Source organism: Danio aesculapii, chromosome 15 (genome assembly GCF_903798145.1).
Source record: "Danio aesculapii chromosome 15, fDanAes4.1, whole genome shotgun sequence".
Taxonomy (NCBI): Eukaryota; Metazoa; Chordata; class Actinopteri; order Cypriniformes; family Danionidae; genus Danio; species Danio aesculapii.
The window spans coordinates 28,519,751-28,582,352 of record NC_079449.1 but is presented as its reverse complement, the minus strand read 5'-3'; the positions used below and the strand labels follow the sequence as shown (position 1 = coordinate 28,582,352).

Here is a 62,602-nt window from a genome sequence, read left to right as displayed (position 1 = left end):
CTGATATTTTGATGAAAACTAAACCATCTGTTGCCAGTTTTACTTAATAATCCATCTCCAAATCATGCCGTGAGTGAGACGGAGAAAGTTCAAAACAGTGCCCGCTTATACGCTTCAGCGCCAAAGCACAAACTGGTCTGTTAAATAAAATATTAATATAAATAAAATTACAGTGAAATACTCACAGTTTCAGAGTAGCCTATATTAGGCTAAATCATTTTCTGTTTATGGCAATCCATATTGCGCCTGTCAGTTTCACTTTTATTAATTTAATCAACTACTTTGACCACAATGGGCCAGGCTTTAAAACTATTCGCAGCACTTAAAAGTATTCCCCTTAGAAGAATAAACTCATTGTAAGAATAATTTTACGGAGCGGCGCACGTCCAAAATAGCAGCTCATAAGGAAGAAATAAGTGCGTTGAGGATCTGCCCAATGTATTATTGAAGCTTTTCTGATTAAACATTTCAGGTAGGCCTACTTTGTGTGTGAAGAGCAGGTAATAACCCTCTCTAATTCATTATTGCAAATGCGATCTGATCTAACAGACACAGCACAACATGATGTGGAAACAGCAATGAACTCCTGCTAAATCTGTTGTGTCAGATTTAGAGGTGAAGCGTCTAGATGCTGCAGAAGAAGTAGCAGCCAAACAAGCTGCATATAATTCTTTAATGGCAGAAACAAAGCAAAAATAGAAAATAAAACCACTAGAAGAACAGCATAAAAAAGCCCTTGAAATTGAGTTTAAAGAATTAGAGCAAATTCAAGCACAGAAGGATTTGAAAGTAGCTCAAGCTAAACTGTTAATAGTTAATAGTGAAGAAGTTGAGAAAAGGACCAGCTCCTCAAAAGAATGTAGTAGTGCAAGTGGATCAGAGTTGTCTCAAGGAAATGAAAGAAAAAAAGAAGTTAATTAAAATGAACAATACGGGACCACAAAAACATCAATTGAAGCATCAACTTCTGAACTATCTGTTCTTAATCAAGCACTTTAAGATGGCATAACTGAGAGCAAACGTCCAGTTTCAGAGCTTCCTATTTTTACAGGTGATCCCATGCACTTCATTGAGTTTAAACAATCCTTTATGGTGCTTATTGATAAGAAAAGGACTTCCTCTGCTGATAAGATGTTTTATCTCAAGAAGTCTGAGATGTTTTATCTCAAGAGTGGGCCTGCTAGGAAAGCCTTGGATGGCACTTTCATCAGAACTGATGATGAAGTCTACAAAGAGGCTTGGGATAAGTTGAATGATCGGTACGGCCATCCATTTGTTATTCAAAAGGCATTTAGAGAACGTTTAGCAAATTGGCCTAAAATACACCCAAAAGACGCCATGGGACTTCAAGCTTTCTCAGATTTTCTGATTGTATGTTGTGGTGTATTACCTCATGTTAAGGGTCTTCAGATCTTAAACGATTATCAAGAGAATCAAAAACTTGTGCAAAAATTACCTGATTTGGCAATTAGTAGATGGAATCGTCAAGTCACACAACCTATCGCTAATAATCATGAATACCCCACTTTTGAAGAATTTGCCGTTTTTGTGTCAACTGAAGCAGATGTAGCATGTAATCCAGTTACTTCCTTCCATGCTCTTCATAATTCAGGATATACGGATGAGAAGGTAAATCTGAAAGAAGTCAAGAAAAATAGAGTATGGAGTTTTGCTACTCAATCAAACATGGAAGAGAATCAACATGTGATTAAGCCTTTCGAACAAAATTCGATGTATGATCTGTCAGAAAATTAATCATCAACTTGACAATTGTCCTAAGTTTCTCAGTAAACCACTGGAAGAACGACGGCAATACATCCAAGAGAAGAAGCTTTGTTATGGATGCCTGAAGTTTGGCCACAGCGCAAAGGAATGTCGCTATAGTCTAACATGTGATACCTGTAACAAGAAGCATTCAACTAGTTTGCACGATAACAACTTTGTGAAAATGGTAAGGACTTCATCTTCTGCAGTTCAAACGCAAAAAGGTCCTGAAGGTATGGCGAATGCAGTGACATTAAATGTAGCTGGAGAAGAACCTGGTGTGTATACTTCAATGAGCGCCTCTGTTTGAGTATCTGCAAAACAAAATCTAAGATGTGAACGATTGGTATATGCGCTGCTGGATTTTCAGTGACACCACTTTCATTGATAAAAGTGTGAATGATTCATTGCAAGCTACAACATTTCCAGTGAAACTAAAGCTGGCAACCATGCTTGGAAAGGACACAGTGCTTCAAAGTAAGAGAGTGACCGGACTTAAGGTGAGAGCTTATAAGTCTAGTGACTATATCGATTTACCATAAACTTATACTAAAGATTGTATACCAGCAAATCGCAGCCATATTCCCACACGTGAGGTTGTTGAACATTGGAAGCATCTTTCAGTCATCGCAGACAAAATACCTCCACTACTGGATTGTGATGTTGACCTATTAATCGACTACAACTGTTCAAGATCAATGATTCCCCAAGAAGTGATAGCAGGAGGAGACAACAAGCCCTATGCCATTCAAACGGATCTTGGATGGAGTATAGTAGGTTGATCACCACGCTCTGACTTATTTGCTGTTAGTAGATTGTGTCATCGTATAACGGTAGAGGAGCTTCCTTCTATCACACCTGCCAACATAATACGGACCCTTGAGAGTGATTTTAAAGATGTAGAAGAAGAAACTGTCAGAGTATTTCAAGATGATATTCTCTTTTTTGAGAGATTGAAGTCCGGCATAAGTAAAAATATTGACGGTCACTACCAAATGCCCCTTCCCTTCAAAGCAAGGCCGAAACTGCCAAATAACAAACAATGTGCTATGGTTAGACTTGATCACCTCAAGGGAAGATGACAAGAGAGGAACCGTGTATGAAAAGTTACAATCAGTTCAGAAGTGAAATCTTTCAGAGAGGAGATGCTGAAGAAGTGTACAATAGTGGTAAGGAAGGAGAAGCATGGTACCTACCTCATCATGGTGTTTTTCATCCAAAAAAGGCAGACAAACTGCGTGTGGTCTTCGACTGTTCTTCAAGACACGAAGGTTCATCCCTAAACGATCATTTACTTCAAGGTCCTGATCTGGTAAACAGTTTGCACGGTATTCTATGGAGTGTAACGTGTGGATATGTATGAACTATATCATGTGTGTGTATGTTTTTTTTTTTTTTGACTTGTTGGATGGAAACGCTGCTTTATTCGCACGTCTTTTATGCGACATTCCAGTTTTGGACATATATTTAATTAGCATTTTTAGATGATAACAGCTATTCACACTGCACAGCTGTCCCCTTTCATCCCTATGTACCTGTAGGTGAACAGCTCCCCCAGGTGTGGCCATGGGCATACATCCTCTGCCATTTCTTCCTCATTTCTGTATTCTTCAGATTCATTATTGCTATCTTGAATCTCCATATGTCAATCAATAACTTTGTGACTGTATGATGACGGTCAACTCATGTAAATCTGCTCTAGCCTGAGCTTGTTTTTCGGTTCCAATGTGTCCCAGGCTTTTCATTGGTCCGTTAAGATGAGATTTTTTTATTGGCTACCAAAATGCTGGTCAGTGGTTGAAATATTAATTAAATTACAGTACTCTGTAACGAATTGTGATTTTAAAAGTAACGAAGTAGATTACTCAGCTTAATCTGTACTCAAGTACAAGTAAAATTACAGACTTAAAATTATACTCATGGAAGTACAAATACCTCAAAAAATTTATTTAATTACAGTAACGTGAGTAGTTGTAATTCGCTATTTCCACCACTGGTGTGTATATGTATGGAGTGTATCATGTTCTTTCGTTGTATGGGTTCATCAACTCCCTGTAGCTCAGTGGGTACGTGGCTTACCTCTAAAACCAGAAACCCAGGTTCTATCCTAGGGCCTGACAAGTGTGTATCATGTGTGCATATGTATAAAGTGTGTCATGTTTGTATATGTAGGGAGTGTAACGCGTGAATATGTATGGACTATATCATGTGTGCATATGTAGGGAGTGTATCATGTGTGCATGTGTATATGTAAGGGGTGTAACCTGTGTATATGTATGGACTGTATATGTGTGCATATGTATAGAGTGTATCATATGTATGCAGTGTATCATGTGTGCATATATATGGAGTATATCATGTGTGTATATGTAGGGAGCGTAACCTATGTATATGTATGGACTATATCATGTGTGCATATATATGGAGTGAATCATGTGTGCATATGTACGATGTGTATATGTAGGGAGTGTAACATGTGTATATGTATGGACTATATTATGTGTGTATATGTAGGGAGTGTATCATGTGTGCATATGTATAGAGTGTTTCATATGTGTGTTATGTAGGGGGTGTATCATGTGTGCATATGTATGGTGTGTATATCTGGGGGGTGTGTCATGTGTGCATATGTATATATGAAGTGTGTATATGTATGGAGTGTAACGTGTGTATGTATGGACTATATCATGTGTGTGTTTATGTAAAGAATGTATCATGTGTGCATATGTATATTTGGAGTGTGTATATGTATGGAGTGTATCATGTATGCATATATATGGAGTGTGTATATGTATGGAGGGTATCATGTGTGCAAATGTATAGAGTGTATCATATGTGTGCATATGTATGGAGTGTATCATGTTCTATCGTTGTATGGGTTCAACAACTCCCTGTAGCTCAGTGAGTACCTGTCTCACCTCTCACGCCAGAAACCCAGGTTCTATCCTAGTGCCTGACATGTGTGTATATGTATGGAGAGTATCATGGGTGTATATGTATGAACTATATCATGTGTGTGCGTATGTAAATAATGTATAATGTGTGCATATATATAGAGTGTGTATATGTACACATGTATAATGTGTGCATATGTATATATGGAGTGTGTATATGTATGGAGTGTATCTTGTGTGTGTGTGTGTGTGTACGTATGGAGTGTAACGTGACCATAGACCCAGGCTCTATACCAGACCCTGACATCTGTGTATATGTATGGAATGTATCATATTTTCATATGTATAGAATGTATCATGTGTGTATATGGATGGAGTGTATCATGTGTGCATATGTATAGAATGTATTATGTGTTTATATGTACGGAGTGTATCATGTGTGCATATGTATGGAGTGTATCATGTTCTTTCTCTGAATGGGTTCATCAAATCCCTGTAGCTCAGTGGGTAAGTGTCTCACCTCTCACACCAGAGACCCAGGTTCTATCATATTGCCTGACATGTGTGTACATGTATAAAATGTATCATGTGTTTATATGTATGTAGTGTATCATGTCTGCATATGTATAGAATGTATCATGTGTTTATATGTAGGGAGTGTATCATGTGTACATATGTATTGTGTGTATATGTAGGGAGTGTATCATGTGTGCATATATATGGAGTGTGTCATGTGTGCATATGTATGGTGTGTATATGTAGGGAGTGTATCATGTGTGCATATTTATGGAGTGTATCGTGTGTGCATATGTATGATGTGTGTGTATATATATATGGAGTGTATCATGTGTGTATTTGTAGGCTGTGCATGTGTAAAGAGTGTATCATATGTGCATATATTTATATATGGAGTGTGTATTTGTGTGGATTGTATCATGTTCTTTCGTGTGGATTTATCAACTCCCTGTAGCTCAGTGGGTATGTGTCTCACCTCTCACACCAGAGACCACATCCTGACATATGTGACAGAGACCAGAGACACATCCTGACATGTGTGTATATGTATAGTCTATATCATGTGTGCATATATATGGAGTGTGTGTATATGTAGGGAGTGTGTCATGTGCATATGTATGTGTATGGACTATATAAAGTGTGTCTATGGAAAGAGTGTATTATGTGTGTATATGTAGGATGTCCATGTGTATCATTTGTGCATATATTTATATGGAGTGCGTATTTGTATGGAGTGTATCATGTTCTTTCGTTGTATGGGTTCATCAACTTCCTGTAGCTCAGTGGGTACATGTCTCACCTCTCACAACAGAGACCTGGGTTCTACCTGTATAGAATGTGTATATGTATGGTCTATATCATGTGTTTATATGTATGGAGTGTATCATGTGTGCATATGTACTGTGTATATGTAGGGAGTGTATATGTATGGACTATATAAAGTGTGTGTATATGGAAAGAATGTACTATGTGTGCATATTATTATATGGAGTGTAACGTGTGTATGTATGGTCTATATCATGTGTGCATATGTATGGTATGTGTATGTAAGGAGTGTATCATGTGTGCATATGTATAGTGTGTATATGTATGGACTATATAAAGTGTGTGTATATGGAAAAAATGTACCATGTGTGCATATTATTATATGGAGTGTGTTTATGTATGGAGTGTAACGTGTGTATGTATGGTCTATATCATGTGTGCATTTGTACGGTGTGTATATAGACCCGAGTTCTATCCCTGATCATGACACATGTATATGTAAGGAGTGCATCATGTGTGCATATGTATAGAATGTACCATATGTAAAGAGTGTTTCATGTGTGCATATGTATGTACTGTATCATATGTGTAGATGTATAAAATGTATCATGTGTGCATATGGATAGAATGTATCATTTGTATGGAGTATAGCATGTGTGCAGATGTATCATATGTAAAGAGTGTGGCATGTGTGCATATATTTAGATTGTATCATGTGCATAGAATGTTTCATCTGTAGGGAGTGTGTCATTAATATGGAGTGTATCTTGGTCTTTCGTTGTAGGCATCCATCAGCTCCCTGTAGCTCAGTGGGTATGTGTCTCACCTTTCACACCTGAGACCCGGGTTCTATCCCTGATCATGATGTGTGTATATGTATGTAGTGTAGCGTGTGTGCATATGAATAGAATGAATCATATGTAAAGAGTGTGTCATGTGTGCATATGTATTCAGTGTATTATGTATGGAATGTATCATATGTAGAGAGTGTGTCATATGTGTATAGAATGTATCATATATAAAGACTGTGCCATGTGTGCATATGTATAGATTGTATCATGTGTGCAGATGTATAGAATGTATTGTGTGTGTATATGTATGGAGTGTATCTTGTGTGCATATGTATGGACTGTATCATGTGTGCATATGTATAGAATGTATCATATGTAGGGAGTGTGTCATGTGTATGGAGTGAGCATATGTAAAGAGTGTGTCATGTGTGCATGTATATGGAGTGTAGGCTTTCGCTGCAGGCATCCCTGCTCCCTTTAGCTCAATGGGTATGTGTCTCACCTTTCACACCAGAGACCCGGGTTCTATCCCTGATCATGACATGTGTGTATATGTATGTAGTGTACTGTGTGTGCATATGTATGGAGTGTATCATCTGCATATGTATAGAATGTATAATATATAAAGAGTGTGTATATGTATGGAATGTATTGTATGTATGGAGTGTGTCATGTGTGCATATGTATGGAGTATATCTTGTGTGCATATGTATGGACTGTATCATGTGTGTATAGATTGTGAAAAGTGTGTTGTGTGCAGATGTATAGAATGTATCATATGTAAAGAGTGTGGCATGTGTGCATGTGTATATGTATAGAATGTATCATTTGTATGGAGTGTATCATATGTGCATATGTTTAGATTGTATCATGTGTGCATGTGCATAGAAAGTTTCATATGTAGGGAGTGTATCATGGTCTTTTGTTATGTGCATTCATCAACTCCCTGTAGCTCAGTGGGTATGTGTCTCACCTTTCACACCAGAGACCCGGATTTAATCCCTGATCATGACATGTGTGTATATGTATGTAGTGTAGCGTGTGTGCATATGTATAGAATGTATCATATGTAAAGAGTGTGTATGTATGGAATGTATCATATGTATGGAGTGTATCTTGTGTGCATATCTATGGACTGTATCATGTATCATATGTAAAGAGTGTATATGTATGGACTGTATCATGTGTGCAGATGTATAGAATGTATCATATGTAAAAAGTGTGGCATGTGTGTATATGTATGGAGTGCATATGTATAGAATGTATCATGTGTGCATATGTTTAGATTGTATTATGTGTGCATATGTTTAGATTGTATGTATTGATGTGCATGTGCATAGAATGTTTCATTAATATGGAGTGTATCATCAACAATTATGTATAAATTCATCAGCTCCCTGTAGCTCAGTGGGTATGTGTCTCACCTTTCACACCAGAGACCTGGGTTCTATCCCTGATCATGACATGTGTGTATATGTATGTAGTGTATCGTGTGTGCATATTTATAGAATGTATCATATGTATAGAGTGTGTCATGTGTGCATATGTATTCAGTGTATATGTAGGGAGTGTATCATGTGTTTATATGTAGGGAGTGTGTCATGTGTGCATGTGTATAGAATGTATCATATATAAAGAGTGTGTCATGTGTGTATATGTATGGAGTGTATCATGTGTGCAGATGTATAGAATGTATCATCTCCACAAGAACAAGTCCGTTTCCCATCATGGTTTTGGTGGGCGCAGTCTTTTGAGAGCACTGCTGCTGACAGCTCAACCCGAGGTACCCGCCTAGCCGTCGCGAGAGTTTTTGGCGCACGTCAGCGTGACACCAGAGCGAGGCGAACGCAACTCGGACACATTTCTAACCGGCATATCTTGCGGTGATCACCGGTGATCGATTCTCGTCATAAGTGCTGAAGAGTTTAAGGTTGACAAACACACTCACAGGCCTAATATATTCTCTCAAGACATTTGAAAGAAGTCTATTTGCTCAACAGCCCAACTGAAAACAACAACAGTAAAAAAAACAACAATAAAAACCACCGAACACATAACCAAAATTACAAATTGCGAGCATTTACATAGTTATAAATACCCATTTTTTGCAATATTTTGAAATAGATGGTGCATATTACGGAGGAGTGAAGGAGCAACACTTAAATAAAATGAAACAAAAAATCTAATTACTAAAAGTAATTACTAAAAAGACTAAAAACACAAACAAAACAAAGTACATGAAATTCACAAGTCAATAAATACACATAATAACTTATTTTATTCAGTTTAAGTTTTTCTTTGTAAGCAGAAAAGCATTATGTAAATATTTAAAATTACATCTAAATATTGATTATAATCAAATGAACAATATAACAAAAATACATTTTGCATGAAAATGGTTTATGAACTTCCACTTATACTATAACATCTGTCTTCTTGTTCTGGCTCATATGCATTATATGTATATAGATAATAGTTCTATGCTATATCAAAAGTATATTTGCTTTCTGTCTGATATTTCCAAACAATCATCCTGACTTTTATTTTGCCCCTGACCAGGAAACACACGTAATGACCTTCCTCATCCTCTCAAACAAATACATTACCCGCGTTTCCCTCTGTCTGCTCATCCGTTCCGCGGACATAGAGTTTTATATATTTTAATACCCCTAAAGTCAAGCAGTTTTACCGAACAGAGTCTAACGTTAATTCCTCAACACGTTTTAATACCATGTAAATCTTACTCTTTGTTGCTGTCTTAAATGTTTTGCGCTTTCTGAGCCTCGACCAGTTGATGAAACCGAACTAGCAACTGATCTACAAAGCAGACATACCAGAGTAAGTGCATTTAATCTTTCATAATCCATTTGACAGTATACGAATGTTGTAATGCGATATTTTAGCTTTTGTTTTGTGCGGGGAAGGATAAGTAGTTAACCTTGTTTACATTCTGAATCAATACGTCATATGTTTGTTTACACTTTTTGACGTCAGCACTCATAGTCTAACAGCTGTTTTAAAAAGGATGCCCCCCCCCCCCCCTCCAAAATAAATAAATAAAATTAAAATAAATAAAAAATAATAATTTACTCACCCTGCAATTATTACAAACCTTTTTGAGTTTCCGTTTCCTTCTGAGGATTTCAGTTTTCTTTCTGAGGATTTCTGAATTATGGAAACTGACTGACTTTTGACATCCATTGACATCCATAGTAGGATAAATAAATACTATTTTTAATACTATTTTACTATTAATGTCTGTGGTTGGCAGCATTATTCAAAATATTTTCTTTTGTGTTGTCAAGTTGAGTAAATAGTGACAGAAATGGCTATATGCATAGCTAGTGTTTTTCAGCCAATGATAAACTTAATGATAAAGCTTAATGTGAAAAATATTTTCAATTTTAAAAGGTTTCTTTTACAGCATCGATGTTTTAATGTTATTGCAACACATTCAGTTAAACAGACTCAGTTAAATAGACGTTCAGTTAGTTGTTCAAGTGTAAAATGCTATGAAAGTCAGAAACTCCATTGAAAATACTGGGGTAAGATAAACGGTCATATTTTGAAGACATTATTTATTGCAGTGCTTATTGTCCAGTCTGAGACCAACTTCATATCGTATAACTATCAGGCAGTGAAGATCACAGATTTTTAAAGAAATCAGAACTGAAACATGGCAATTTTATAATGGAAAGACAGCTCACCGGAAGCGCTGAGGCTCTCTGGAATTAAAAGTCTGTGCATATTAACCCCATTGTGTTTGTTATTTTTTTTGGTAAACCATCCTTTTGAAACCACGTGTTATACTATATTTTTGTAATATAAAAAATGTTTAATTTATGTAGTTGTATGCTTTCTCTAAGGTTAAGATGGCTAAAAGAAGAAATGCTTCAAACATTGTAGTGGCCTGCGAATGGGCATCTTGCACTTTCAAGAGTCAAAGTATGGAGGAGTTGAGTGATCACATGTCTCTACATCTGAAAGAGCATCTTGGGGAAGGAGACGCCATGGAGGAACTGGGTAGGAGATTGCAATTCATAAACGTATTAATTAAAGGCATCTGTTCTGCTCACTGTCTTTTAAAAGGATAGTTCACTCAAAAAATGAAAATGCACCCACTGTTTACGCTCCCTTACGTAAGCACAAAAGAACTTATTTTGAAGAAAGCTAAAAAAACGAACCATTACCTTCCATAGTAAGAAAACGAATACTATTAAAGTCAGTCACTAGTTACACAAAGTAACAAAATTTCTCAAACAGGTTTGGAAGAAGTGGAAGCTGAGTAAATAATGACAGAAGTTTTGGGTGAACTATCCCTTTAAAGGAGGGCCATGAACCCACCCCCGTCTCAGCAGGGGTTATCACACATCTGGTTTGAAAAAAGTCAGTAAAGTGGGTTAGTTCAGCTTTGTTAAGGTGGGAGTGTCGAGTGGTGAAAGAGGGAAGGGTTTGCATAAAATGGGGAGTTTCAGTACATGCACCACAGCTGATTATCCATAGAGACAGGACTATCAACACCAACTGGAACCGTGTCTTTTTTTTAAAAAGAGATGAGCGGCAAATCCGGATTTCACGATTTCCAGATGTGTAAAGCTCTTGGGTAAAAAATGTTCCATACAAACATATTTATGTCGCGTGTTAGCAGACCACTGTAATCCACACATGAGTCCAGCTGTGCTCTCATAGCAAGGAAATGAAGACAAAACCTTTGTTGTAGCACATTGATAAACGCAACCCTGACGACCCATGTCTCCAAACAATTCTTCTTCTTCCAGTTGTTTTAATTACAGTTGGCAACACATCGATGCGCGACTCTGCCGTCTAAACACTGTAACAGGGCAAAACAGTCTTCAAAGCTATCATGCATATTAATGAAGTTGCACCTCATACACAATAGAGCATGCTGATTGGTTCAAACCAAGTCTATCTCTTGAATTAATGATGAAAGCTCAAAGACGCCACGTTGTACCCGCCGGTACAGACATCCAGCCTACATGCTGGACTTTACACAAGGATCTAATCGCCGTGACGTAGCTTCAAAATTTCTTTTCAAACTGGAAAAACGAATTTGCTCGAAATAACGCAAAAAAAAAAAAATAATTAAAATAAAAAAAAAAAAAATATATATATATATATATATATATATATATATCAACACGAACTGGAACCGCATCTTTTTTATTAAAAGAAGACGATTGGCAAACTGGATTTTACAATTTCCAGATGCGAAAAGCTCTCAGGGAATAATGTTCCATACAAACATTTTTGTAGTGTGTTAGCAGACCACAGTAATCTCACTGCTGGGTGCACACGCGAGCTGTGCTTTCATAATGGGGAAATGGAAACAAAACCTTCATTGCAGGCACATTTATAATCGCAACACTGACGACGCATGTCTTCAAACGATTCTTCTACTACTTGTTTTAATCATGGTTGCCAACACAACATGGAGTCTCTCTGAACACTGTAACAGGTAAAAAGAGTCTTCGAACCTATATCATGCATATTAATGAAATTGCATCTCGTTTACAATAGAGCGCGCTGATTGGTTCGAGCCAAATATTTTTCATGAATTAATGAACCCATGGGCAGCACGGTGGCACAGTGGGTAGCATGAACGCCTCACAGCAAGAAGGTCACTTGTTCGAGTCTCGGCTGGGTCAGTTAGCATTTCTGTGTGCAGTTTGCATATTCTCCCTGTGTTCGTGTGGGTTTCCTCCGGGTGCTCCGGTTTCCCCCACAGTCCAAAGACATGCGCTATAGGTGAATTGGGTAAGTCAAATTGTCTGTAGTGTATGTGTGAATGAGTGTGTATGGATGTTTCCCAATGATGGGTTGCAGCTGGAAGGGCATCCTCTGTGTAAAACATATGTTGGAAAGGTTGGCAGTTCATTCCACTGTGGGGATCCCAGATTAATAAAGGGACTAAGCTAAAAACAAAATGAATGAATAATGAACCGATGTGCTGACAACTTAATGACATCACGTTGTACTGGCCAGTGCAGACAGCCAATCTCCACGCTGGAATTTACACAATGATCTCATTGCCATGACACAGCTTCAAAATTTCTTTTCAAACCTGAAGAAGGAATCTGTTCTAAATAACGCAAAAACAACCAATTTTCACTTGTTATATAAATATATGTCTCTAAAATATATCTCGAAAACGTGTTTTGGTGTTTCGTGACCTTTTAACATTACTGAGTTTGACATCTCTATTACAGAGGATTATCCGTGTCTCTGGAGGGCATGCGAGTTCCTAGCGATGGGAAGCCAAAGTGAACTCATGGCTCACGCACATTTCCACATCTTCCACAGCAAGCTGAAATACATCGGGACTCAACTTCTTGAGTCGCACCCCGACCTGCCCAGCTGCACTCAGGATCTCCACAGCAGCAGCATCGTGCCGGACGTCTCGGAGGGATTCGTTTGTCAGTGGCAGCACTGTGACGTCAGTATTGAGAATCACATACAAAATACATCTGTTTGAGATCAACATAGACATTACATAATGAGCTTGTCTGCTATTCTGCACCATCAGAGTTCATTTAATAACCCAGAGTGGTTCTACCGGCATGTAGACATGCACGCGCACTGCACCGAGCTTCAGCCTCTTCCTGACCGACAGCAGGCTCTCTTCTGCAGCTGGTCAGGTAAATGCTTTCTGCAAACCAGGATGGGCCCTTTTCACATTTGCAGGGTTTCTCAGCAGCAGTAGTCATGATAGGTTAAACTTAAAGCGCAGTGAATGGGAGAGTACAACAAGTAATTTCTGTTTGCTCAATTAATAAAAGAAAAACTCAGCAATTGTGTTATCAAGATTTTCAGAAAAAGGAACAAAATTTTGTGCGGGTGATAACGAAAGCCAGAAGAGAGACAACATTAAATTTACTGTGCCCCTCTTAGACACTGCTTTAGAAACAGCCTCGAAACAGCAGTCATTCATTTTTTTATAATTTGATGATATAATACAAAGTATAGCTTTATAAATGTACATATGCTTTTTAAAAGCTTTAATATTAAAAGTTAAGGATTTAAGATGCTGATGACCAGAACTGTCATGTGAAAGGGGTTGTGCGTTTTGCAGGCTGTGACGCTTTCTTCAAGATCAAGTACCGGCTGCGGGAGCATCTGCGCAGTCACACACAGGAGCGGCTGGTCGCCTGTCCCACCTGCGGCTGCATGTTCTCCAGCAATACAAAGTTTTTTGACCATATCCAGAGACAAGCTGAACCTGAAGGTTTGTTTGTTTTTTTACTCACTAACAGTGTAAGAACTTCAGATCAAATGAAATGTGCTTTGGAGCAATCCATTTCAGTCAAATTAATCAAATGGCTGAAATACCCAAGCTCAGTTTTGGCAGATTTTGATCTATTAAATAAAATGATTTGGCTTTTTTGTGCCCTTGATCAAAATGAGTCAAATTGTCGGGGGGAAATGACTTTAGAAAGATGACAGAAGCATTGTTTTTTTTACACACAGGTTTGTAGTCTGTTAGTTTATTAGGTGATTTCACAATGTTTGTTGAACAATATGCCTGATATATGAAAGTATGCTTGCAGTTCCAAAAGTAGTAAACATCTCTTAGTTCACCCAGAAATTAAAAATATGTTATTATTTCTCACTCTTTTGTCAAACTTCTTTCAGCTTCAGAACACAATTGAAGATATTTTAGGTGAAATCTGTTATCTTTCTAATTCTTTATTTACAGCAAGTTTCCAGATTCCCAGAAAAGAACCAAATATATCCTCAAAACTAGGGTTGGGCGACGTGACCAATTTGGCATTGTACGATGGCTAATGTGAAACATCGCCATAGACGATGTCATCGTAGGCGACTGCGAATTAATTATTTATGAATAATTAATACATTCAAAACAAATTAGTGTGTATCAAGTCGGTTGCTGCTGTGACAGGGGTGGGGCAGAGGATCTCGGTGCCAGCTCAGCACGATGACATCGTCTATTGACTCTATCCTACTCAAAACAGACCATATAGACCAATTACCAACCTACGTCACACGGGACCCGGTTGCAAAAAAAACACAGGCTGCAATAGTAAAGATGTCCTGTTGTGCGGTAGGATACCAAATTTTTTAAACTTAACTTTTACCATACACCACACTGCTTTAATGCTAACTGCAGACATCTTTGGCTAAAAGGGAGCTGAATGAAGTGACAACCTAATTAGAAATGCTCGACTATGCAGTTCTCATGTTATATCAGGTAAGCTCACGCTATGCTGAATCATACACATTACTCTTTTGATTGCATAAATGATTTCAGCAAAAACAGTTACATATGGTGAATTAAACTGCAGACACTGAATGCTCAGAATGAAACATGAAAGTGTTAAGTTGGTTTTATATTCACACATTCATTCAGTGACAGCTTGTGACACACTCCCTATGTTGTTTACCACGGCACTTTGAACATTCGGTCTGAAATAACCTGCAAGTGTGACTTGAAAACAACATTAACACTGTTTATTTGACTGTAAACAATGTTGTACTTTGATAGTCATTGGCTGCTAATATGATTTTGCTATTTAGAGTTTGCAAATAATACTTTTATGAAATTATATTATTAAGAAAAAAGTCTGAATGTGCGAATATAAAACCAACTTTACCTCTATGTGTAAGTTCACATACCCTGCCGTACAGGTGCAGTTGTCTGGCAGAATGCAGTCGTTTTGCGTGTTGATGATTAATTACCAAGGCGCTGTATAATGTTAACTCTGTCTTCTTTCCTTGTCTTTGGCTAAGCAGAACCTCGGTTTTTAGCTCCACATAGTGTTGAATCTGGTCATCCTGGAGCATTATTTCTTGCACACGACCACTCAGAACAACATTGTTGCCAAAGACTTTTAGGCCTTTAACTTCTCTCATGTAAAGCACTTGGAGCTTCAATGAGATTGTATATTTGATGCTGGATGCTTGGTCATTTCGTTTTATCCAATATTTATTGGGAGCATGCTATCGCAAATGGACCTATCAGATGAACGCCGCTCACTTTAACGTTAATTTTGCCGAATCACTGTGCTTATCACTGGGTGACAAGCTGCTATAGTATGCTGAAAACATTATGTAAATAATATATATAATGTGTTATCAATATATCTTATTTCTAAGACAACAACTAACCGCATCGGATGTCATTCCCTCGCTGTAAATGCTAACACTCCCGGTTTCTTTCTGCCACCTCCCTGCGTGCACATCCTGAATGTTTACAAACATGGTAATTGGTCTATATCTTCAGTGGTGTGCAGCGCAGCACTCTCCTGAACATGCATAAATACTGACACTAAGAAGAAGAAACTGTTGAATAAAGACACACAAAAGTATTCTCATAGCTTGATAATATTCTGATGATATGGTTTTTTTGAGGTTGTTTTTGGTACCTTTCTTGACTCTGAATGAACCGGGAACCTTGCTGTCTATAGATGATGAGGGAGCTCTTAGATTTCTCCTAAAATATCTTAATTTGTGTTATGAAGATAAAGGAAGGTCTCTGGAGTGAGTAATTAATAACATAATTTTCATTTTTGGGTGAACTAACCCTTTAATACATTTTTGGATTATACTTTTTTAAGTTGCTGTGTGGTTTATTACTTGCATTAGATTTCAGTATGTTTGAGTTGTCATGGAATGCAATATAATTTGATGCTCCATAAATAATTTATTTTGCAGATTCTCTGACATGTGGACATTGTGACAAAGCATTTGCCAATGAGAGGCTGTTGAGGGACCATGTTCGTCAACATGGTGAGTTTCAAATGTCATTTCAACTTTTGACGTAAGCCTGGCTCATGTGGTGCTATTTTTTAAATAATATTTTATTAGAGTATGCTCTGTATGAACATGATCTCTATGGACCTCATCATGTCATACTGTAAACCTTAACAACAACCAAGATGTGCTAAACACAGACAGACCTATCCTGAGTTTCATATCATCAATATATGACCTGTTCAGCAACCCGAAAACATAAACAGTCTCTAGTGGTAATTTTGAAATTTGGTTTGAAGTTTTCATCATTAGCTTCTGAAAGTGACAGAAGTTTATTACAGAGAAGATTTGATTGCAACAGTCATTAATCAGCTGTTAGTGAACATGCCAAATCCATGATTAAAAAGATTTTAAAATAGGATTATAGGAATCTTAGGAATTCCAAAATGTGTCTTAGATAACCAAATCATGGCCAAAATCACACACTGTGAGTCAGGCTTTTTTATGGATATCCAATTTATTAGTAACATATTTTCTGCTGATATCAGAGATTTGCGTTTATGAAACATTGAATTGTTCATGCTCTCGCACCCTTTCTTACATTTAAATAACATTTACTGTTGCGTAACATCAGATAAAAGAAGCAGAAATTTCTTAAAGAATTTTATACAATCTTCAGCCATTACCCAACCTCAAAATTAATATTAATTATTAGGCTTGAATCGAGCTTTTACAGTTATTGGTTTTAATTTTAACTTGTATTTGAATATATCTCACAGCTTGAAAATAATTACTAGAATAACTGGAATAATACAGAAAAATGGTCTTTATAGATGCCTTAAATGGCATATTAAGTTGCTTCAAAACAGCATTTCAGTAATAACAAGATAATAGTATTATTTAGTAATCAGTTGTGATAAAAAGAACAATTTACAAACCTACAAAGAAAAATAAAACATAAGTATAATAAAATAATTAATATATAATTTAATATGTAAATATATAATACAACTAAATGGGAAAAAATATATGTATGTGTATATATATATATATATATATATATATATATATATATATATATATATATATATATATATATATATATGAATATGTATTGAAATCAGTTATTAGCCCCCTGTTGAAATTTTTTTTCTTTTTAAAAATATTTCCTAAATGATGTCTAACAGAGCAAGGAAACTTTCACAGTATGTCGTCTGATCATATTTTTACTTCTGGAGAAAGTCTTATCATTTAAATTTTTAAAAAAACATTTTAAGGTAGAAATTATTAGCCCCTTTAAGCTATATTTTTTCGATAATCTACAGAACAAACCATCAATAACTTGCCTAATTATCCTAACCTGCCTAGTTCACCTAATTAACCCATTTAAGCCTTTAAATGTCACTTTAAGCTGTATAGAAGTGTCTGGAAAAACATCTAGTAAAATATTATTTACTGTCATCATGACAAAGATAAAAGAAATGTGTTGAGAAAATCTCTCCGTTAAACAGAAATTGGGGGACAAAAAACAAATATTGTGCTAATAATTCAGGGGGGCTAATAATTTTTCAAAAGATATATTGGCTAAAAAAATACTGTACAGATGCCTTTTATGTTTAGTAAGTGAGAGAAGATTGAAAGCCATTGATCTCATCCTATTGTTTTCTTTTCTTTTTCCTAGTGAATCACATAAAATGTCCACTTTGTGACATGACCTGCACATCACTTTCCACCTTGAAGATCCATATCAAATTTCGGCACTGTGACGAGCGGCCCTTTCCATGTGACTTCTGTGAGAGCAGGTGATGAAGAGAGATTACACACACAGCCCACATACACTGGAGAAGATATGACTGATATTTATTGCTTTGTGTATTTACTGTTAGCTTCAAGAATCAGCATGATCTGCGGAGACACATGGAAACACACAATGAAGGAGCAGCGTATCACTGCACAGTGGAGGGTTGCGGATACTCCTCACGAATGGCCCACACAATGAACCAGCACTACAAACGAGCACACGAGGTCAGACAGCAGAGGGCGTTGTAACACCAACCTCAAAATATGACTAGAGATTACTTGACAATTCTGTTTCTCTGGATTTTATTAGGTGTGGGTTTGAGGAAAATGTTAAAATAGTTTGATCCTATAAAAGTCGAATTAGTCAATTAATCAATTAATCAATCTATTTAATCAAATATTGATTTCTTAATCACAAGATTTCTCTTGTGAAATTAAAAAAATTATATTGTTTTGTCTATAAATGTATATAAACGTGTCTGAAAGTATGCATTTTTATTTTCAGCTTGGAAGAAATGTCATCAGTAGTTTATAAGATAAAACAACTCAAACACATGGCTATTGAACACAAATTTAGAGAATTTTCAAGTGGTCCCCTGACTTATTTCCATAGCTGTATGTGAAGGAATACTCTATTGACAGTATTTGTGTCCAAATAAATTAGCCATGGGTAGGGCCAGACGGAATCTGCGGACATTTTTGCTGTTTCTGTGGAGAATTTTGGTAAAAATCTGCAGATTTCTGCGGAATTATTTTGGGAGTATCATATCTAAAACCTTAATATGTGAAATTAAAAATATATTATATTTTAAACTTTTATTTAATGTTTAAAATGCAAATCCAATTAGATTCCCTTTATTTAGTAAACTAAGCAAGTCTCTCGTATTGTATCTACTAAAATGACAGAAAATATTACTGTACAGACTGCATTGTACATAAATCACATGAACATTCATATTAGTCAATATTATAACTTAAATTAATTTAAAAAACTGAATAAATATGGATTTACACATATTTACTCAAGTAAATAAGCAGAATTAATGATGGGCTAAAAATCTGCGCAATTCTGCGCGCACAGATTCCGTGTGGGCCTAGCCATGGGTCAGTTTCTGACAGTATGATAACCTTGGATAAAAAAATCAGGATTTCACAGTATCACGGTATTGTGACTACTGCTCTGAAACAAGTTTTTTTTTAATGTCTTAGTAAAAACAAAAACTTTTTTTCCCCATTTGAACACAATATATTTAATGTTAAGAAACATTAATAATATTTTGGAACAGTAAACATGTCAGTCTAAGTAATTAAAATAAATCATTGACTTCTGCTATCTTACAACACATAAAAAACCTTTATATATACCTTAGGAATTGTATAACAGAAAATGTGTGTGGTTTAAAAGCTTGACTTTTCCAAACCACAGTAAACCTTGAAACAGGTTTCATTTTGAATTTAGGATCAACGCATCATAGTTGTTTATTAAGAACACAATGTTTCATAGCAAATATCCCCTTCCATTTTTGGAGCCCTGTTAATGTGTTCCTCTTTCCATGATGTTCCTCATTATACAGCTAATTCCAATTTCCATCTGAATTACATGTATCAATATAAAGAACATTTCTTCTCTTATATCCGGGGCCCTTAGTTTGTTTGTTTATATATTCATTTATTTTTAATTGATTCAATTACTTGAATTTTTTTTAATTATTAATTAATTTATTTGTTCTTCTGTTTGTTTTTTTATTGCTGAATTCTGCGTATCCCAAAGTAATTATTTGTTAAAAAAGAAGCACTTATTCAGTGTGTGATGTTTGGATGCAGCCAGTGTTTTTATTTTATAGCTTATATAGAATGGAGTTTATTTTTAACTCGTTTGTCTTTGCAAATCCCCATTAACAATAGCACAAATATTGTGCAGACATCAAGTTATATAGTAGAACTAGTACCTTCTTTTATTGTAACTATAATAATCAGAGGTTACATAGTAATGACAGAAAACTAACATGTTTATTAACTGACCACAACAGGACAACATGGTTCCACGGTACAAATGTCACCTCTGCGACAAAACCTTCTCCTGGTGTTACACTCTGACCCTCCACCTGCGGAAGAAGCACCAGCTCAAATGGCCATCTGGACACTCTCGATTTAGGTAAGGTTACATCAATAAATAATGGTTGAACTCCAGTCAGGAAGAATAGATTGTTTACCCAAGGATGACAGTTTACCTGAACACAAACATATATTGGAAAAAAGGCTATCTCCTTGAATGTGACTGAATGTTTAATTTCTCCTGATGACTTAAACCCACCATCAATTTGTACATAAACGAAACATGGCAAAGAGAATGGGACAACTGCATCAACAACAAATTATATGAAATTAACCCGAAAATAAATGAAAGACATTTAGCAAATTATAATTTGGAAACCAGGCATGATCAGACGGTCTATACCAGATGTCGAATTGGGAATTCTAGGTTGACACATTCATATTCATTAAATAACGAAGAATCACCTAAATGTAATAACTGCCAGACTGCTCTCACCATCAAACATATTTTGTTGGAATGTCGAAGTTTAAATTCCATTAGACAAAATTTTTATAAGGAGAGTATTTTGATGGACATTTTTAAAAAGGTACCACCAGGAAGAGTTTTAAATTTTTTTTTTATCAAAAATAGAACTGAAAAACCATATTTAACTTTGAAAATTTTTTTTTTTGTAAATTTTATACATTTATATTTTATATATTTGTCTAAGTAAATTTTTTATATAATATGAATTTGTTTTTATCATGTAATATTTTAATGTATATCCATTTGGCCACGAAATAGCCATAAGTTGCTGATGTGGTAATAAATAAATAAACAAGCATATATGGGTTTTATTTTTCTTTTGCAGCAAAAGATGTTTTTTAAAAATTAGAAACTGGTACCGTCTGACACTCATAATAGGAATAAATACTATGGAACATTATTCTTTAATGATTCTGTTCATACGCTAACTCAAAGTCTCCTGCAATATCTAACTTTAAAATGAATCTCAATGACTTATCAGTTTGGGTCACATGACCATAAAAATTAACAGTCTTCCTTAAAGGTGCCAAAGTGCAAACATGGAAGTGTTTATGTATGAAATGTAATTATAATTCTGCTCCATTTTAACATGTATGATATAATGATAAAACAGGCAGAAATTAATATTATTAAACAGATGCTTAAACAGATGTGTTTTGAAGTTAAATAGCATCGTTTCACTCTTAAAAAATGACTGTAAGAGTTAAGCGATATGACGCAATGCATAAACGCATTAAAGACTTAGCAGCGTACATGTGTTTGTTGCATCATTACAAACATAAGTGGCAAATTTCACAATATACATGTTAAACTAACAAAATATAAAGTTAAACAGACCTTGTGCTTCTTGAGAGGCACTGAATAAGTTTATAATCCATCTTTCCCAAAGTTTGCATTTTGATGATGAATTGTGATGAGATGTTTGCATTACTGGAGAGCTCTATAATGTCCCTTTTTCAAAATAAGAGTCCCATATACACTAACTTTTGGCTTAGTCCTTGATTTACCACAGCGGAATAAACCACCAATTACTCGGGCATATGTTTTCTGATGGCAAATACCCTTCCAGAAGCAACCTAGCACTGAGAGTGCACTAACTCGTAAACCCCCGGTGCTGGCATAACTCCCATATACATAGTAAGTATATGGGTAATCTAAGAATATAAACAATCTCTTTGGGCACATTAATAATATCATGTGCAATGTAACGGTCTGTGTTTTGTTCTGGCTGGCCTGTTTTCATTGGCATTTTTTTTTTCAATTGTGAGGTTACCCTCATTGCCTTATGAAGCTCATGGTATGCCATTTCCATGTACTGAACTCTGAACTCTGTTCATTATATGGCATCTTTTTCACTTTTATTTGTTCACACCCATACAACTAGCATCCCCTTCCCAAAATGCATGTCTAGATTATCTAGATCTTCCCTTCATGTATATTTAATTGCCTGTTGAACAGGTATAAGAAAGACGAGGATGGGTATCTGCGGCTCAACATGGTGCGTTTCGAGACTGTTGAGGTCACAGAAGAGCTGATCAAGAACATGGCCGAAAAGCGCACCCCTCGCAAAACCTCGGCTTCAAGTACTCACTCCAAAGAGCCCCTTCTGCATCTCGACAGTGGAACCAGCACACCTCAAAACTCCTGTTCCTCGCCCTCCTCTCCGTCTTCTTCTTCCTCAGCCTCAGAGCTACTGGACGGGCCAGACAGCGGTGCAGGCAAAGCGGATGAAGCCTCAGTCTATTGTGTGTTGAACACAGTGACCGAGATCAGCGGGGAGACAGAGGAGCTGCTGGAGGCCGGTGGGCCCTCAGGGGCCGTTCGAGCTCTGGCTGCAGTGGCTCGAGGTTTAGGGATGGATGTGGTGTAGGATTACGCAAGTCATTTGATCTGATTTTCCATTAGGTCATTTATTTGTTTTTAATAACTAATATGCACAGTTCAGAAGATGATCAATGATATATGATATTGTCTTTTATTTAGCATTTTGTTTTTTGTTTAAGGATCTCAGGTACGAAATACATTTTTGTATTTTGTTTTGTCTGGAAAGTAGCACTGCTTTTTTTAAATTAACAAATTTTACCCTGTATAGTTTTATCTTTGTCTTTTAAAGGATGTGTTTTCTTTATTTTTAAAATAATTTATGTTTAGTTGGATGGGTTTTTGAGCGCAAACAGCTGTTAATATTTGTTGAATAGTTTGCATATTGCATTGCATTCCCTTGTTCCATTGTTGCCTTGATTTAGTTGCAAATAGTTGTGTATATTTAAAACCCCTTTGGTTTCAAATGTTTCCAACATTTAAGAATAAAGTAATTTTTCTATGAAGTCTTGTTTTGTTTTTATTTATTTTTCTTACTACTGTTTTTTTTTCACTTTGTTTTTAAAATGCTTTTTCATGATCAAAAGGGTAACTCTTATTATTGTCAAATATTTAGCATGTTGTAATGTATTTCATGGTCCCATTGTTGCTTTGCATTATTTACAGATATGTAGTATATTTTTAAAGGCCTTTCGGTTTACAATTTAACCCTTTACCTACCCCACCAAGAAAAATTTTTGATTGCATTTCTTAACTACTAATGTCGCTAGTTAACACACTCAAAGTGTGTTACACTCATCAACCAGGTTAACTAGGCAGGTTAGGGTAATTAGGCAAGTTATTGTATAATGATGGTTTGTTCTGTAGACTGTTGAAAAAAAATTTGCTTAAAGGGGCTAAATATTTTTACCTTAAAATGATTCATAAAAAATTAAAAACTGCTTTTATTCTCGCTGAAATTAAACAAATAAGACTTTCTCCAGAAGAAAAAATATTATCAAATATACTGTGAAAATTTCCTTGCTCTGTTAAACTGGGATATAGAAAGAAAAGTTCAAATTGAGCTAATAATTCTGACTTCAACTGTATATAATATGATAATCTGAAAATATGAAATGTAAGACCAATTTATTTAAAAAAAAAAGAAAAAAGTCAAGTGCATTTTTGAAAAATATTTAATTTTGTCTTCATGTTGTTTATTTAAAAAAAATGTGTATATTTGATGGGTTTAGATGCAAAAACTTTTAAATGCCGTCTTATATTTTCTTCTAAACTAAACATTTTTTTAAGACTGCTGTCAGTGGGCGCAGTAATTTTACATTTATAGTCACAAACAAGTTCTTTTTAATGTCTTTAAAGTGAAATAATGGAACATAATCATAAGAGGCTGAGAAAAACGCTCATTTTAGGAGTGAATTTCTGATGGCATTTAGAAGTTTTTGCATCTGAACTCTTTATTTTTAAATTACCATGATCAATTGGGTTAGATTTTGACCATGAATAGCTACCATCTAAATTATTTGTTGAACGTTTTGCCATTTTCAAAAACCCTTTGGGTTTTAAATATACTTTATTGCCAACATTTAAGGAGAATAAAGCCATTTTTTCCTCAGAAAAGCCATTTTAATATTTTTTGACAAAAAAAAAACCAAAACAAAAAAACTTTATGACTTTCCACCACTGTACATTTCATGACTACACTTAGTTTCACATGAAGTGCTTGATATACATGGGTCCTTCAGTTCCCAATACGGTCCAGCTCACCGAGCCTCAGTGTCTCTGTGTGGGTGTGAAAGAGGTCTGTCCAAAAGAGGGTTTGTTCGTCTCGGAGACCCTGCCCTTGCTGGTAGCATTGGAAAAAGTGGATGTGGTTGGGCATGTACATAGGCAGCGGGTAGAGTTCTACTGAGAGGGCTGTAATGTGGGAGCCCTGCACCGGGATAAGCTGCTGCTAAGAGTCCTGGATGTGCTAAGTGTGGATCCAGTGCAGTGTGGTGCATAGCCAATATGCGGCTTCGCTCGCTCTCCTCTCTCAGGAAGGCCAGGCGCTGCCGCTCCTCCAGGTGATTCCTTTGCTCCAGAGCCATCGATTGAAGAAAAGGCTCCCGTGCGTAAGCAGGGTGCCCCATTATGGCACGTTGGAGTGGGTCGGCCCTCATTAAGAGGTCCTTGCCCAACAAGTCTCTACGAGGAAGGTCTAGACCCCGGTAAACATTCCGCATAGACTCCCAGTGCTGAGGTGAGTAAGGCAGCCTTTCAGCTACAGGTAATGGACCCATTCCCAGAAAAGGTGAGACCAACCTGGACCTATCCAGACCAGGGTGGCCAGCTGGGATTCCTATTGGCAAAGGAAGTGTTGAAAGAGGTGAACAGTTTATAGCAGGGGTTCTGGGACCCTGCCATGTTTTTTCTAAAACTTTCAGGTGTGATGTAACATCATGGTCCTGGTCATCTCTCCTTTCCTCCTTGACCCTCACCTTGCTAGTCTTGGCATGGGGTTCAAACTCCACTCTTATCTTCTTCTCAGCTGGCTCCCAGGGTTGGCTATCAGTATTTGGCCTCTTCAGATCCTCTCTCTGCTTGGGTGATGATCTCTCCTTTCCTGCTGGCTTGTCCTCTGCAGACTGCTGTTGCTCGCTCTTGACATCCTTTTCTTTTTTGTCACTTTGAATCTCTTTGTGTTTCTGCTCCTCGATTTCTCGGTTCTGGTGCAGGAGCTCTTGGGCAGTGGGTTTCTCTCTTGCCCGCTCTTCTTCCTTAGGCTCTTCTGGAGTGGAAGCTTTTAAGGACTCTGTTGGTTGTTTGTTTTCCAGTGCAATGTTTCTGACAGGGGATAAATGCTTTCCGTTCGATTTCTCTTTCAGCTCTCTGCAATGATTAAAATTAAAGATTAACAATCTGAGAATCTTGATCAAATGGTCAACTTATAAAAACTCTTGTCTTAGCTAGAAGCAGGTATCCAATCATCCTCAGAGTGCCAATGTCTTTAGTTTAGTACTTTACTGTAGTGCCAATCAGTCCTAAACTCACCTGCCTGGAGGTTTCTTTTGACCTTTATAACCTGGTTTGTGTGTGTTTTACTGGAGTTGAAGCTAAACTGTACATAATAGTAACCATCTAGGGTCGGGACTGGAAACAACTCGCTTTTCACTCTAACTGGGAGTGTCCAGTCCTTCCCATGGAGGGCCACTTTCTAAAGAGTTTAGCTCCAATTAGTGTTTATTTAAAAGCCTGGAAACCTTAATTAGCTGATTCAGGTGTATTCATTTTTAAGTTGGAGCTAAACTCTGTAGAAAATGACCCCTGACAAGTATGAACACCTTTTTATTTCATGATAGCAACTTTGCAAGGACAGGTTTATCAAAAGTATTGAATCCAATATGGACTCAGACTTTTGGAGATTATGCTAGGCAACTGTTGTGTGAATGGCAATGCAAGCATGTAACATTCCGCAGATTACTACTTGCTCTTGCAGATAGCAAAATAGATATGATATCATATGTACCTTTCCTGGTCTTGTTTGTTGTCTACAGAGTCTATCTTATTAGCTACTCTGTCTGGTGCAGAGGGAGCTCTTTCGGTTTCAGAAGGTCTTGGACAAAGAGGGGGTGTAGGGAAGGATGAGGGCGTCTGGTGCAGTCTGTTCCAGTGCTCCAGCGGTCCATTCAAAGTTGCAACCATTTTACCATCTTTAGCCCCATTTGATGCATTTGGTGCTGTGAATGCCCAAGAGTAATTATTGTCAGTCAGAGAAAGAAGTTTTTTCACTTATAACAGAAGGATAAAAGTATGTCCTTACTTAGTGAAGGGTTTCCTAGTCCTCCAAAGGCAGATGAACTCAGTGTAGTTAGGCCTCCAAACGTGACTGCTTTATTAAGAGATTCTACACAAAAGGATATGTGCATTTAGATTGTGGCAGGACTGTTCATTAATTAGTTATTCAGTTGTCCAGTAATCATCCTTACCATGATGGGGGACAAGACCAGACTGCAGATTGCTTGGGGTATGCTGTAAGGATCCGTAGGGTGAAACTGAAGGGTGTGTGGGACCTGACAAGATAGATGTAGATACTAGATGAGGACTGAACTGGATAATTACTGAACACTCTTCATTCATTCACTCAATTTTAGCTTAGTTCTGCTCATTTCATATGATTATAGTGATTTTACTTGTCACCCCACAGAACCTAACCCAGTGGTTTTCAAGGTTTTTGGTCATGCTCCCCTTTTTACAACTCAATGCTATCCACCAAACATACCTTTTTCTGTCTTTAGTGTCAGGCTAGTTTAGATGAAGCAAAGTCAGTGTTTTGAAGAAGAAAGTTTAAGAGGAACTGGTGACCCTCTTTTACAGAACTTGTATGCTAGGATTGCAATCTAAACCTACCATACCAATATATACAGTATGTACTTGAACTTAACCAGAACAAAAATTTTGGTGTCTCATTTTAGTGCCACCCAAAAGCTCCATATGTAAGATTTTAGGTGCCAGCATGACTTTGTCATTGGGATATCACACACACACACAAAAAAAATAATCGCAAATTATACCTAATAATTATTGTAATATATTATTTTCTTATTCTTACATTCCTGGTGCCCGAGAGCTACCAAACAAATGCTGATGTATTACTGCAATGACAATAAAGTCTCTTACTTAAACCCCTGACCTAACCCAAGGTGTCCAATCCTGTTTTTGGAGTGCAAATATCCCATGCAATATAGGTCTAACCTGGCCCAAAATACCTAGGAATAATCCTTTAAGTAATCCAGAAGACTTTGATTAGCTGGTTCAGGTGTGTTTAATTAGCGTTGGATCTGAACTCTGCAGAGCAGTGGCCATCTAGCAAGAAGATTGGACACCCCTGCTCTAAACTTTACCATAAACTACCCTTACAATAAGTGGGAAGAATGACCCTAGTGGTAAGCCTAGTCCCAAACGTAACCCTATAATCTAATTGGTTGATAGGGATATAGTTCCAGGACCAACACAATGGTGATCCAGGAACATCCTACTTGGCAAAATTACATTGGTTAATGTGGTTATGCTCCAAGCTGTAATTCCTACCTGCATTAGAGAGGATGGTGGATGGACGGGGTAAATCACGTGGCTGCAGTCCCATGAAGTTGGAGCCAGATGACTGATTCAGAAACTCAGGCTTAAAGCCAAACTCTAACTTATGTGGCTCAATCTGCATCTGCTTCTGTAATACAGGTACAGAAAAATGGTATTTGACTGAAATGTTTACCATAATTAGATATCTTATGAATAGACTTTTATTTATATACCTTAATTTTTTGTTGATGATGGTAAACCTGCCATGCAATGTGGACATGCATTGCACACCACTTCCCAGGTTTCTGAGGAAAATTAAACATAAACAAACAATGAATGATGGCTAAAGCATTCCTGATTTATAGATAATAAAATAGGATTTCATTAAAATTGGTGTAATAATAACATGCGACCATTACCTTTGGTTTACACATGGGGTCAAGAAGCTAGAAATAAAAACATAACACATTATACTTCAATTTATTCAACAATAGACAGAAAATAAGAACACAAATATCTAATAAGACACCTCGACATGATCAACCTTATGTAATTAGAGAAGACTTGGTACTAAGGATGCTAAATGGAAACTTACCCTTGAATCTTTCTGTAAATGTTGATGTGGCACTGATCCTGGTCTTGACACCACATCTAATGGGTTGGAAGCCTGCAAATACAAAGGCTTTTTAAAATACGATGCCCCAATTTAATGGAATTATTAACATGAATCCATTAGTTCAGGGGTGTCCAAACTCTGTCCTGGAAGGCCAGTGTCCAGGAGAGTTTAGCTCCAACCCTAATCAAACTCCCCTGAACAAGCTAGTCAAGTTCTTACTAGATATACTAGAAACTTCCTGGCAGGTGCGTTAAAGCAAGATAGAGCTAAACTCGGCAGGACACTGGCCCTTCAGGACAAAGTTTGGACACCCTTGCATTAGTTGCTATATTCTTTCTCAGCACATAATTATGACAAGCCTAGAATCCAGTGTCTAAGTAAATTATTACATGTATTATTATTTCTGGCTTCTAAAAACAGACTTTGCAAATGTGGGGCCAAACATGAACAGTCTACAGAATCCCATCTGAAAAACCATAGAAAACCACAGGACTTGTTTTTTTCTTTTCTTTCTCTGTGGGAGGTCATCTCAACCCAAGAAATATCAAGTTATTCACAGGCTTCTTTTAGCGTTGTCAGGGCCTTTTAAGAATGCAGCGTTTCTAACAAAACAGAAAGCTAAGAGATGGAGTGGCAGGCAAACCTTGGGCTGAAAAGCTCCCTGGAGAGAGCTGAATGGTCCAGCAGGTGGAACCATAGGAGGTATTCCAGTCATTACTGACGGATAGGACGGGACCAACTGGAGGGAAACAGCAGAAAAATGTCATTAATGTCAAGAAACAAAAGTCTGTTCACGCTGATTCAGGACATAAAGGCATTTCTGTTTCTGGCCTTTAAAGAGAAATCAAAATGGTCCCTTTTAAAGTAAAGCACTTACTGTGGGCATTTCACTTGTGTGGTACAAAAACAAATTGTTAACATGAAAGCATTAACTAAAACGAACTAGCTCTGAGGAATATATTTTTATTCCATCCATTAATCTTTGTTATTGTTAGATAATATAATGATTCATTGGTTATTCAAGTTGGTACACAGTGCATTAATGGTAACAGATGCAACGTTTGATTAAAAAGAAAGGGGTAATGCTAAAATTAACATTAATTTGGATGAATAAATGCTGTAGTTAGTCAGTTCTTGCTAACTAATGAAACCGTGTACTTGTTACCACAACGCTTTCAAATTGTAGTCAATTTATAATCAAAAATAAATAATTGGCTGTTATAAATAATACGCCTCCTTATGAAAACAAAACAAGGCTTTCCTTCCATTACAGCAATCACTTATTAACGATGATATTTTTAGTATCTCATTGAGGATGCAGACTACATACCAGGGTTTCTGCAGGTTTCAACAAGTTCAATTTAAGACTTTTTAAGACCATTATGAATGAATTTTAGACTTATACAAGGCTAAATGTTAAGGATTTGTTTCAAATATCCGAGTTGAAAAAGATTTTCACTTGCCCTATCAAAAAATGATTATAATTTAATACACTAATACAATAATAATAATTTAATAATAATAAATATAGGTCAGCTCAGTATCCTCAGACGTAAATAAATGGAGAACTTTTAAACAAATGTTACTGTAAGTAAAGTAATTGGGATTGTTGATGATTGTATGAGTGTTAATGGCCAGATTGGGTAGCTATACATGAACAAAGGAAAATGAAGACCTGTTAAAATCGATTTAAGACCTACAACACAATATTTCAGTAGATTTTAAAACTTTTTAAGGCCTAAAATGTAGCTTTTAAGCTTTTAAGATTTAAGACTTTTTAAGAACCCTCAGATACCCTGACATACAGTACAGGCTAACAGATTAATAGATTATGGAAAAGCTCAAGCATGTTAAGCAGAAAACCCATTTTAAAAGAATATGGCTAAACTCATTAAGACTACATTTATATAGTTGGATCATCTGCTTTTCTGTATTGACCTTATTCTTCAATGCTGAAGAGCGCTCATTTTTGCGATTGTTTTAAAACTTCCAATTCAGCTGCCTATGGGAAAAATGACTAGGAATAATAAACGGCAGAAAACGGTCACACTACTAACTCTACAAACAAGTGTTTGCTTGACTATACAGACCAAGTAGAATAATATAATAAGAAAATATCAGTTTGCAACACCAAGCAGCAAAACAAGCTGTTTTTAACGTCTAAAAATTAATGGAAGTGAATGAGACCGGAAGTCTCGAGCCAAAATGATTCAAATGGCTGCGCCCACTCATACGCGGAGAATAAGGTGAATAGAATGCATCATTAAAATGGTGTTTACTGAATTTAATCTTTTAATATCATTACTTTTACCCATTAAACTATGATTTTAGTGATTAAACATGCACTGTAAAAATGTACATGTACATGCACTGTAAAAAATTTGTGACAAAGTCAAGACAACAAGTATTTTTGTTGCTTTAACTTATTTTAATAACCTAATCAGGTTTCATAATTTTTTTTAAGTTATACAACGTTTAACTGAATGTTTTTAGTTAGTTTGACTGAAGTTGAGATGACTAGAAAAGTTCAGTTGATTCAAAATGTAAGGCAGCAAGAATTTTTTACAGTGTGGACCCTAAGAATACTTTATACAGATACTATCTGAAAAAATATGATTTAAATATTTGTGCTTTGAAACAAATAGTAACTTTTCAGGTTTGTACTGCAGTATTTTTGGACGTTTCACTATCCAGGTTTCACTAGTCCAGGATTGAAAACTTTAAATTGGACACTAACCAGCAGCTAATCTCAGCCTCCAATTCTAGAAATGTATGGAGACGTCTAGAATGAAGCATTGAAAGTGTAATCACAGGCCATTATGTGTCCGCCTGCTGTAACTTACACTGTGTCTCTGAAAGTTGTCCACTTTAGCAGGATATTTCTCAAACTGCAAAAAAAGACAGATATTTACACTTAGTTATGAAAATCATACAATGCATATGGTTGAATTTCAGCTCAAGGTATTAATTTTATCCTCACTTGTCTGGCAGGGGTACGCACCAGTGGTGCTGCTGGATTGGGCATGATGGAATGGGGGAAGGGAGTGAAGGTGTGCTGATGTGTGTGTTGGTGTGTGTGCTGGTGCTGATGAAACTCTGTGCGCAGGTAAGCTGGAGGAGCCAGAGCACCTCCTCGATCTGCAGTCTGAGAGGCCAGGAAACGAGAGTTCAGCTCCTGCCGTAGCAAGTCATGATCTAGAGGCCGCAAAATCAGAACAAGACTAGTGAATATACACGTGAGATTTCAGGTATATTTTGGTGTTGTGATTTGTTTGTTGTTGCTCTACCTGTGTATGGGCCGGCTGATGGTACACTGGGCACCGGAAGAGCACTTTCTGTTAGGAGAGGAGGAGGAGGGGGCATGGCTGTCGTTGGGGAAAACATGTTGAGGAGTTTGGAGAAGGGGGTGATAATAGTGCTCGTCTGTATTCAAGCAGATGCACTCAAAAGGTGCAATTGTTTGTATAAGTGACTTATTCTTCAGTTGTTTTGGGTTCTAAATATGTCCTCCTTGCGGCATTCTGACTCCAGTTTTCTGCTCTCGCATTTGTGGTATTAGCAACATCAGCAAGACCTGCAGGTCAAACAAAAACACATGAGAGGCTAGGTTTTGAGTACATCAGGAAATCAAAGCTAATGTCCGAGGCTGGTCTTGAAATGGTTTACCAATTACTGTGCAATATTAGCCTCTACTACCTGACTTTCACACCCTTTTCCTGAAATGGACTTCTGTCCTATGTTTATTTCATGGTGAATGCCCTTTTTCAGTTGTCCTGTGTCAAACTATCCTGCAGTGATTGTCAACACAAAGATTACAGTGTCAAATAAGGGAAGCAGAGCTTGTAAAAAAATAAAGAAAGCAGGATATCTCTATTTTTACAGCATTAGCTCTTTCACACGCTGCCATACTGCTGGTGACGTCGGTTTCACCGTGACATTTACTAGTCCCCCTGGGGGGGTGCTAATAGTGAATGCAAATGTGATGAAGGGCTGAAATCCCTTAAGGATTCGCCCATCTATACAACCTGCAATTACCTCCTTTTGAACAGCACTCATGCACATAAAGCAAAGCAGTAAATCTCTTTTGTGTCGAGCTGTCAATTTGGGCCTTTTCTCCAGTGCTGCTGTATCTATAGTGAAAGGTCTTTTGAGAGCCCCATAATGGATTGTTAGCTTCTCCAAGGGGTAGACCTCCTTTCGTGAACACCGGGGGTCCACGGAGGAGGGAAACACAAGGAGCAACTTATTCGCCTGAGCTGAGCTCCAAATCCCTTGTGATGAGCTGTTTGTATTGAATAGGGTGACACAGCGGCAGGGGTCATTCAAACGTTGAGAACAGTAAATGTGGAGAAACCAACTAAATGTGAACCGTGTGACATCTGAAAATAAAGCTGTTTAAAGACTGCAATCATTTATACACTTCTAAAGATTACAAGATTGGCTTTGGATAATAAGGGGTGATGCCACAGAGGAACCATTTTTGATTCCCCTAAGAGCCCTTCAGTCAACAATACTTACAATAATTTTTCTTATTTTAATAATGTACACTGTAAAATAAAGGTTTTTAGTGGCATTAATGGCTCAATGACGAACCTGGAACCTTTTCATCATATAGAGCAAAATGGCTCTGTGTGGAGATTTAAAATGTTCTTAACACTGAGAACATTTTTAGAATAGAAACCTATTGAAAGCCATTTTAGAACCTTTATTACACACTAAACCGCATTAGTGCAAAATCCACTTTATTTAAAGAGGGTTTTTGAGGGTTGTGCAAATGGACAATCACCAGGTTACACTACATAGTTTCTCAAACATTTCAAACTTTGTTATCCAACAAATGTCAACAGCCAAAAAATGCAAGTGCCAACCAATGCCAATAGACACATAAGGTGCAGTGCGTACTGTATTTAAATAAACAACTTGACCGTTAAAAAAAAACTACTAGAAACGTACGCTCGCTATAGTATGAACGTGGGTAGTATGAATGGAGCTTGGATGTACTATGGATGCCATTTTGTTATCATCTCATGACATATCCACATCAGTTTTGATCGTTTTACTCCCATTTGTCCATTGTATGGCACTTCAGAATCTCGCCGGAAGTAGTAGGTCGTCCGGGTACTTCTTGTATGCCGTTTTTCGAATTATGAGAATTTGGACATACTACTCGGCTAGCATACTGTTTTTAGCCTACTATATGGTATGGAAGTATGTGATTTCGAACACAGCCATTGTGTTTAAAGCAGAAAAAAAGTTTTTGTTTTTTACCCAGACATTTATAAAGAATATATTTTAGAGCAGTAATCACAATACCATGAAACTGAAATTTTTAATCCAAGGTTATTATACTGTTAGAATCTTATACCGGCCCGTGTCTAGTCACAATTGCAATATTTTGAGGTCAAAAAGACCCATTGTCTATTGTCAATAGTGCTGAGAAATATCAAAACAACATTCATGAAGAGACTTTCAAACCAAATAGCTTCTCTGTTGGTCATCGTTGCAAATTGGCTTGAAAAAAAAAAAGCTAAATCTACATGTGGAATTTTATGGCCTCATGCAAAACTCCTGATTGTGCAAATTCCTATTGGAAAGACTGGATTGTCCATGCAAACTTTCCACAAACTGATCTGACAAAACCTGACAAATCGTCTGCTTTGTGAATTGACCTTTAAGAGCAAATTAAAAGCTTCTTGATCATTTATGTTTGTTCACAGAACCACCATTGTCAATAACACTCTGCTGTGATGCAAAACAAAAATATTCCAAAATATTTCACATACCTCCATAAAAAACTATATAGGTCCCTTAAAGGTCTTTTCAGTGAACAGTTATGAAGAATAATGAATTACTTATATCTTAGTGCGAAGAACATTTACAGAACATTTTTACACCATAAGGAACATTTTGTTGAATGCTTAGGATTTTAAAGGTTCTTCATGGAAACATGTTTACAACATCTATTTTTGAGCCTCTAAAGAACATTTTGGCATTCAGTTCAGAATTAAAAAAATTTTTTTTTGATAAATTTAAGGAATATTTTTCCACTAAAACCCTCTTTTGTGCAGTTAAATGGTTCTAAAGATCATAAAGTTTCTTCAATAAGAAACCTTTAATTTTAAAATTGTAAAGTGGCAGACCAGCATGTCAATCCTTAATGAGACCAACAGGAAAAATGCTGGCGGAGAACACAAGTCTCCAGAGGGGGAACAGACAGTCCTCATCTAGTCCGTAATGAGTGGTACAGGCCACATGGCACAGCTCAATAGCTGGACCGGCTACACACTAATCAAGTAAATCTAAATAATAAGCACAGAGAGTCCTTAATAGACCCTTGGATCATAATGGCGCTGGTGTTTAAATCTAATTTACATCCAGCTTAATCAAAGAACAGCATGTGCTGATGTACACTTCTGTCAAACAAAGCAATAACGAGCTGTAGAAATAAATGAAAATGTTTGGCTTGTGCTTATAAGACCGGTTTCGCTTAAACTGCTTGTTTTCAATTAGTGTCATGGTACGGTAATGCTCTATTTTGATGCAGGTCAGGAATTAAGCTAAGCCTCTTTTTGGAGCTGTCAGGCCACCAGCGAATTTGTCTTCCTGTGTCAGTTGGCAGCTCCTTTCCCCAAGCCATTTTTGTCATTCATCAAGCCCATTACTGGCCTAACCCTTCTAGGCATGCAGAAACCAATGGTCTAATCCCTTCATTCTCACAAAGACAAGATTAGCTGGAGGTTAAACACTCGTGTTCTTTAAATTTTGTCCTTGACAGGGTGCCAGGGGAAAGCTCTTAATCTCGTGAAGGAGCAGTTGGATGGAAGCTTTGTGTGCATACAAAAGTAGAGGAGGCAGAGCGCAGGTAAGCCCTCCTAAAAACTCTTCATAATCTTCCAATCATGAGCGTGTTTACTGTAGCCGTCCCTCAGAGGGTTGCTCTCGCAGATGGCGGGAGACGTCTCATAAATCATCTGGTGGCATCGAGGGCCACGTGCGTTATTGCTAGGGCACAGTTGGCAAACGCCTCAAACCGAGAAACAGTTGTTCTTGTGTGCTGACAGGTTCCCACATGGTTTTTAGCTCGCTGTGAATGAAGCCCACTCAGCTTATGTGCATCTGTTCGGCTGACACTTGTTTGATCTCTGCCATGAAGAATGCTACGTGGTTAGATTTCTCCTGTGCATGTGAAAATGTCCACAATAACAAATACTCGGATGTTTAGGGATAGTCTTGAACTTAGTAGTTTTGGGATAGTTCACCCAAAAATGATCATTCGCTCGCTATTTTCTCAACCTTTGTGTGTAAACATCGGTATCCATATTAGGAAAAAAAACAATGGAAGTGGATGATAACCGGCCTCCTGCTTTTTTTCAAAATATTGTCTTAACTCATAAAGACGTTTCACCACCCAACAGTTCACCAACTGTCTCTTTAACAGATTAAAAACAACAGCTAAAAGGCTCCTACCTCTACTTTTCTGCACTCTATTGTGTCCAAAACCCCAAAATGGTGCATGAATCCACTAGAATTGTGGCATTGCAGTTGGTGGAGGCTGAAATCTAGCAGGTTTGGAGAGTCTCTGGTGCTGCGTTCAGCAGGCGTTCAACAGCTCTTGAATAAGACACAGGGGAACAGTATCTCTCTGTATTCTCAACTTGCCAGTCTGTCTGCAGGATCGCAGTCTGTGGTGTTGGGTATCACACAGACTAAGCGAACACTTCCTTTATGGTGGTGCTCTCTCTCTCTCTCCCTCTCTCTCTCTCTCCCTCTCTCTCTCTCTCTCTCTCTCTCTCTCTCTCTCCAGTTAATACATCAAAGCAGTAAGCCAACTGGGTGGTATGCACAGGATTTGCACACTTACTGTGATTTATAAGGATAAAAACAGTATTACGTCCAGATCTTGGCTACGAAAGTGGGATTCTACACACAGATTTAACCAAAGAGGTGAAGAAATAAACACTGCTTGGCAGCAGTTCACCATAATGCCAGCTTAGAGTTTCTTAAGCGCATGCTTTCTAGGCTTTCTATGGGATATTTTCTATGGGACAAATGAGAGCAAATGGAGGATTAAGTGTTGCTTTTGACATTTTTTACATAAGCTGCATTTATATGATTAAAAATAGATTTCAGACCGGTTTCTGTTTAAATGTTTCTCCCTCAAAAAGGTATTAGCTAAATGAAATACTACATATTTAAGTACATCTTTGAAGACTGAGATTTAGAGATTTATGCATTCTCTAAATGCTGAAAATAAGCTTTCCATTGTTGTAAACTTAGACTGGACAATATTTGACAGAGATAGAACTGTTTATTTGAATCTGAGGGTTCAAATAAATTAAAATACCGGGGGAAATGCTGTAAAAGTTGTCCAAATTAAGTTATTAGCAATGCACAGTACTAATCAAAAAATTAGTTATATGTATTTACTGTAGGAACTTTTAAAAATATCTTGAAGAAGATATCCCAATGATTTTTGGCATAAAAGAAAAAGCTATAGTTTTGACCCATATAATGTATTTGTATTGTCCTTGTTCTGCAATGCAGAAGTGTGCTCGTTTTTGTTTTTGTTGATTTTTGTTCCAATTTATTTGCCAATTTACTTCCAATTCATTTACCTATGGGAGAAATGACTGAAAATAAGCTGCAGAACTAATAAACAGTCTACAAACAAGTGTATTCACGATTACACATAAAAAGTAGAATGATATAATAAGAAAATATCACTCTGCAACATCAAGCAGCATAACAAGCTGTTTTAAATGTCTAAAAATTAATGGAGATGAATGAGACCGGAACTCTTGAGCCAACAAGATTCCAATAGCTGTGCCTGCTCATACTTGAAGAATAAGGTCGATAGCCAAAAATATACAACTTAAGGTTTTTTGTTTTGTGATCCAGGGTCACAGATATAACTTTAAGCAATTAGGTAAATATATTGAATAAATAACTCTCACTTAGGTTTACCAAAAACACCATAAAACAGAAATATTCTGAAATGTTATAACACTACAACACTGTTATAATACTATTTAATGTAAATTAATTCCAGTAATAGTAAGAAATAATCTATTAACAATGACTTTTGCCTCAATACGCTCCTAATTGCTCCTGCTGCTTGTTAAAATGGTAGTAGGTTTAAATATTAGGTAGAATTAGAGATGTAGATTAAGATCCTGCAGAACTTTTTCCCCTTATAAGTGCTAATAAACAGCCAATAGGTAATAAGCCTCTAGTTAATAGTGAAAATTGATGCTTAAACCAAGGTGTTACCCAATTTTTTCCTTTTTTTTTCTTACAGAGAAGCCATTACTAACCCTAACATTTTTGAATACATGTTGTCTTTTCAGAAACATTTGTCCTCAGTTTAAAATCTTAAAATCCCAACAGCAATTCTTGTTCCAAAACCTCATTTGTTCCACCACATACAGCGTACGACAAAGACTCAAGCTGTATTTGAACAAATCATCTCTTGTTATTATAAGATAATCTCTTCACAAAGGACGACGTGAAAGGCTAGTTCAGGACACAAGCGCAGGACGTATAAATTGCTGCGAGCAAAACGACAACGTTCTCCCACAGTCTTTACAATAGGCGGCGGTGCTCGGCATAGAGCTGTTTCATTATTCAGCGCTCAGGTTTCGTTCAGACGGGGATTAGTGATGGGGATGTGGGCCGGTCATGCACACAATATCTCCTGATGCCTGTGGGATGTGTTTTACCTCCTGCTTCTGAGAAACTGTAGCCCCAGTAAAACAATCAGCAGTATGGAGGACTCCGATGGCTACATAACAGACTCTTAAAAACACTAAAAGAGCTCGTTGTGCTTCTTATCGCTGCGCTTGGTCAAAGTTGTAACATGTGGGAGAGTTGTGGGCTAAAGTTGGATAGTCAAAGTGTTTATTTGAGTTGTGCTGAAAGCTCCAAACAGTCAGCTGTCTCGCTGATCTCTCAACAGCGCCGATCTCGGCTATACGCTGTCCCCTGACGCTTGGGCCCGTCCCGGGTCAGGTTACCCCATGAACAATGCCAACACTGTTCTGACTGCCTATCTCACAGACTAACATGTATACCTATGTCTGCAACTGGCAGGGGATGAACAGATTAGACTGTGGCCTTGAATAGTTTCGCTCCTACTTTGAAGGTGGCTATGCTGATCATGCCTGTGAAATGCATTCTGGGCCCTGTATAGCATGTTTAATCTTAACGCAGCTTTAATAAGCATCACGGGAACGCAAGAAAGCCTCCATCCGGGCCAGTTTACACACCTCGGCCAAAACCGTGGGCTGAAGGAAAGACAGCTCTGTGAATAGCGGTTCAGTTATTCCTGGCAGAAACACGTTACGGCTGCGAGTGTTGAGGGAAGCTGTCAACTTTTGACAGCCGAGTGTTGGGCGAACAGATTACACAGCTCCTTAGCGAGCCGGCTCATATTAGCATTAACAACACACTACCATAACAACAGGAGTCAAACATAGCCCACTGCTTATATTCCATCAGGGAATAGGTAATCAAATCTGTTATTATACATTTTTAAATTATACAACCACTTATATTAATACAAATTAATATGTTATTATTAATATTAATTATTATTTATTATTATTACAATTTAAAACAATTATTGAATTTTTTTATGTATTTTAAAATGTGGTTTATTCCTGTGATGGCAAACGCTTTAGTGTCTTCAAAAACTGTTAAAATATGCAGATTTTTAAGGAAAATTTTTTTTTATTACTAGTTTTGAAAACAGATGTACTGCTTAATATTTTTCATAGAAAAAGTCATACTTTTATTTTGTAATTTCTGCATTTACTTATACAAGAAATCTACTTTAACATTTTAACTATCTTTGTTGTCACTTTTGATCAATTTAATGCTTCCATGTTGAATGAAAGTATTATTTTCTCTCAAATAACTGCTGACTTCAAGATTCTTTCATAAATATTTTTATTTATTTATTTAATTATTTAACCAGGAATGTCCCATTTAGATACAATATCTCTTCTACCAGGAAGTCCTGGTCAAGACAAGCAGCACAGGACAGAGTTACAAAAAAAAAAATACATATAACAATAGGGCTGGGCGATATGGCAGAAATGCAATCTCTATAATTATTTTCCATATTGAACACTAGCGATATATATATTTTGATATAAGTTGTTAATGCTTCAAGATTTAAAAGAGTATCCCAACAATGACTGAAGCCACAAAAATTAAGATTGTCCATTAAATGGCATAACATTTTTATCCGATAAATTTTCGGTAGCCTAAAAATTGGGTCCATCTCTATTATTAACACACTTTTAGATTCCCATTGTTGCACGTCTGCTGTGTGGTTGTCTTTTAGATCAATATAGAGTAAAAAAGTCTTATTGTTATTGTCATCAAATTTATCACGATTCGATATAATATCGTTTATCATCCAAGCTCTATATCACAACACATAGACACACACACACACAAAAATAATATAAACCATAATCAATTGTTAAAACGTGCACTGTTCTAAATTGACAGCCTTTAAAATATTTTTAAATATCACGATAAATGGTACGCAGTTCATATGTAGTCTATCTTGAAGCTCATTCCATAAATATGGAGCATATTTGGAGAATCTGCCTAACTCTGTATAAAAAAGGCATCTTAAGTAAGAGTATATCTGCCGATCTGGTATTATAAGTATTTGAACAGTACTCAAACAAACTAGATATATATTGTGCCAATTTTCCAATTAAAGCTTTAAAAATAAAAACTAAGATATGTTAATTTCTCCTTGGCTGTAATGAGGTCAATTCTGTCATTTTATATATAAAAAAAAAGTTATAAATAACTGTAACTGTATAAATAACTGTAAATATGGCAGAACAGTTGGATGATGACTTAAAGATCTGAAATGCTATTAATTTTATGATTTGTACAACATAAAGAATATATATTTTATTATTTATTTAAAATAGCATTTTATTACTTTTTTTTTTAAATAAAACCTGAAAATAAAAATACTGCCATGCTACATCATCACAAAATGTATCATATGTGTCATTTAATCTATTAATTCAATTCAATTCAATTCACCTTTATTTGTATAGCGCTTTTACAATGTAGATTGTGTCACAGCAGCTATTACACCAAAACTCCAAACTCCAAGCAATCAAGATTTAACTAAAAAATCCTTCATATCCAGATTCAGTCTCTCCATAAGTGTCATACGGACCACACTGTCACGTCTAAAAATACAGCCTTTCAAAGAAAACTGAGCAGAAATGTGATGTGTGTTATACAAGGAATGGCTATCTAATTAAAAACTGAATTCCACGAAGCCTTTGGCAGAGCGCTGAGCAATACAACAGACCCTGAAAGCTGTCTAATCCCCCTATGATTGAGACAAGCGTCCTTTAACTCAATTGCATTAAGATGGCTTAAGCTTTAATAGGCTTCCCAAAACATTGCTGCACTATGTGCTCTGTGTTCTGTTACCTTACGAAACCAATCACCACACAAATCCTATCATTTTAAAAACAGTGCTAGAAGCCACATGATGCACGTTGGCTCCTGTACATGCGTAACAGACTAACCGAAGGCCGTGACCAAGTGATCCAGCGAGACTCCAGATTTCAGCCCCTGCTGATAAATGCGCTAGACAGCAGCCTCCAGAGCACCCGCTCTAACCGAAAGACGTAAATTCCATTAACTATTGCTGATGACTCTATGAAAGTAATCTGGTTAAGTTCTTAAGTGCCTCTGATTTGATTGAAGAAGCCAACAGGAGTAAATGGTGATGAGTGATACAAGGAGAAGCGACTGCGGTTTTCGCGAATCCTTCGTCACTTAGATGTGTGTGGGTGCCAGTAAAAATGAATGCAAGAACACAGTGTCTTGTTAAATAAATCAGCAAGGCTAAAGTGTTTTTGGCCGGCTTGGCTGATGAGTGACTGAGCCTTTATCCAATTAAGTGGACGATTACCAGCACGTACTTGGCCTGAACGCACCCACCTCCTAAACTTATCAACAGCCTAATTGGCTCTGAAGGTATTGTGTTTTACATCCTTGCACTCAATCCAGGGGATTTCTTACCATGCCATCTGTCCAGCACACATCTAACTTGTTTTAGTGCTTTTGTTCCATAATTCACCCCTATTGCATGACGAAAATGTCATGATTGTGCAATAAGCTGCATCTGTCAAATGTCCAGTGCAATGCAATAATAATATATAACAAGCTTTAATCTCTATATTTCTGTGACATGGTTGAGACAGATGCTATGTGTACAGCATACAACTAATAATTCAATTCACCTAGTAGAACTTGATTTAACGCTAATGCATAAAAACCAAACACAATTGTAAGTAAATATAAAGTTTTCCTCTCTCCTTGGGATGAGAAGTGATGTGATGAGACTACCACTGGATATTTAAGCCTATCTATCAATCAATCCTATCAAGATTTAATGCTTGCTAGTGAATTACAATCTAGGCAGGCAAGTAACATCGTCTGTAAATATGTTTTAGTAATGTGCAAGCTCTAAAATGTGAGCAAGGGTACAGGAATTTGAAGAGGTTTACATACCTTCATTTGGAGGAGGGAATGTCTCTGTTTGTCAGAGTGACCTGCAATATGAATACATTTCAGTAAATATGATCTACTAGCCAACAAGGGCATTTTAACCACAAGAGGACACTGTTTTACCACTGGAAAACATGACAAGTGGCTTTACTCTTAGTGGTTTTCATGACAGGAAGCGAACACAAATATAACGCAGGCACATTAATATTGAGCACAAGCCAAAAATAACAATATTTTCAAGCACGTTTTCCATTTTCATAACCAACCACTCAAGAATTTTTGGAGTGAACTGTCAATTTCACATGCATAACAAGACCCAACAGTGTAAAAACAACCAAATTATAAATTAGTCAAGAGATTATCAATTATATTTGAGTTTTCAGAAGAACTTACCCAAAATGTGAACGAACAGATGAGTCAAGAATGATAATAAACTCTGCTCCGTTTCAATGTAATCCAAAATACCACAAGACAATAGTCTTTTCAACTATCCAATCATTTTCAGAGATCACTCCGGTAGCAGAATTAAGAGTGTCAGAAAAGTTAAACAAACCAAAAAACAGACCTCCCTCCAAAATCTAGGAGCTCTGACAAAGTGTTTGTTTTTTTAAATCAAGGCTTGTATGATGTTGAACATGTCCATCCTGAACCAATCCTTAATCTATATCCAGTAAAATCCTCCAAACAGTGTAAAACGTGAGGCTTTATGCTCGTTCACCACCAACAGATTAAGCGCAAATCCACCCGAAGCAGGTCTGTGATCACGCAAGAGATCCTTTCCAGAGCGCGTCCGGCTCAAGAATGCTCCCTCAGTAGTGAACAGTGCATTCCTGTGATCCCTCCCTCCCTCAGCGGACACTCCCACCGCCTCCCACCTCGGCCTGGAGAGCAGAACAATTACAGCACTCTCCTCCTCTCTGCTCGACACGTACGTACAGACAGTCCAGTGATTATGGCCATCCTCTTAATTACAGGCCCAGAATAACCAGAGGGGACAGGCGACACATCCAGAATGCCGATGAGATGCTTCCACCTCGCACCCAAATGAGACTTTGCTCTCATTGGGCGAAAGCGTCGACTCCAATTAATGCCACGGTGCTGGTATGTGCTTTCGTATGGTGAGAAAAGGATGATATGATTTAATGCAAGTGTTGCATTCGTACCTGTCACAGCTTTTTCTAAAAGCCTCGCATACGTGTTGAGGAATTCTTGTCGAGATCCACCAATCGCAGAGCTCCCCGCCGGACTGGGAGCTGTGAATGTCAGCGGGAAAAGGGCATGGTGAGATGATAAATCACAAGACGGGGCATTATCACAACAGATATATCACATAATTTATTAGGAGCGTCAACACCCCTGTGGGAGGAGGCAGATGAAAGCTCCTTGCACTCCTCCGTCTCTAATGCGCTGTCCTCTCTGAACCTGGGATGGGCTTCTCTAGGGGAGATAGCAGTAGACTTCAAAGTCCGTGGCCCCATCAGGAGCTCGGGGAGGTCTCATTCAGCCGTTGCCCCTGTCGGCCCTGAGGGAGTTTCTAATTGCATTTCACAGGCCCTGAACAAAACAAGGCCTTGTTCAAGCTGAAGTTGGTCCTCCTGCTGGGACGTAGCTGTGATTTGTGACTCCTCAGCAGGACGTGGAGCTTCGGCATGCCAGCACCGCTGAGAAAAACAGTTTTAGCTTCCTCCTTCTGACTGAACGCTCTGGGATGGCCATTGGTGGATGAATGTAGGGGCGACCGCGACACCTTTATGCTCTCCTTGCTTTGTGGGACTCAATGTGGGGTCTCAGGTTGAGATACTAATTTAGACCTACAGGAGAAAGTACAAATCATATGCAGGCCATCAGATATCATTAAACAGCAGATTAAAGGGGTTTCTTTTCATAATTTATAGGGTGCAAATAACCGGCGATGTACTTTCAACTATACGTCTAGCTGAGGCAGATGTTATTGCTGTGTGTTATATTGACTGGGGATTTTTTTTTAGCCCGATGGTGATACAAGCGTGGACCTTATTTATGAGTTGTTCATAAAAAATGCATTGTGGTTAAATCAGACTTGCAACATGTATGTGTATTTGACATTTTTGACCTTTGCATGCAGTTTTCAAGTAGCATACATTCACTGTTCTTATTAATTACTAAAAACAAGTTTAAAATCAGGGTGGCATGCTGGCACAGTGAGTAGCATGATCGCCTTACAGCAAGAAGGTTGCTGGTTCGAGCCTCGGCTGGGTCAGTTGGCATTTCTGTGTGGAGTTTGCATGTTCTCCCCATGTTCGCATGGGTTTCCTCCGGGTGCTCCGGTTTCCACCACAGTCCAAAGACATGCGCTATAGGTGAATTAGGTAAGCTAAAATTTTCCATAGTGTATGAGTGTGAATGTGTGTATGGATGTTTCCCAGTGATGGGTTGTAGCTGGAAGGGCATCCGCTGTGTAAAACATGCTGGATAAGTTCGTGGTTCATTTCGCTGTGGTGACCCCAGATTAATAAAGGGACTAAACTGTTAAGAAAATTTAATTATTATTATTGTATCACATGCAAGTTAAATCCAAATGCCCAAAAACATTCCTGAAGTTCATGCTATGCTTCAATACGGTATTGATTTTTTGAGTCACACTTTATTTTGATGGTCTGTTTATTACATTGCATCTACATGTCAACTAATTCTCAGTAGATTATAAGTAGACTGTTAAATTGGGGTTGGGGTTAGTGTAAATTGGCATGTACTTGCAAAGTTTCTTATAGTCAGTTAAATGTCTGTTGAAGGAGCAGTATCAACCGTGAGTAGTATTAGCCTGGTGATGAGCGGTGCCTGGTTTTCTTCGTAACGCCTGACATTCACTCCAAAGAGTTCAATTTTAGTCTCATCAGACCAGAGAATCCTGTCTCGGAGGTCTACAGATAATTCCTTTGTCTTCATACTAAGTTTGTATTTTGACATGCACTGTCAACCCTGGGACCTTATATATACAGGTGTATGCCTTTTCAAATAATTTTCAATCAACTGAATTTACCACAGGTGAACTCTAGTTAAGCTGCTGAAACATCTCATGAATGATCAGGGCAAACAAAATATACCTGAGATATTCACATTGTCATTGTGGGGTATTGTGTGTAGAATTTTGAGGAAATAAATTAATTTAATCCATTTTGGAATAAGGTTGTAACATAGAAAAATGTGGAAAAACTGAAGCGCAATGAATACTTTCCAGATGCACTGTATTAAGCAGACAGGCTACTAATACTCAAATGGACCATCAAATTAAAGGGTAACCGATTTTTTAAAAAATATTAACAGTTAGGCCAGGATTCAATTTGATATTAACCTAAGTATTTAACAGAAGCTACTTAGGAAGCTACTTAAAACTAATCTTTTTAGCACTGTTTTATTTGCGATACTTTTTTTAATCTCACTGTGTTTTTTACTGTATTCTTTATTGTGCTTTGTTGTTTTTTTTACTGTTTTGTAGCACTTTGGGTCTTAGAAAAGCACATTATAAATACAATTTATTATTATTATAGCTTTTATAATTTCATAAGCACACAAACAACAAACAATAATTTCCCTGTGAACTGAACTTGAACCTGTATATGATATAGATTTCAATCGCAGAAAATCTTCTGTCATAATATCACGACCCAGTCTTGGCAGTTTTACCAGTCACATCACATCACGGTTTAAGCAATTTCCAAAAACCATAATCATATATTACCAGCACAGCATTTACGAATAACATAAAACAGTAAATCACTGCTAAACTGCCTCATCATCATCATCAAAGGCAGATAATCTGAGTCAGATGTGATTACTGAAAATGAGCTGCAGAATGAGTCTCTAATAAGTCCATTCTTGTGTAATTATGACAGAGAATCGGTGGCGTTCATATATATACATCTGTCACAGCTTCAGCCACACCCCAAGGCTCTAAAAACAAAGAAATTGTATGAAAAATGAGCACATGGAGGTTTTTCCATTTCTCTTTTTTTTTTTCAAACACCGAAAGATTCTTGCAGACTCGCCTCAAAGGCAAAGTCATTAGCGCAGACTCGGCCTGATTGTTTTCACTGATTTTCTGTCTGAAGGAGGAGTAAATTGATGCCTTAGCCCTTCAGCTCTAGTCTGGCTATTAATTTCAAAGAGCAGGTTTGGCCCGATGGCCCTTTGAGAGAAAGCTGATTTAACTAGATCATTTTTAATGGGGATGGATTCCTCCATACTTGCCCTTTGGAATAGCTTCTGTCCTCCATAACCACTGGTCTGTAATGGCGAGCTCCTTCTGAGGCTATTACTAAGGGCCAATTGGCCTTGAAATGAAATACATAATCTTAATGTACTGGAAGATGTGCGATCCGTTCGCTCGTGGAAGAGAATGACTCGGCGCCGCAGGATTATTTTTTAGTCCATAAACAGATATGCGGCAAGACGCCGCCAATGTCGCGCTGTCAGATGGAGGTAGCACCCGTATGCAAACTCGCATGACAGCCGCAGCTATTTCCAGGGAGAGATAATCAAAGGCATTTGACTTGTGAGAACCATGGCGAAATAGCAATATTCTTGGATTTCAAAGAGCGTCTAACCACTGAATAGGCTTCCCATACGCCCTTTCATTGGGATGACACAATGTTGCATCTGCTCGGCAAGGGATAAATTAAGCATGTGAAAGTTTTAGTGAAATCCCCATTTTCCAGTTAATCAAATCTCCCCTAATCAAATTAGGAGCTGTAATTCCCCAGGATGCGTGTGACAAAAGTGTATTATTCCTGCCTTTAGAGCCGCGAGAGAGAAATCAGCGTGAGGCCATTCCCCTCTGCTTCAGTGGCCCTGAATTGAATTGCTCTTCCGACTGACCCGAGCGCAAGAGGCAGGGTCGAGGTAAACTTTGGCAGTGTTTGAGTTCCCAGCTCATTAAAGAGCTGCCTCGGAGGCCACCTCCAGAGACTGTTGAGCCATTCATTAATGAGGCACTTGTGTAATTTTCCCTGGACATCTGTGACGAACAGGCTCTGTTCCCAATGGCGCACAAAAACCACCCCGGACAATGAGGATCAGGGAAACGGCCAACATCCGGCATATAAAATCATCTCCAATCCTACGAAATCGCGGCGATCACCTGTGAGTCTGAATGAAGTCTCGAGACGTGATTGAAGGTCTTCGGCGGTGCTGGCATACATACAGAAAGTGCCCTTTTATACTGGTTTAGCAGGGCTCTAAATAGGTCCATGGAGAATTCGGATGCCACTTATGAAGTGCTCATAACCTATGTGTACCTCGCAGCTTTGCACAACAGCCTCCTTCCAAAGCAATTCATGTGGCAACTAATGAATATGCCACTTTAGACTTTGTGAATTGTTCCTTTCCGTTCACTGCCCCCAGTGTTAACACCTCTTTATACGATTCTTAACACCTACTGCACTGCCTCTCAAGGTCACTCTGGCTGAACGGAGAGCTGGAGAAAGCCGCACAAAACCTGAGAGGCTCAATTCCTATTCATTTGTCACATTTGCATGCATGCCTCTATACTCAATCACACAAAGGCCACGGTAGCTTAGCCATTGCCCCCTACCAATTACAAATGAGTCCATTAAGCTGTCTGCATCGGGCCCAGCCTCTTCATGGTAATGGCTTGTGAGATTTCCATCATAATCGCAGGGCTCCCACTGCAGTCATGAGTGCAGATGGAGGAGGAGAGTGGGTAAAGAGCTATCAAACGGGGCAGAGTGCATTCCTTCAGCATTGTTTACGTGCAAGAGAACTCAAAAGCCAGTGCTTGCTTGCTTTAGAAGAGAAGCCTTTTAAGACGATCACAAAATTCGGAGAGATGCACGTGCAAAAACAGCAGATTCAATACTGATAGACTGATCAATACTAGCAATTCTTTTCATCATACAGATTAAATAGCTGTAGCATTTAAATTCTGCACTAATTGGTTTTAACATTCTTCATCATTTTTTATATTTTTAGACATTAGTTATGTCAGAATCAAGACACAAATGTGAAAGCAGATGGGTTGTTTCTTGTGGTGACAAAAAATTGTTCCTTTTTGGTGGCCAAAATTAAATGGCAGGGGGTGATTTATGCACCTTCTCTATTAGCAATCTTGGATGAATAATGTGAACAGCTTTTATTACATGCTGGTTGTTACACTGACACCTAATTTACAAAGTCTGTTAATGTCTAAAGGGAAATAACAAATCATTTAGGCCAGACAATCAATTCCATAAACATGCATTTATCAAGCTCATTTGTGAAGCTTGACCTAGTTCTTTCATGTCATATAACAGGACAACTCTATAAAGGTCTATTCACAAGAGAAGGTAAATCAGCTCATGAAAAACCCTGACAGGTCTCAGCATTTTAAAGCAATAAAGGCTCTCACATACGCTGCCTGTCCAAAAAAAAAAGTCACACACTCTAATATTTCATCGGACTGCTGTTTGCTTTGATTACGGCACACATTCGTCATGACATTGTAATGTGCTTCTGCAATGTCACAACATTTATATATGTGCAGAATTGAATTACTGTTTCTCCAAGATCTTATGGATGATGAATTGGACCTCTGCACAAAGTGTTCCTCGGAACATCCAAAAGAGTCTCAATAAGGTTAAGGTCTGGATTCTGTTGTGTCCAATCCATGTGAAAAAAGTATAGCTTTGTCCCAAATGGCAAACTATTTGCTCTTATCCACTATGTACTTATGCACGTACGCACTAAACAGCATAGTATATGAATGTAGTGTTGTCCCAAATGGAACACTAACGTTTTTTACTAGGCAGAAATTCAAATCGTTTCCCAGATGAACCAAACTACCAAATAATAACTGCCTTGTGTATAACCCCATTCACCATCGGGAGGCGCTATAATTACTCTCATGGGAGAATACTGCTTTCACAATACAAAATAAAGTAATCCAACATCAGTGGCTGAAAACTCCGCCCCTTCTGCTACGTGAGCAAACGTGGCTGTTGAGTACGTGAAGTGTCCATCAGTCCACACTTCATTTTAATGGTTGAATAAGTGCATCATCCGGGTATTTAAAGTGCACTTATTGTTTTTAGAGTTTTCATTGTGAAATGGCGTAGAATACTGCACAAGTATGCGATTAGGGATGCACTTTATGTCTCATAGTCTCACATACATAAGTGTTGTTTTTAACCCCACTAACTTTTATTGCATTGACAAAAACAACTAAAACATCCTTCAAAATATATTGTTACGTGCTCCGTAAAAAACAACAAGCAAGCAAGATGTTGGATAGATGGATGACTGGATAGTTAACTCAATGTAGTTTTGGACCCAACTGACTATTCACTGCTTTAACAAAAATGTCACAATATGTCTGATTGTATTCCACAAAAACAACCGAGATAGTTATGACTTTATAGATAATTTCTGTTCTTTCCTCTTTAGTCCTGATGCCTATGAGGTAAGTGAAATCTGTGCTGAAGATTTGAAAAACGTTGCCCAGTCTGATACGTCTCGATTTCTGCTGCGACACTTGGATGGTAGGGTCAGAGTTTGGCATCAACAACATGAAAGCATGTTGCCTTGTACAACATGAAAACATCCTGCCTTGTATCAACAGTTTAGGCTGGTGATATGGTGTAATGGTGTGGGGGATATTTTTTGAGCACACTTTGGGCACATTAGTACCAATTGAGCATTGTGTCAACACCACAGCCTACCTGAGTATTGTTGCTGACCATGTCCATCCCTTTATGACCACAGTGTACCGATCTTCTGATGGCTACTTCCAGCAGGATAACGCATCATGTGATAACGCACGAATCATAATCATCTCAGACTGGTTTCTTGAACATGACAATGAGCTCACTGTACTCAAATGGCCTCAATATTCACCAGATCTCAATCCAATAGAGCACCTTTGGGATGTGGTGGGACGGGAGATTCACATGAAGGATGTGCAGCCGACAAATCTACAGCAACTGCGTGATGCTATCATGTCAATATGGATCAAAATCTCTAGGGGATATTTCCAGTAGCTTGTTCAATCTATGCCATGAAGGATTAAGGCAGTTCTGAAGGCAAAAGGGGGTCCGACTTGCTACTAGTAAGATATACCTAATAAAGTGGCCGGTGAGTGTACATTTGCCTTTATGTTCATGGACAAAACAGCTGAAACATTATTTTAAAATATCTTCTATTGAAAATGTCAGACAGTAAACAACGGGATGATGAATAAATAATGACAAAACATGGACTTTTGGTAGAAATATTCCTTTAAAAAAATAATAAACGTCCGTTTCTGGATAATCTATGTTTGTCAGCCTTAAAGTGTACAGCTTGTAAAGCTGCAACACTATTTACAAGAGTTACAACCGTTTTGCTGCAATACAACCTCTCGCTGCAAAGTTAAAACGCTATCGCTCTGCTCACTCTACTATATTTCAAAGAAGAGTAGCATCTCCTCAACCGTTACACGGCGAGAGTGATTGCAGCAGATCACCTTGAGGACATCTAGCCCTAATGCAGTGCCCCAGTAGTGGAAGAGCATGAAGAAAGATGATAGGACTTCAGAGGTATTAATCACCACGACAGTGAAAGGCTCAACCTCCAGCCACCAAGGGCTCAGGATAAGCTCGTAAAAATTGCACGGCCCTCCACAGGGCGCTCATGTCTTACTTGTTTATGGCAGCAAGTCCCAGAGGACGTGGCAGTGATGTGCTAGCCTCTAAACCCACAACGTCAGGAATGATGTATGACCATCATTACCAGAAAATATCACTTCAGCCGACCCATGATCTTGCTCCGCTAAGGGTCATATTATCCATGAAGAACAAATTACGATCCCCTCCGCACATTTAAATTACTGGCAAAAAAAATGCTAGCGCAGAGACGGTGATATGTCATCGGTGACAATGCCCCCCAGTGTAACGCAGATAAAAACCCACCTGAGAAATCATCGTCCCACACCGTGCTAAAGTTCACTAGCGCTTGCTGTCAGGCAGAAGCAAATATACAGGAAAGGTTGCGCTCTTTAATTTCCCCCATTTGAGCAATTAGTATATTTACACAACACCGTCAGTCATGAAATGGCAGCTTCAGATTTCTCTGTTTGCTTCTCAGTTTTATAGGAATATTTTTAGGTTGGAAAGATTCAAACTTATTGTTCCTACAGAATATTTAAATATGTGACCCTGAAACAAGTGTCAATTTTTGAAAATTGGCTTGCTAGGATATGACGGTACTTGGCCAAGATACAACTATTTAAAATCTCTGATGTAAAGGTTAAAATTAAAATGAAAAAGTTGTCAAAATTAGGTTCTTAACAATACAAATAATATTACTAATCAAATATTTAGTTTTGATATATTTACAGTAGGAAATGATGAAAGGTGATCTTGATTTACCAGTCTTAAGGGGGTCACACACCAGATGCGCCGCAAAGCGCCATGCAGCACCATACATTTCAGCATTCTAAACATAGGTTTCTATCAGGGTACACACACCGGTGCCGCAAGTCGGCGGCTGTCCGCGATGCCCAGCCACGACTCAGGACACTGTTCATTTCTCTGCCGCGCCACAGAGCGCCATCTGAACAGTTCCGTTTAAAATAGCATGCGAATGTGCGTGTCTGGAGTGCGATACTTTCAACTGTCGTGTTGGGGCGCTGAGAGGGGCATCCGGTGTGTGACGGCCTTTAGGATGTTTGATAGATTCTTTATTTACCTTTCTTTATTTAATGTCTTTGTTTGACAAAAGATATATATATATAATTTTGATCCAGAAAAAATATATATATATATATTTGGCTATTCCCAAAAGTGTACAACATAAGACAGTTTTGTGGTATATATTTTAAAGGTGCGGTAAGTTTGACACCTGGCTGAACTAGGTATTGCACACCTGGTTCGAAACACGCACAAGTGCAGGTTGCCAGATTGACAACACCAACAGGAGTGAGCCTAACTATTAAGCCTAAATGCTAATTTAAGTCGTGTTCTAAATAAAAGCAACGGCACACGATAGAAGGAATATTTTCCATATTAAAAGGAGTTTTTGTTCTAACCAACACCTGAAATTTATATTTTATAAACAGCTTCTATTTCTTGCAGCTGAACAACAGGATAAACCAACAATGATCACCTCAGGTACACCTCATGTGCTTGATTCAGTGTTAAATGCTAATAATGTGAATTTGAATGCCATTTTACATGCCATTTACTGCCATACTACTGAAAGCAGCAGCAGATAGTTCACCTCAGATCTTGAAAATAAAATAAACTTTAAAATTGAAGTTCAGAACTGTGACTTAGTGCAAGCCAACACATATCAGTGATTCAGCATCAACATGTAATAATGTTAAAGAGGTTTAATATGTATTCATTAGATTATAAACCTTACCATTTCGTTGGAGTGCATTTAAATTTCTGTGTTTTTTCTGGTGCAAACAGCCAAATTGCTTATCACTGCAAAGCTCATCATGTAGCTTGTTGTTAGGACACTGGTTACAATGTAACCTGCTCACCTAATGTTTACGTAATATATTTATTATTTGCCAATTATAACACCTCATGTGGAACTCTGAATTTCAGATTCTGATTTTGGTCACGCATACTTTTGAGAGCCTTCCTGACTGAATTAATGAAATATGTGGTTTTCAATTAAGGCAACACGGGGAGCTGAAATATAATTGGCTAAACTGGCATTGGGTGTGATAAATGACCAAAGACAGACGCTCCGGCCAGTAATGGACATTTTCAAAGCAGAATAACAGACTTCAGCATTGTTTTTCAGATAAACAAGAATGTTCACTTAGCATGTTTCCTAAATATCTGCAAACATATTATGCTATTTTTATGCTTTAGAAGAGTCAAAAACTAACAGCACCTTTAAATAAATTCCGAAAATTTCAAGATTGGCTGCTCAGGGGCGATGCAAGAAAATAGTGACGCTCTTGCCGAGATTTTTTACAGGGCTAAATATCATCACCTTCAAAGGGTTTTGCCAGCTGTGCTTTAAGATATTTCAAACCCCCTTTGGCTTATTCCTGTTTAATACGTTTCATACATAAATTTATTATAAAGTACATTTATTGCATTTATGGATTTGCCAGACATTTTTATCCAGAGCAACTTACACTCAGAAGACACATTTTTATTAGGGCTTGCATCCCCTTGAAATCAAACCCATGACCTTGGCACTGCTAGCACTGAGCTCTGCCAGCTGAGCTACAGGCAAACTACTGTAAATCCTGAATATAATAAACACTCACATACTCATAAAACACACTATACCTTCTCCAACAAATCTTTGACAGATTTTTGTATAATATTTTGTATAATATTCACTATGCTTATCTGAATGAACTGCTCTCACCTTTTCTTTTTAATTAGATGGCAATGTAACTTCAGTTTAGTTCAGCTCTTCAAAAAAGGTCACACAGAACTTTTTTCCATTTAGCTATGGGATTCTAATACCACATTATTTCACAATGTAAAAATGTGGCAACACAATGTAGGGTTAACACTTTGAAAAAGCAAACACTGATCTGGAATAGGGATTCACAACCCCAGGCCAAAAAAGTCCTTTACTTTCTGTGCACTCTATGAAATAAAGGGACAAAAGCTGTCACTTAAATAAAAAGGTATACTTTCTAGGTCATTTTAGGTACCAATATGTAGCCTTGTAGACTGTTAACTTCTCAATGTCAAACAAATGTCAAATTCTCTCACTTTTACCTCACTAAAAAGCTGAATTTCTATGACCTATAATGAACTGAAAAACAAGGCACCGTTGTGCTTTGCAAAAAATGTAAAAACATTTGAGCCGGAATATCACATTTTTATGAATTTTATAGTGATTATGAGAGGAACAGAGGATCATTTATCTCAGATTTCCAAAATAAATGAGCACCCAGTCTTTGAAGTGACCATTTTGTAAAGCCCTTAAAATGTACATTTTCCAGGCATGATTGCCTTAGTTATTAAGTCAAGCTTGGTGACTTTCAGCTGACGAGCAGGAAAGCAATAAAAAAAAGCCAACACAATCTCACGGCAATTCGTAACTTTTTGCTTTAGTGGCTAATTCGTATGAATTCGTACGATCTAATTCGTACAGTATAGTACGATTTGCTCATTCCCCAGTGACGGTTGGGTTTAGGGGTGGGGTTAGGTGACATGCCTCCTTTTTAAAATCGTACAATTTCAAACGACTGAACTCGTACGAATTTTCTCATGAGATCAGGCTGAAAAAGCAATGAAAAATATCCTAACCATAACAAATAGACAAAACATGTGAAAAGAAAATTACATTTGAATAAATCGAAAGTAAAATTTTAAGTGAAAAACAAAAGTTCCTGATATTATATATATATATATATATATATATATATATATATATATATATATATATATATATATATATATATATATAAATTCCCTGACTTTCAATGTCTGGAATAACCTTTTAAAATTATGTGACCTTCCAGAAATGTCATGACCTGCAGGAACCCTGTAAAAATATGGACCCTAAGGTACAAACATATACCTACAGCTTTAGCACCTTCATTTATTAAAGTTTTGAGGTTAACACTGGGATTTTAAATGACAATCGGTTACAGGGAAAGTTCACCCAAAAAAGAAAATTTACTCAGCATTCCATTTACTTGTTCTAAACCTGTTTGACTTTCTCCTGTTGAACACAAGATTTTTTCACACTTTTTTTAGTGTTCAACAGAATAAAAAGACAATATTTAGAGGGAGAGTAATAGTGAGTAAATTTTCATTTTGAACTATCCCTTTTAAGTGAACTTTCAAAATCCTTGATGTCTTGAAATGGTTTGGAGTCAACAGTATAAAGTATAAGAATGCACAATACTAGAGCTTTCATGTAAAAGTTTGGATGCTGTGTTCATCCACATTGACCCTACAAATAGGTGCATTAAGCCAGGATTTAGCATTATACAGTGCTTGTGTAAATGCTTGTGTCTGAATATTACAGAGAATTAATTGTTTACTCTGGGTAGATTGAAAAGCATGTTGCATATATTGTATGATGCAGATTTAAGGGTGCATTCACACTGCAAGTGTTAGTTCTTAATTCTAATGTATTAATCAATTCTTATTTTGATTTAATTTCTTTTTTTCAAAATATCCACTCATTCAAAAATGAAACATCATTGCTTATTGGAGATGCACATCAGTTATGCATATGAATTTAAGAAAAAAATGTGCATTCCTTCTTAAGGAAGGGCAGAGGCTTGCTGAATAACTACTGAGAGATTTCAGCTGCTGTCTGGGCTTTCACTGCCTTTCTACACCTCCCTTTCTTTATATGTTCAATAATTTTTCCTTGTGTCATTTCATTTTATTACACATAACACTAATTAGATTCGTTTTCTTCGCATTTATGGATCTCTTTGGTTTTTACCAACATCTAATGAAATTTTTAAATCAACACCTTTAGAATTTTGTTTTCTGAGAAAAATGGTAACGTGTGAGAATATATATATATATATATATATATATATATATATATATATATATATATATATATATATATATATATATATATATATAGTTGAAGTCAGAATTTTTAGCCCCCCTGAATCATTAACCCCCGTTTATTTTTTCCCCCAATTTCTATTTAACGGAGAGATTTGTTCAACACATTTCTAAACATAATAGTTTTAATAACTCATTTCTAATAACTGATTTATTTTATCAGTTATTTTAATATTTGACTAGATATTTTTTAAGACACTTCTATACAGCTTAAAGTGACATTTAAAAGCTTCTCTATGTTAATTAGGTTAACTAGGCAGGTTAGGGAAATTAGGCAAGTTATTCTATAATGATGGTTTGTCCTGTAGACTATTGAAAAAGAAATTAGCTTAAAGGGGCTAATAATTTTCACATTAAAATGGTTTTAAATGTAAAACTGCTTTTATTCTAGCCAAAATAAAACAAATAAGACTTTCTCCAGAAGAAACTGGCATTATTATCAGACATACTGTGAAAATTTCCTTGCACTGTTAAACATCATTTGGGTAAATTCAGAGGGGGGCCAATAATTCTGACTTCAACTGTGTGCGTGTATATATATACGCTCTGTGGCGCGGCAGAGAAATGAACAGTGTCCTGAGTCGTGGCTGGGCGTCGCGAACAGCCACCAACTTGCGGCACCGGTGTGTGTACCCTGATAGAAACCTATGTTTAGAATGCTGAAATGTATGGCGCATCTGGTGTGTGAACCCCTTAAGACTGGTAATACCTATCTATATATATATATATATATATATATATATATATATAGGTATGTATGTGTGTGTAAGCATTGAATAATATAGTTTATTAACCTGATTTATACATTGTTTACGCATTGAGTGTTACTGTAGTTTATTAATCTGATTTAAAGAATATGCACAGGCATTGAATATTATAGTTGAATAACTCGACTGTCTGCTAGACTGGATTTTTTTGTTTTAGCACTCCCTTGTAATGCAACAGAACGAACAATTAAGGTTACAACGTCGTGGTCATTCTCTTTGCCTTTGGAAAATGAATCCCTTGATAATTTATAACCGAGGAGAAACAAGCGGCTGATGAATAGTATCCATTATCATGCATCATTTACTGTAATAACAGGCTGCTATTTCCATACAAGAAATGACAAAAAAAATCATCCATAAATTAGTTTCGAATTTCGCCTGTGGATGTTGGGAAGAGAATAAAGGAGCTTGTGAGCCCTACCACCCAATATCAATTTCAAGGTCCATTTACTTCCTCATCCCTGATCCCTGCCACGCTGAACAGACGGAGACCCCTGAGTGGGCGCATATGGCAGAGGGCTGGGAGTCCACTGGAGCTGGTAATGATGGCAGCGGTGGACTGGTCCATCACCGTGCCAGCGCTGGGCCTCCATTGGCGCAGAGTAATTGACAGCCATGAGCTTCCCTACAGAGCTCAAACACCGCCGCCTGCTCTCTGGCACACACTCCCTAATTCACACACGCGGTCTTGGCTGCTGGCTCAGCAGGGGCAGGCCATCCAATTTACAGCTCTGTCCAGCACTGCCCCGGGAGCCATCTCCAGCCTGCCCAGCCGGCCCAACAGAGACTAATGAAGGGCTCCACCAGCACCTCATACATTATGGAGAGAGCGGAGACGGATCAGGAAAACACTGCCAACGCACTCCGCTTTTCGGAACGGAAAGAATCAATTGGGTTGTTGTGGGTAACTGCTCCCCTGCTGTGACACCGCTCTCCATTACACGCACTGAGGTGGTGACGGAGAGAAAGAGCAAACGAGCTATTATTTCTGCCGCTCCTTTACTTATGTTCCTTCACATTTTCGGCACCGCGTGTAATACCACTTAAAGCTTTGCTTCCACTTACCAGTCCTGGAAGCAAGATTGCTTCGCCTTTCCAGGGTAGAATGAGTAAAACCTTTTCTCTTCTCTGACTTCTTTGAATCTGAGAAGACATATAAGCAGTCATTGCATATGTAGTTTAAAAGCTTAATGGAGGACTGTCTACATAAGCATGTAGAGGCTGTGTGTATGATGGAGCGTCACTTCATTCTGTTCTTGCATACTTATGAGAGCATAGAGCACGCCGGCCCACTGCTGAGCCTGCCTTGGCATGCTGTTACAATGAAACAAATTGTATTCTGCGATAGCTCCGCATGAGTCTTGGCTTCGCTAACGTCCTTGGGATGCTTACCATCTGGCAGTCCCATCACTGCGCTCAGATACGCTGCATTACAAAACGAGACAGCACAGAATGTGAAAAATAGAGTGTTATCAGGTACTTTACGCAAATGTTGAGCGGTCATGAATTCAATATTTCATCACTGCGCAACTGCTTTTGCTTAAGGAAACTGACCAAAATGTATTTGTGATTTTTGTTGTTCTTAACTAAAGTTAAAGTGTTTTGTTAGCTGAGATTTGTTTATTTAAATTTCAAAACCTAAACTTGATAGATAATATGTCTAAACAGAAATAAAAAGCTACATATAAAATTTAAAAAATGATGAAAATGACAAAAGTACAGAACAAAATTACTAGAACTAGTAAACTTAAATTAAAACCAATTCAAAATAATACTGAATGCTATTAAAATGACACTGATTTGTCACTAAAAATGAATGGTATGCATTAGATAATTGTTCTTATAATTGATCATCAGCAAATAAATGAAGATACACTCAAATCTGACGTTTGCTGCTTGTTCAAACTGCTTATTTAAAATGAGTTGAAACAACACAAGTTTTAGGGGTTTGTTTTGGGCCAACTTAATAGTTTTATGTTTAATCCACTTAAATTTGTAAAAATGATTAAGTTTACTTAAGCGATTTGTGTTGGGGTAACAAAGGAATAGTGTGAAAGCCTCCATTTTTAAAGTGTAGGACGTCTTTTAAAACTATTTTCTGAGACTTTTTTGTAATGACACCAACTTAAGCTAATATCTTTAGCATCTAATACACAAAAATACATTTACACAGTGTACCTTAAGTGTCCAAACACTTTAAATACAGAGTGTACATTTCTATATAGAATATATGTATATAACTATATTTAGAGACAATATAATTACAGCACCACTGTAAATCTAGAATTAGTAATTAAAATATTATAGTGCTTTTCGCCTTGCATTTTTAAGGCCCAATCCCAATACTAATTTTTTACCCCTACCCCTTCCCCTTGGAACAGAGTGTGAAGGGGAAGGGCTTCAAATTTTACCCCTAAGAAATGGGACACGACTACAACACCTGCAGACGTCATCATATGTCATCAGCCACTGCTGTAGTTATTCCAGTTGCGTTATTTTTTAGTATTTATCGTCAGGAAATCACTGAAGGTAACGGTATCATGTTATAATAATGATATAATGTAGCAATTAGCTCGTAACTGCACTGTGTATTTACACTGTGGCCATATTCGTCAATGTAAACACACAAAAGCAACATAAACGTTATACTAGACACAGTAAAAAGCTGATTCTCAGCCACTAGACTTTTCTGACAGGGGATTCGAGTATCAGATGTGAAAGTATGTTGTGGGACTACTATACAAGAGTTTTTATTAGAGATTATAGATAACGAAATTTAGCGTTTTTTAATCACTGATTTTAAAGCATGACGGTAAAACATGAACGCCGTTATGAATGTATTAAAACATATACTTGTTTGTTGTAAAAATTCATAATAATGACAATAAATGCTAATAAAAAATAATAATTTGTGCATCTCTTGCCTTGCGTTTGCAGCCATGCTGTCGTAGCTGGTGTACTCTGGGAAATTTTCGTACCCCTTGGTTTCTAGCGTGGTCCTGAAAAATCTGTTTCAAGGGCTATTTAGCCCTTCCCCTTAGCCCTACGCCTTCAAGCTAAGGAGAATTGGGACACCCCTAGCCCTTCACATGAACGCGCAAAATGAGGGGTAGGGGGAAGGGGAAGGGCTAAGGGGTAGAATTGGGTTTGGGACCAAGTCACACATTAGATCTGCTGATTGGCTTTCAATGCATTCAGTGTTTTCTTAGAAACCCTTGGGAATTCGTTGTTGCCTATCATGGTCACACTGGTCAAAAGGGCAATTACTCAGAAGTGAGTTTGACTCTCATTAAACAATTGACCCTTATTTGTGCCTATTTTCACAAGGCAGCGCTGCAGATATTGGGGCAGGAATCAGCCTGGTTCATCCATCAGCTTTATGGCAGGTGGCAGGAGCTCCTTATGCTCAATGTAGTGGAAAGCAAGGCTTTATTACCACTGGTTTCTCACCGAGAGAGATGAAGACAGAAACAATAGAATGTCCAAGGCTGACGCATCAATGTACGTTTGTATGTTCTATAAATCTGCTGTTTGGCCACAGCATTGCAGCCACAGTGCAGACAGGGATGGTGTCCTTCACAAAAGAAAGCCTGTCTGCTCGATTTTTATCGTCTCCGCAAAATGGCGTCATCAAATTATTGGTGACAGGTGAGAACTGTCAGCGTGTTTAACACCCTGAATATGAGCCGATGTCTTCTGACTTCCGTGGAAGAAATGAAATCCACCGATGACAGCTTACTTGACATTTACACACTCCGAATCCCGTCCTTTAATAGCTGCGCTCCATCTCCCTGGGGTTTGTCAGCCAGGCCGACTGATAACAAACCTGTCAGGAGGGTTCACGAGGGATATGAATCCAGCGCTGGCAGAGAAATGATGTGTTCAGTGGAGGAATATGGAGACTGACATGAGCTGCGCGCCGGCTTAGTGACAGATGATTTGTTACACCGTGCGCTAAATGGAAGTCGCCACAACGGCTGATTAGGTCTTATCAGGGCCGTTTCGAGCGAGCAACTTTTTCATTTCACCTCTCTCCAAGGAGCCGCCATCAAAAGAGATCACAGAGGTTTCCTCGGCGAGCCTGTCAGCTCAAGGTGAAGCCGAATGGGGGAGGATAACAGGGATGAGGAAATAAACTGCTGTCTCAGATAACATTAATGCTCAAGCTTCACGGCTGACAGTTACCTGATAAAACATTATCTCAGCCAATGAGAGACAGGACAGGACAAACACGTCCCCCCACACACACAGTTTTTCTAATACATCTGGCCAGATTACAGAACACCGCTATTCATCTGTGGGTCATATTGCAGCTCTGGAGATCCGTTTCCTTTTTTTTTTAGTAAAGGTCACCTATCTCTCCTGTTTTTACCAAATGTATTATTGGATTGTCGCTCTCTAATGGGAGTGGATGGGTGATATTTTAACAGAATGTTCTGTGAATTATAAAATAATAGCTAAATGACATAACATTGAATAACTTACATTTCACACAGAAAATTAGCAATTTAGGTCTTTTCACTTTCACTATTAAGAGAACCACAATCATATTATATAGCATCCACAATGCATTGTAATTTTTTATTTTAGCATTCATTATGTTATCATCCATGTTACATCCTCGAACTCACTAAAGTAGTGTTAAAAATCTGATTGGCTGCCAATGCTTCTTGTCATTCACTGGGAGAAAAGAACCTATTAAAGGGTTAGTTCAACCGAAAATACAAAATTCTGTTATTAATTGCTCATTATCTTGTCAAAACCTGAAGATATTTTACATAAAATTCGAGAGATGCTAACTTTTAATGATAACATTGTTTATCACTTGCACGCTCACTGACATGTCTGCTATTTAAATGCGCAGGTTAATATTTTTTAGAAACTAGCTGAAATATCATGTATTAAAATTAAGTATTACTACAATTTTACTTCTCTATAGTAATATTCAACAAAATATGATTGTGGAGGACCCTTTGACCCCATATTGTGAATGCCATTTTAACCATATAACTAAGCTCATGTGTATTTTTACTTTGGTAATGAAAACAGTTCCAAATAATAGCAGAATTAACTGAAACAAGTATTTGTTCATGAACAAATCAAGTTTGAACAACTCTATAACTTTTTATGTTTCCATCAAAAGGCGCGAATGGAATGGAGATGGAATTTGACATAAAACATTTGCAACTACAGCAACGATTCCATTCAGTCGAGCGAAAGAGAACAAAATTGTCACTTCCTGAATTAGCGCCGAACTATTTTATATATATATATATATATATATATATATATATATATATATATATATATATATATATATATATATATATATATATATATATATTTATAGTTATATAAATATATAATTACATGTGCCTCAGAAGATGAAATCCAATGAAGATGCGGTGGGGTTTGAGACCGATCTTTAGTAGTGCATAAGTTTTAATGCGCATTTTCAAAATTTATGTTAATTTTGGCATTTTCGTTAAGTGTTTTTACACCCATTTCACACAAGGCTTCAGCATCAACGCTTGACAGAGGGCTTGTCTGAAGTTGGGGCTGACGCGATCGTCATAGCAGTGTTAACCAATGAAATTAGTCCGCAATCAGCCACTGTCTGAGCTGGGCTATTTGCATAAATCTGATTGGCTGACGTCATTTGGCACTTGAAAACTTGAGAAATTCCAAACTTCTGCAGCGAGCAATGCAGACAGATCCACAATTCAGTTCAGCAATGCTTGACTGCCCATTCAAAGTCAAAGGGAAGCGTTGACGCTGACGCCCCGTGTGAATCGGGAGTTATGCGCATAAAAATAAGTGGATGGAAACATAGCTAATAACTTAAGTACACATGAAATTAAAACTAACATATTCATTTTGTTAGCTCACATTGCTAGTTTTGTGGAGAACAATTCATCTGTGCATGTCATCAAGACATTTATTTTGCCCTTCTAATCTTTTATTAAAATCTGGAAATGCACTTTGTTTTCAGTTGAATTGTCAGATTACGTGCGTCTTAGGTATTGGGCGTGGCTAACATATTTACCCACGCCCATCCAACAGTAAGCTCTGACAACAAATTCCTAACAGAAGATGTCTGTTAGGTTGTAATAACTCTTCCAAAACCCATTTCCCAAGACATTTTATAGATTTTGGATATGACGTTAAACAACTAGAATTCATATGAATCAAGCAAGTATTTGAGTCACATATCGGAGGTAATCTGAATAAACGATTATTACAAAGAGAAGCGTTCTGGATTCATAAATTAAAATCACTTACACCAAGAGGAATAAATGAGGAATTGGTCCTTTCTGTGTTTCTTTAACGGTTTGTTGTTTAGGTATAATATTGTGAATCATGAATTTTGAAGATGTAATGATACAAATAATGAGATGAAAATGTATT

The 62,602-nt window shown here is 37.4% G+C and overlaps 2 protein-coding genes across 3 annotated transcripts; one reads left to right on the top strand and one right to left on the bottom strand.

Annotated features, from left to right (window-relative positions):
• The first annotated feature begins 9,326 nt into the window (after window positions 1–9,326).
• On the top strand, window positions 9,327–23,163 carry zgc:112083 (uncharacterized protein LOC550461 homolog). Its single transcript, XM_056474510.1, has 10 exons — window positions 9,327–9,568; window positions 10,597–10,753; window positions 12,958–13,184; window positions 13,275–13,386; window positions 13,821–13,973; window positions 16,421–16,495; window positions 18,141–18,261; window positions 18,346–18,484; window positions 20,290–20,414; window positions 22,299–23,163. The coding sequence occupies exons 2-10, from the start codon at window positions 10,603–10,605 to the stop codon at window positions 22,708–22,710; spliced, it is 1,515 nt and encodes a 504-aa protein (XP_056330485.1). The 5' UTR covers window positions 9,327–9,568; window positions 10,597–10,602; the 3' UTR covers window positions 22,711–23,163.
• A 1,087-nt stretch (window positions 23,164–24,250) lies between these two features.
• On the bottom strand, window positions 24,251–42,681 carry auts2b (activator of transcription and developmental regulator AUTS2 b). 2 transcript variants are annotated; one of them, XM_056474482.1, is made up of 14 exons: window positions 42,289–42,681; window positions 41,899–41,939; window positions 31,620–31,906; window positions 31,313–31,527; window positions 31,176–31,220; window positions 28,976–29,071; window positions 28,312–28,383; window positions 28,136–28,162; window positions 27,950–28,021; window positions 27,729–27,864; window positions 26,627–26,710; window positions 26,461–26,544; window positions 26,167–26,377; window positions 24,251–25,529 (listed from the first exon to the last, which is right to left on the bottom strand). In XM_056474482.1, the coding sequence occupies exons 3-14, from the start codon at window positions 31,714–31,716 to the stop codon at window positions 24,422–24,424; spliced, it is 2,247 nt and encodes a 748-aa protein (XP_056330457.1). In that variant the 5' UTR covers window positions 31,717–31,906; window positions 41,899–41,939; window positions 42,289–42,681; the 3' UTR covers window positions 24,251–24,421. The 2 variants fall into 2 exon arrangements, with proteins under 2 accessions (XP_056330457.1, XP_056330458.1); XM_056474483.1 differs by lacking the exons at window positions 41,899–41,939; window positions 42,289–42,681 and adding an exon at window positions 35,800–35,971.
• Window positions 42,682–62,602: the final 19,921 nt, after the last annotated feature.

Coding starts and splice junctions, on each gene's coding strand:
- zgc:112083 (XM_056474510.1), top strand. CDS start 10,603: ATGGCTAAAAGAAGAAATGCTTCAAACATTGTAGTGGCCTGCGAATGG. Junction 13,974..16,420: donor GAGACAAGCTGAACCTGAAG/GTTTGTTTGTTT, acceptor TTTATTTTGCAG/ATTCTCTGACATGTGGACAT. Junction 16,496..18,140: donor GGACCATGTTCGTCAACATG/GTGAGTTTCAAA, acceptor TCTTTTTCCTAG/TGAATCACATAAAATGTCCA.
- auts2b (XM_056474482.1), bottom strand. CDS start 31,716: ATGTTTTCCCCAACGACAGCCATGCCCCCTCCTCCTCCTCTCCTAACA. Junction 28,163..28,311: donor ATTTACAGAAAGATTCAAGG/GTAAGTTTCCAT, acceptor TTTTATTTCTAG/CTTCTTGACCCCATGTGTAA. Junction 27,865..27,949: donor ATCATCAACAAAAAATTAAG/GTATATAAATAA, acceptor CCTGTATTACAG/AAGCAGATGCAGATTGAGCC.